The sequence below is a fragment of the Typopeltis vanoorti genome, chromosome 6, assembly GCF_054136105.1.
Source record: "Typopeltis vanoorti isolate ZY-2024b chromosome 6, IOZ_Tvanoo_1.0, whole genome shotgun sequence".
Lineage (NCBI taxonomy): Eukaryota > Metazoa > Arthropoda > Arachnida > Uropygi > Thelyphonidae > Typopeltis > Typopeltis vanoorti.
In genome coordinates this window covers 117,220,971-117,293,059 of record NC_143554.1, presented here as the reverse complement: position 1 = coordinate 117,293,059, position 72,089 = coordinate 117,220,971, and the positions used below count along the sequence as shown (strand labels likewise).

General features: G+C 37.4%; 1 protein-coding gene across 1 annotated transcript; it reads left to right on the top strand.

Moving 5' to 3' along the window:
* Nucleotides 1-28,206: 28,206 nt before the first annotated feature.
* On the top strand, nucleotides 28,207-64,719 carry LOC150105853 (uncharacterized). Its single transcript, XM_090394579.1, has 4 exons — nucleotides 28,207-28,321; nucleotides 32,573-32,701; nucleotides 35,596-35,918; nucleotides 64,396-64,719. Exons 1-4 carry the CDS (start codon nucleotides 28,207-28,209, stop codon nucleotides 64,717-64,719), a joined length of 891 nt encoding a protein of 296 aa, XP_090250705.1.
* The last annotated feature ends 7,370 nt before the right edge of the window (nucleotides 64,720-72,089 follow it).

Below are 72,089 nucleotides of genomic sequence, written 5' to 3'. Positions count from 1 at the left end.
ATGTTCAAGTACATTTGTCTACTGTTGTATTGCAACAGATTATTGGATATCTCGTACGCATTGTTGAAATCCAAACATCCAAATATTGTTGACTAGCAACAATCGATTGGAAAACAACAATAAACACTAATATCAACAGATAAATGACGGATATATTCAATACTTTACAGAGCCACAAACAGTCTTTTCCAATATTATACATGCAATACGACACTGAGTTGCCAAAATTATCCGTTCACCTGACTTTTTTTATATAAATATTTTCACTAATCCCCTGTTAGCCTGATGATAAATGCTACTCTTTACGGTAGACATTTTCACTAAATATAGATAAAATGAACACAGGTATTATAATGCATTCCTCCACCAAAATTTTAATCATTTCCTGTAGTGAAATTGCATGTCTTGCTTTATGCATAACATCATTATAATGCATGCATCCAAAGCAGTCCCTCTGACGTGGAGTTTGTAAGGAATTCCAGACTGTTTGCAACACTTTTGCAGCTTATGTCTCTCCTAAATTACACAGCATACCTTCCATGGAAACTGAGGACTGTGGCACAAACCTATATATCTGTCACGTCCTAAAGTCTTCGACTACGGAATCTAAGGAGCCATGTGAGAAATACACAACCTTTTTTGGCACTATTCTATCAGTTTTGTGAGTTATGTGGTCTTCCTGATTGTTTCTTGAATTTCTTTTAACGTTAACGTTAACGTTTCCGTCTTCTAATAACTTCAGCCTTAATTACTCTAATGTAATCAGTATGCCACACACACACACACACACACACACACACACACGGATATTGAACAGCTACTATTAGTGGGTCCGTTTTTTTCTTTCTTTCTGTCTCTTTGTTTTTCTGGCATTCAGATGAGTTCCGCTTTCGCTTTGATGTTGGCTAATAAACCGAAGCAATACGATTGACCTCTACTGTGAACAGACTCGGCAACACTCTGAAATTGCCGATGCAGAAAGTAGCAGGAGGAGGAGGTGGAGGTGGTTCGATCTATCCATACGTATCATTTTATAACAAAACTCTTATTTGCTTTTCTCTCTCTCTCTCTCTCTCTTGTTCTTCCGAATGCTGTCTCCAGAACTGGACTGGAACCCCACACTCGTCCAGTGAACAGTAATGAAGCGAAATTTCATCCTGAGGCTATCTGACAATCAGACATCCTTTTCTCAAGTTCGTATATTTCTGTTAATAGTTGCTAATCCATGAGGATCGCATTACTGGTTTGTGCTCTACTCTCTTCTGTCCTCTAATTTTGTCTTTACTTGTTACGTCTCTTTTGTCTAAGCATTGGGATTAAGAACTATCTTTACCTGACCTGCAGGCATCTTTCATTTGTCTGCAATGTGGCTCCCACTAGCTCGCGATCACCCTGCTATCTACTACTTGTTCTTAGAAAGTGAACATCTCTGCTATACAGAAGAATTTCGGAGTTATTAGTCGATACTAAAATACGGAAAGGGTAACAAACTTGGTCTTGACTGATTCTAGGGAAATTCAGGTTTGTGAAATGCATTACAGTAACACCCCCACTTTACGCCGATCTACTCATACGACGCCTTTTCGATTGTGACCGGGGCCCATTTATATGACGGTGCATTCGCTCAATACGACGGGTGTTTGCGAGATGACGTTCCCGTGAATCAACTGATGCGGAGTTTTCGTTCTGTTTTTTTACGACGTCGTCGGTCGTTGCATCCCTCCGTATGCTTTGGCATTTTGTTGTGAATTATCAGCACCGTCGACAGGGTGTAGCATAGAGGCAGCCTGCCTCACGGAGCGGCTTAATAAGGGCATATTGCGCCTACCGCAATATGGCTGAACGAGCCATATTGCGGTAGGCGCCGTCGCTACGCTAACAATTACTGTTAGCTTAGCAAGTGCGGAAAGAAGTTTTTTCAAGCTTAAACTGGTTAAAAATTATTTGCGAACAGCAATGACCAAGAAAGATTGGTCGTTCTAGCAACTATATCGATAGAGGTTATAAACAGTTTTATTGTGCGATATCCCCGTAGAGCAAACATTTAATTAATATTATTATGTAATCGTTTTGCATTCATGTTTCTCTTGTAATAAAAACCAAATAGCAATTGGATATTTTGTTATTTTTTTTGTCTTATAATCCATCAAGGGCGATATTTAATTGTTTCCCTTAGGGCGCGATCTAATCTGGCGACGACCCTGGGAATTATAAACTATTTATAACTATTATTTTATTTTATTGTTGTTAATAATGGCAGATGACATTTAGTTATCGAACACGGAGAGAGGCCACAAACAAAACTTACCTCGCACTACTTCGTTACAGTTGCTAAAAAGAAAAAAAAAAAAGATAAAGTTCCAAGTGAAGTAAAGCGTGCTAAAACTAGTTAATACTACATTTATCCTTAAACAATTATATCCGAAATATAAAAAAAAAAAAAAAAAAACTTTTAATGATGTAGATTGATGACCAAACTGGTTGACCGTGTTGGCAAACTATTCAGGATAACTTTTTCGTTTTAAAGTTATTCTGATTTTTTCATTTGTGTATCTGATGTAAATAAATGTTTTATTTATATCCTTTACGTATATGATTAGCTTTAAATGTTATTAAACTATTACATGCATCTACAAGTTGAAAAAAATAAAAAGGCATTGATTCCACTACAATGAAATTCTCTATACGAGAGTGGTCTTGATCCTAGCGTGTCGGATGCCTGTATTTATATACCATAGAGCGGTATACCTGTATAAGTAATACATTTTAAAATTCATCTCATTATTAATTCTAGATTCAACATTTTCTGTACACACAAACACAGTTATTTAGCATGCATCCCTTGCCTTAACACCTTGACTGTACGTTGTCTGACGCAGTATACATACATAACTATACTCGAATATCATTACTTACACTAACTCTGTACAACAATAGTCTCTGACTATGACATCACCTAATATAATGTTAGTTGGTTAATTTCGTGAACTTAATTGAAATACAATACACCAGTATAAATCCAAAGTTTTTTTTTTTTTTAATTTCATCGTTTGATTAGCAATCCCTTACCTCTTTTTATTAAACAGTACTAATATTCATTAGTTTCCCTAATGATCAATTTTATCCCACTGATTTATTGGATTCCTTGTGGTAAAAATTAATACAAATATTCTCATTCTTAGAGTACTAGAAAACTTCCAAAATTGCGAAAAATACGACATACCTCTTATAAATTTGTTCCAGATTATTATTATTAGTAGTAGTAATCGTCGTCGTCACTACAAATTATTCAGAACTTTACTCGCTATGCAAAAATATCATCGCCTAATACCCCCCCCACCTTCACCTTTTTTAATGATATACCACAAAGTGATTAGGGTAGATATTGTACCCTAGTAGATGAAGATGTTTTTCATTCAATAAAGAGTACTTTCATTAAATATAAAATATTCTATTTTGTCCAATCTGCAGCTATTCGTCAGCCATTAACATATACACTCGTCACAGGGAGTGGGCGAACATATTTTTCGAGCCATGGTTATTATTTACTAACATTTAACTTTGTTCAAAGACTGCATTCTATATAATGTAACACAGAGGGCGCTCTAAAGTATTTATTTTCACTCATTTTTGATACGCCAACAATTTATCATTCTAATCGTTTGCCAACAACTGTTTGTTATTCGAACAGGTGAGCGCGCCACACTGGATTGTATTGTTGTGTTCTTGTTCATCTTCTGCACAGTATTTTCTATGAGAAGTATGAAATGAAAATGATTCATTGTTATTAATGGTTACTATATCGCACATTAATTCTAAAATCAGTTAGTATTATTAAACTTGAGTGTATAAAGGATAATGTAATTAACACAGAATAAAGAATTTAAAAAAAAAAAAATCACTTCAACAAGAGATACTAAAATAGATCGAAAGTTAATAATAGAAGACAAATTATATTCAATGCGATCTAAAAATAGAGTAAAATTCGCTGAGTAGATACAAAATGTAAATGAAGAGAAACGCAAGACACTTCAGAGAGAGAAATGAAGAGACTCATAATAAATATGCATTAGAGAATAAAGCAGTTAACAGATAAAGAAATAAAAGGGAAAAAAAAAAAAAAAAGAAAAACAAGCTCTTCCGTATCACTTGATATTTAAGGGAGGATAGGAGAAATATGAAAACCACGTGATCACGGAACGAGAAACAAGAAGATAGGATTAAAGAGAGAAAGAAACCGGAAAAGAAGATGGACAGAGAGAGAAATGGTTAGAGAAAAAAAAAAAAGATAATAAAATTGGCGGGTTAACCTCGCAGCGTGGTCAACACGTACCCCTACCGACCCTAGGACTCCGACGCCGAAGAAGTCTCTGCTAACAGGTGTTATCGTCTGCCTGTATCCAGCGTTGCAAGGGGAGGGCTCTAGTGGCATAATCTGCGTGAGTCGCGAGCGTCACGAACCAATCGGACGTCGTCTCCGTACTCGGCCGGCCATACATTCATGTGCTGGCCATAGACGGGGGCCTACCCGCTTTATTGGGTGCTCGCATGTCGCGTTACACAATCATTTCGGAGAGGACTCGATGCTGTGTATAATTCATAGCACGGAGATAGCACAGACGGTGCAGCAAACACACTAGGCCGGGGGAGGTGAGCCCATGTGCTTGAGCCACGTGATGTACCCGAACATCATCGCCCAGACGTCGGTGTATCCACCCTTATTGCGCTGTCCGGTGTCCAATGTCCCGAGCATCGTCTCGTCGCCTCTTTCTCCGGCCTCCAGCCCACCTGCTAACAACTCGTTTTTGGTGGAAAATATCCTCCGTGACAGAGCGGCAGTGGCCGCAGCCGCCGCCGCCGTCGGAAATAGTGGACACTTCCTTGCGAGGCCGATAGCCGTTTCCGCTTGCGGCGCGGAATCTGTTTGCACAGCGTGTACCACGTGCTCGGCTTGTTGCACGAACGCTGGTGGTGTTACCGAGGTGGTCAACAAACAATCGAGGGGACAAAGCGTCGGAAACGGGGGCGGAGCCCCATATCTGAAGTTTGGGGTCAGTGCCATCCTCGCGGACTCCAAGGACAAGTTAATCACCTCCAAAACCATCATCTCCTCTCCAGGTAAGGTGGAGTAGTGTTGTAGGCTCGAAATACTCACATGTTTATACGTAAACAGAAAGTGAAACCGAATGAATTAACCTCTAGTAGTCTTAAAAATCCTGTTTCCCCCAATAGACAAAACAGCGAATTGAATTTATCCCTGAAAAAAAAATAATAATATATGAAAATCAAACCTCGATATCATTTAATATGTATTGATTAACACCTACGCAAAACGAATACTAATATGATTTATAAATGCACCAAAAATCTAATCTATTAAAACTGTGTCTTTTTGTAAACTTAAATCTAACTGAAAATCAAAATGATTTGTTTTGGCTCAGCGATGTGTGAACAATACATCCAATGTTAATAACAGCTGTTAGCACGCGCTAATTGTTGCGAGTATTTTAAATTGTTCATGCCAGCTGTCAGCCGGCTGCTTGTTGAAAATCCATAAGCTCTTCATTTCAATCAGTGACGATTATTGTGATTTGTCAGTTTCTTACTGTAAATTGTTAACAATGAACATTCAGTTCCAGAAATTGACAAGAGTATTCATTGTTGACAGTTTTCATTGTTTTTTTCCTTTCTCTTTCAAACAGTGAGATAATTTCATTGTTAGGTATTGCAGTAATAAAAATAAATATATTATCGCGAGGGTAGAACTACATAAGATATTTCTAATGATCTTTTACTGAAACTTTAGTAATTAATTGGGCGTTATTATTTAATGTAGATCATTCAGATGCGCTAACATTGATAATAATTTATATTACGTTTAATAAATCCCTTTGCTTTTTATTTATTTTTTGTTCCATGATTTCAATTACCGTCTTTGTGCCACGAGAGAGTTACTTGAGGGAGAGGCTAAGCTCGTGCCAGCTGCAATACGCGTTGAATAATAACGTGAGATGCTTGAACACACTTACACACCGAGGTTGATATGAGGTTACTTACAACTATCATTATGGTGTCATAAACCTGTCCGGCTGCACGATTCCATCTCTTTATCGTGTCCTTTCCACCCTCCACTCGGCAATTGCAACTGATCGTCCAGAAAGCGATTGCTTGCTAGACTGTGCGCCAACACGACCCCCTTCAACATGTAAAGACAACATTTCGTTACCTATTGGGCAAGCGAAGCGTTCACTCAATGCTGTTCTCACGACAAAAGAAGAGTGCTGAAATAAAACAGAGTGAGAGAGAGAGAGAGAAAAGTATGTGGTCTATTAGCAAGCAAGCAGCCAGGAAAGCCATCTACAATAAATAGAGGGATGGATAAATGAGAGAAAGAAAGATAGAAAGAGATCGATATGATATTTCTTAATCTCATTTGAAGCTTAGCTCTCTCTCTCTCTCTCTCAATCTTTCTGTTTTATTATCTTCATCTGATTCTCTTTTATTTTCTTGTTTCTAAGGCTACACATACGCTATTCACCCACAATAACCTTGCATTGATACGAAAGCCATCAATAAAATAAATTTATTTCTCTATTCTGACAATAGCATCTCTTCGTGAACTGAGAAATCGAAGAGATGCACAAATATCTACTTCCCTATAATTTGCTACTCGTTTGGTCTTTCATCTATCCTTCTTTTCAGATGAACAGAAGGACGTATATTGGAAACAATGCGTTGCATATTGCCCGTAAAAAATGAAGGCGATCATTAATTCAATGCTTTTTCACAAGAGATCGAGATCTTCATTTGTGATGATTGAAGGGAAACACAAGATAGTAACTAAAAGAGCACTTAAGAAAGTTACCGTGACTGTCGTAAGATAAATTTACAAGATCGTTTAGATCCTTAGACGCATCAGACTTCATTGTTAATTATTAGTTTTGTCGTGCGAGCCCATCAGGATCAGCGAAATGTTGTTACGTAACAATGAGATTATTGGTCACTTAGCAAACCTATTGTTAAGTATAACAATCTCGATGGGTTCTGAAGCTAAGCTAAGACAATTTCTTTATCGGGATATAAATTTTATTCACACGATCAACAAGTTAAAAACCCGGTGGAAATGCAGAATTAAAATAATCAACTACGTCATCTGAATCATCATAACGAGTTGATTACAATGAAACAGTTGATTACAAGTGTTTCATTTGGTTACAAAGACCTAATTTTACGATATTCTGCAGGAGGGTTGACGGATTAACGAATTGAAAGTGTTCTAAAGGGGATAAATGAATTAAAGATGATCCCTCGATTTCTTATAGTTAAAATCATCCCTTCCACACCCACGTCTTCGTAAGACAGTTGCTAAAAATGTGTTCGGATAGATTAACGTTAACTCGTTATAGTTAGACTGCAGGCCGAATAGTGTTTCAGAATGCGCCCATGAAAAGTTGACTCAATTGTTATTTTTAAGATCAATGGTTGATCTAGTAAGGCTATAAACAGCGAATGCTATAAACAGTGAATATTGTTTATAGGTTTACTAGTCAACATGACAACAATGAATGTTACATGTTTGTCGAATAATTGTTGTCATTTGTGCAATCTGAACTGTTGAACAAAATTAGTTCTATAATAGACTTCGACATGGTGGTAAAACTGCAGTAATTTAATAATAATGATATAACATACAGCAATCTAATAAATCCAAAAATAACAGATTCATTTCGCTCTAAACTCTAGTCTCTTATCTAAGCCTTAGTTTCTAAAATTGCAAGAAAGGTTAATGTTATAATAACTTATAACATTAACCTTTCTTGACATCGCTATATTAGATCTATGAATGCTCCAAAAGACATTAAACTAGGTATTATATTGAAGTTATATTGATTATATTAGCATATTAAAGATATTCTCATTGTTACGATTATTTTGTTCGTTACAAAATATTGTATTTTTTGTGGTTATGTGGAGAAAACATTAGACAGGATCATGGGCGTCCGGAAAATTTTCCGGGGGGGGGGGGGAAGCTTGGAGACAAACAATTACATCAATAAATCTTCATTTAATTATTTAATTTTTTTTCACAAGTAGATCCGGGGGGAAAGCGCCCTGTTTGCCCTTCCCCCCCCCCTCTGCAGACGCCCATGCACAGAATAACTATGATGCAGTAATAGTTTATCATCAAGGATACAAGTAAATTACGTCATCATTAACCAACAGAAGATATTTGCAACGGTCGACGATGACGTTTGGCAACAGTCTGTGGTCAAAATATGTATCGACTTTTGTTCCTGATGACACAATTGAGTGCGCTAAAAATCTAACTGCTTTACGAAATGCAAGATTCGCGTTTTTTTGTTTTTTTTTTTTTTTTTGGAAGTCTCTCCAAGCTCTAAGGCTTGTATAGTAAATGACTGCACTGCATGAAAAGCCTGTCCTATTTATTACTTTATAGAACTTCTGATTCCTCTGAATTCATAAATTTCTTCTTTCTTCTCAACCTTCAACCCATCCACGATATCAGTAGAATACGTCGAACAACTTTCCTGTTCGAAGACGTACATTGAAAAAAGACATTAATAAATAGAAAAACTGGTAGCGTATTATATGCAGGTGCGTTTCGTATAATGTTTCGATTGTTGCGTCACGTGATGTACAATAATGAGATCTTGTGTTTCATATTTTAACTGATATTGCAGCACTTGTTCTCAGTTAATAAACGTAGGACATTCTGCAACCAAATTCAAAAGATATGTTTTAACGGGTTGTGGCGGTATATACGGGAGTTAATAATATAAATCTGTGACGATTGTATGTGTGTGTACATTTCCATGTAAATGGTGAACAATTGTCAGCATTTCTGCTATCGATTCTCTAGTTAAACAGCACTCATCCTAAAACTCAGGTTGCAAATCGATAAAATCCACGCTAAATGAGGATCGCAGTTTACATTTGCTTTGCTAATGTACAACCTACATCAAAACTTCATTTAGTTATTGTAACGCTAGATGTCGCTCGAATCGTTTCTGTAATTGCAATAAGAGTATTGCTCTTACCTGATTATTTATTTTAATGACGCAACAAAATTAGCATGCCAAGAATGATTATTAGTTAAGTATAGACTTTGCTTTCAACTAGAAAAATGACAGAGAAAATTTTCAATAAATAAATCTCATAAATGGTATGCCTGAAATTAACATATGTAGCATACTTTTTTTTATTTTTTCAAATCACGAGAATCCAAGTTTACCAAACTTTTAGTCAATTTCACATCGCTGACAACAATAAAAACACGTGATGTGAAACTCTCGCTGTAACTGGCTTAGTATTCCAACAATGACAATTTCTCTCTCTCTCTCTCTCTCTCTCTCTCTCTCTCTCTTGAAAGTGCGATAAAGTAGAAAATTCATTGTTACCGCGTGCTCGCTTCAGCCGAGTTAATTTGCTGATTGTTGATGCTCAAACACGAACTTTTATTTATTTATTTTTTTAAATCTCCACTCAATAATGGAAGTGTTCGGATAAGATTTATCGCGTGCTAACGAATGGAGAAGCACCATTAAAAAAATAAATAAATAACAAAAACACGCAATAGATAAATGATTCAACATAAGAATAAAGAAGAAAAATGTATGAATTCAAAGTTACTTGTTGAGGGGATAAGGAAATGATGGTGTTAAACATGGGTAATGCATTTTAAGTGGTGAACAGACACTGCAGAGGTATCATTTACGTACTTTGCCCTAAAAATATATTTCTCACGCGGCAGGTGTGATAGTTAAGCGCACGACGTCATAAACCTAGACGTAGATCTCTACATTCAGGTAGCTGTTAGAGTTTTAAGTGATCAGACGTGTTGTTAGGCAGGCTTTAAGCCTTTAGCCCCAGGGTGAAGGCAATCAATCAGTGCACAGGTAAACTTGTGAATATACATTTAAGTTGTTATTAGTTTGACAGATTAAGTTGTTTCCCCTAAAGAAAGTGTTTAGAAGCGGTAAATTATACGGAGGAACACTAAAATTATGGCCTTTGCCATTTAATAGAATTTAAAAACGTGTAGAATAGCAAGTTAATTGTATCTTCGCTTTGACGGCTGCGTGTAAGGGGACTTGGGGACGCGGATAATTGGCGACCGGTCACGCTAGGATGAAAGAAAGATAGGGAGAATGCACCGGGGACAGCCCGTTAAAGTTCCAAACAGCTTTCGGAGCATCACAGCGAGGCAGCAACCTTTTACACTTTTAACAGAGATCGGAAGAATTGCAAACAAGAGCCGAACAGATGGAGAGATAGCGAAATTAGATACAGAGAATACTGTTTACGTATTATAAGTAATGCAGTCATTGTTGGTGATAACTACGTTCTGCCAACAATGCAATGCACGCAACAATGTCGTATGCTTAACAACTTTATTGCAATAGCATTTCCAACATTTTTTTTTAGATTTCACAAAATGTCGGTTATACTAGATAATAGCGATTGCTTATGTAAAACATATAACATTATTGAAAAAAAAATATTCAAAATTACCTGAAACAAGCCGGCCTGGTTGGCCGAGTGGTTAGCGTATCTGCTCTCCATCCAAGAGGGTGTGGGTTCGAATCCCGCGTAGGCATGGATGTTTGTGATTGTCTTCCACCTTCATAAATTCGTTCATCCAAGTATAGATACACTCTCTCAAGATGTACGGGGTCCTCATGGGAGAAGTACACCCAACCCTCCCGTAATGGGAAGTTAAATTCTAAACGAATAAGCTCCGGGGCCCTTTTAAAGTAAGGACCATAAATGTGAGGCTATTACTAGATTGTCGCAAAAATTTTTATTTATTTATTTATTCTGGTGGAGTTAAAGCCATCAGGCCTTTTCTTCCACGCCATCAGAAACATTAAAATATAAATACAAAATTACAAATTAATATAATACTTCTAACATATTAATCGTAAGCGTTCGTAATCAGGCGATATTGACTTTATATACACATTCAAAACTGTAAACAATTGTTGAATAATAACGCAATAATGTAGGCATAATTACCGTAAAGGGAGAAAAGTCACAATACAGAAAAATGTTCCGGGTCCGGTGCATAAAAAAAGTTTCGGGGCCGGGGCCCGGCTGAATTTAACCACTGGTAATGGGAGAGGACTTCACTCTGTAGTGAGTGGGTTGAAAAGATCGGGTAATCATCATCATCCACTGAAATAAGCAAGATCATTTTACATATCAACTAGGCTTATCAATTGAGTTGGTTTTCAGACTTCTTGAAAAATAAACCTCCGCTTAAGTATAAGAATATTTAACTCAGCGTGGATTAAAACGTGAAAAAGGAAGCGCTATTATGTAAAATGTATCATTACTAGAGACTATAAAAAAGGCATGTGTGTGTGTGTGTGTGTGTGTGTGTGTGTGTGTGTGTGTGTGTGTGTGTGTGTGTGTGTGTGTGTGTGTGTGTTCTGAAGATCGGTTTGTCTGTTTCGAACGGAAACAAATATACAATAACACAATTCATTTAAATTGTTTCATAACTTTTACCAGACTTTTACATTGCCAGACAGTTCAACATACGACATTGATTGGGACTGGATTTAAGGCTATTATAGCTCATAAATTATAACTTTTAAGAGCACCCCTAGTGAGTAAATTTCAGGTAATCTATAGGAGACGCAGGCCCCGTGTACTGAGACCCGAAGATGTAGTTTGTCTAGCTTATGCGTAAATCCGGTTCTGATTGAACAACAGAACCCTACATATTAAAAGGTGTAATAAAAGCAAAGGGTATAATCATTTGAAAGCTATATAGATAGATAGATAGATAGATAGAGAGAGAGAGAGAGAGAGATGGACTGGCCAAACCAATTCAACTCTGACTTTTCCAATTACTGGATGAAGTATGAAATGATTCGGACATCTCGTAACAACTCGCGAATTCCTTTTCGCCGTTGATCACATGACAAACATGCGAGACACTGGAATCAAGCCAAGCCGGACGAAGGGATTGAGAGAAAAATTAATTTCTGCTGACAAGGCGGATCCCACTCGCTACCTTTGCCATACAAAGCGCTGCAATAATCACAGCCAGGCTACGGAAGATAAAAGGAGCTAGTCGGTGGCATTGTGTAAATGACGGGAAAGGTCATTACGATGACGGAATCCCACTTAAACGCGTTCAGTCAATCTACTGTCGATTGGACGACTCTTTGATTCGCTAAGATGGTTTAGACCGAGACAAAGGTCGCTAATGACTACACTGCAAGTATGGACTTGATGGACTATTGAAGGGCTGCTTTATGTGCGCGAGACCGACGTAATTCCATCTGCTAATATGTGTCACCACATTTCGTTTGCATGAATAGAAATCTTTTCATTCCTTTGTGAGCTTCTTTGTGTAGTCCGTGCCAAAAGAAACACACACACGCACACACACACAAGGAATTAAAGACATCAGCCTTGAATGTGTGCATGCGTGCGTGCGTGCGAAAAAATGTCTGATTTCGTCTCAAGGAGTTCACACTTAATTGTTTCTTTAATTTGACGTATGGCATTCAAGCAGCTTCTTTCCTGTCTACTTTACTGCAATCGCAGTTCTTCTCTGTAATAAAAAAAAAGAAAAAGATGCCTCGAAATTCAAAACGAAAATTAAGTGAATAACCTGACCTTCGTAAGTAAGAGTTGAATTTGTCGATTGTAAAAAAGTCTATAAAAAATCCGAGTTTGCCTTGAAAAGAGACCTGATTGGAATACTTTTCGTTTTTCGTTGAGATGAATCAATTCAATCTGGAATGCTTTTTCTTAAAACCAAACAAACCAGCCGGGGAACACACGCAGTTTTCAATATACTGAAATCAAGAAAATCAACAATTGAAAGTAACGAGATGACAAACAATGATTTAGCAAGGAGCAATAAATTTATTTTGAATTTTATCGTGGGTGATGAGTCCATGTAGGCCAATAGGAACTAAAAACACGTAACATTTTTAAAGGGTTGCATGTTTAGTTGCATTTCATTATGAATTCGAATAAAAAAAAAAGTAACGTAACAGAATGGTATACATGTGTGTGTGTGTGTGTGTGTGTGTGTGTGTGTGTGTGTGTGTGTGTGTGTGTGTGTTTTAAAAAGTAATGTGTTTTGATTATGGACGGACCACGTTTGGCGGCTACGAAATCAGTTGAACGATAGGCGGAAATTAGTTATTTTTAAATGTATATTTTTTACTAAATTGTGTTTTGAGTGTAGAAGAATATACTTTGGTTTATAACAGACGTTATAATTCAAGATTAATTAAAGGTCTGTTGGATAACCTAATATGGTGACTTGGAATGGCCTATGTAATTTTTGCCTTAACAATCCAAATGTAAAAATAATAAGAAAAAATATTTCTTAGAATTTTCGTAAGTTTAAATAAATTTAAAAATAACTCAAACGCCATTTAAAATCTATAAGATGAAATATAAATAATGAAAAAAAAAAAGATTTCCATATGTTTATATAACTTGACGATCCAGAGGGTAATGGATGGCAATGGTGTTCCAATGAAGTGTAACTGAGGCTCGGCTGTTGCTGTTACCCCCTGGGGCGCTGAGATTCGAGAGTTTGAGTTCACTCTCTTAAAGTTTTTGCCTTAAGGGAGCAATTTGAGTCTCCGGGGAAAGTGTTCTCCGGCACGGCCTGCTGAGGGGCTTTGTCGGCGAATGCTTTTCTTCGGAATATGAGCGGTTCTGCTCGGTGGTGGTGTGTGGGCGGAACGCCAACGCTGAGATGGACGGGCTTTCGCCCACGATTGAGTGGCCTAGGGATCGTCCGAATTTTTAGAGACGGCTTTACCTTTACAAATGGCAATGCTGTAGCCAATGAAGTTCTAGCTGAGGCTCGGCTCTTGCTGTTACCCTCACCCTCTTGGACGCTGAGTTTCGAGAGTTTGAGTTTCGCTCTCTTAAGGTTTTTGCCTTGAGGGAGCAAATTTTAGTCTCTGGGGAGCGTGTTCTCCGGTAAGGAGCTTTGTCGGTGGAAGCGTTTTCCTGGAATATGAGCGGTTCTGCTCGGTGGTGGGGGAGCCTGTCACTGAGTGGAGAACGCTGAGTTGGAAGGTCTTTCGGCCACTATGGAGTGGTCTGGGAATCGTCCTAATTTTTAGAGATGGCTTTACTTAAACATCGGCAATGCTGTAGCCAATGAAGTTTTAACTCAGGCTCGGCATTACCGTTACCCTGGGATGCTGAGTTTTGCTCTTTTAGGTTTCTTCCGAAATTTTACTCCCAGTGAGGGGGGGGGGGGTTAGATTTCGGGGATTTGCCCGGAGAGAGCATTTTGAGTCTCCGGGGAGGGTGTTCTCCGGCATGGCCCAGTGAGGGGCTGTGTCGGTGGATGCTTTTCCCTGGAATATGAGCGGTTCTGCTCGGTGGTGGGAGAGTCCGTCATTGAGTGAAGCCAACGCGGAGTTGGACGGTCTTTCGGCCACTATGAAGTGGTCTGGGGGATCGTCCTAATTTTTAGAAATGGCTTTACTTATTTAGTAGCCAAGGAAATTCACTGAGGCTCGGCATTGCCGTTACCCTGGGACGTTGAGTTTCGCTTTCTTAGGTTTCTTCCGAAATTTTGCTCCTGGTGAGGGGGGGGCTTAGATTTTGGGGGGTTTGCCCTGAGAGAGCATTTTGAGTCCCCTGGATGGGTGTTCTCAGGCATGGCCCAGTGAGGGGCTGTGTCGGTGGATGCTTTTCCCTGGAATGTGAGCGGTTCTGCTCGGTAGTAGGGGAGCCAATGCTGAGTTGGACGGTCTTTCGGCCACTATGGAGTGGTCTAGGGATCGTCCTTATTTTTGAGATGGCTTTAGTTAAATATCAGCCAATGAAGTTTTAAATGAGGCTCTGCTAATGCAGTTACTCCGTCAAGACTAGAACATATAACTCAATAATACCACATCCATACATTTTTTTCTACAGATAACGGGGAATATGAAAAGCATTCTTGCTTCATCCATCTAGCCAAAAAAAAACAAAAAAACTTATATGTTTATATTGTATTCCACGGTATGATACTGGAATATTTTTTGACTTACGATTGTGCTGCATATAAAATGAAAATTATATTTGTACAAGAGGTGGTGAATACGTGAGACTGGAACGTAAAAATAATGCACAGTCACAAAGAATTTTTTGTTGTCACAGTCCCATAGAAATCTAAGAATCTTCTAAAAGAATCTTAAAAGAGTATTCTAGATGAAGATACTCTTTCACAGAAATTAAAAAAAAAAAAAAAAAAAGGGCAGTGACGAAACCCTTTTAACTGACAAAACAAAAATACTAAAAATGACTTGAAATATACAATGTCTGATGCAGCATTTTTTATTGCAATTGTTTGAAATGTTATAACGACAGTTACTATGACTACAGCTTTATAGAATGTTTCATTATTAAAAAAAAAAAAAAGGTGCTTACATAACATAGACCACAGAAATATATATCTCCACTCTACTCTCTCTCTCTCTCTCTCTCTCTCTCTCTCTCTCTCTCTCTCGAAGTGTAACGCTTTAAGTCACTCTCTTTAGTTTTTAAGATCAATAAAAGATGCCATACACCGAACATAACAACGCGTACCTTCATTAAATGAATATTTTTTGCATGAATTTAACTTCCTTCTACCGTATTTTTTAAGAAGCAGTTTTTGTTTTTGCCAATCTACAAAGAAACTAATTGCGACAACAGAACACAACGGCATTTCAGCAGTAGCTATAGCAACGGAACACTATTGCGGTTGCTACGGCAACGAAACATTATTTTAGCGAATGTAGCAACGAAACTAATTGTTCTCCTCTCCATAATCGAAGCTAACGAAACAGCAGTGGAATTATGACTAAAGATGGCAACGAAACATTAACTGCTCCGGTAGTTATAGTAACCAAATGCTAATTGTTGACCGCTAACATAACTTTTGTAACAAAAATGTTGAACAGCAAGCACAGCGAAATTGCAACAATACCTTATGGTAACTATGGCAACGATTTCATTAATTGCGTCCCCCTATGACAAAGAAACAATAAGTACAGTACATACTACAAAATGCGATGACACTTCTCGGTTGAGGCGTGCGGAATACCCGAGGAAGATTAATTAATTATTAAAAACTGTTTTACACCTTAATTACTAATACCGACAAGTAAATTAGATGTTCATAATAATGACAAATTTGCATGGCATTTAAAGTTATGCATCTGTTATTTTATTTTATTATTATTATTTTTTTAAATTCAAGTTGTTAGGATGATGACTTTAAGATCTTTTTTTTTGGGGGGGGGGGGGCTTGATTTTGTTTCTCAAGAATTAGCAAACAATAATACTCCAATTGCATTCTAGACAACGAACCAACAATGAAATAGAAGAACTCTACATTACTAATCAACAATTGAAACTCGTCAACAATTAAACTAAATCTACGCGTGCAAATAGAGATTATAATATGTTGGAAATGGTGAGATATTTTCTTTGCGTTTGGTGCAATGCTATAAAACTTTTATTCAGTTCAATAAAGTATAAGCCTTTAAAGTTTTTTTTTTTCCAAGTGTTAGTATCCAAAATAAACACAGAAGTGACATCATAATTGCATAGATTGCGCTAAATGATGAAACAATCATGCAGATCATTAAATGCATTTGAACCAGCTTAAATTACCATTCAAGGTCTTAGCCAAGCTTGAATTCTACATCGTCTTTAGCAGCCTTCTCTATAATTAAAGTGTATGAAACGTGCGATCCATCATGTAGCAAGATGGTGAAGTGAACCCCCCCCTCCTCTCCATCGTCTGTCCTGTTCTTAATTCCAAAATCGTTGTATAAGTTACTAACAGCGATCTCATCAATTTGTTTTAAACGACATATGACTCCCACGAGTTACGAATTTAAGCGATCTAAGATTTTGCGATTGCAAAGATAATCTTGTAACACTCAACCGAGTGGTTGAGGCTTACATGTATAATTTACAGAAGGGAAGAAATCTGTATTTGTTTGTTTCGCAGACAAAACCGTTTTTATTTCATTTATTATTATTATTTTTTATGAGCCTGTAAAACGCAAAACAGTATTTATCCACTGTTGCATATCTATGATCAAGTGCTTATCAATTGTTGCAGTATCTCTTACTTTGGTATTTATTTATTATTGCTGTATCTATTGTCCCAGTATTTATTTGTGTTTATTGTTGTTTCTATTACTCCAGCACATCTCGCTCCAATATTGATCTATTGTTGTATTAATTTCTCCTTTATTTATCCATTGTTGCAACTGTATTTATTTCTCCGTTATTTACCCATTGTTGCGACTTGTATTTATTTATCCATTGTTGCGACTGTATTTATTTTTCTGTTATTTATCCATTGTTGCGACTGTATTTATTTTTCTGTTATTTATCCATTATGCTGATATATCTATTGTTCCACTGTTTATCTATTGTAATTTGTCAACACTTGGAAAAGATTTCAACTATATTACGATTTTGTCTTTTGCAATAATGGATGAATTATTTTGTTTTATACAATAAAAATAATTACAATGCTGTTCCAATAAAATACTATTTGAATCAGTAGTTTTGCAGTCTATTAAGTTGGCAAGATCCTGAAAAATGTGGTAGAATACCCAAGTTTCATAGCAGAAAATGAATCGTATTTATTTGCTGATTGGCACATCAAATGAAAATACTCGAAGAAAAAGAAAAGAATGTTATAGTTATGACTTTTCTAATTTAATTTTTGAAATATATAAATTGAATCTTAATTCAAAAAATTAATTATATTGTTTTCATACACCGATTAAAACTTTTTTTTTTTTCATGACTATTTTGAACCATGAGAAATTCGTCTGTAAAACTCAATCGCTAGAGCTCCGTTGTCACAATAATAAAAATGAACTGTCTGGGAATCACGCACAAAATAAAACCATCAAAGAGCTCTAATTAAAGCGTATCAAACTACATGCACAATAATCATTTGATGGCAGATTGTGATGGATGATGACGATGATCATCTAATAAACAGGGATTATTTGAGACTCTTTAGGTCAACAAATGCTAATTGACACTATCAATGGCAGTCATCGTGGGGGACTTAATTAGTTCGGTCAGGAAAATATGAGTCAGAAATGAGGGAAAAAATAGCTTCGGAACTTGGGGAGTATCAGATAACGTTTTATTGTGTTTATCTTGTCAGATGATACTTTAAAATGTCCAAAACATTTTTTGATTGTCAAAGCAATGTTTTTGTCACTTTTTTCTCTCTTAATATTCTATATTTGCTATAACGGAACTCGTTATTAATTAAAAGTTTCCAGGTTTAAAGTTAAATAGCTAGATTTTTCTTTTTTTCCCCTAAACATGTCACACGAGTAAAATGGACAGAGGAATTAATAGCTGCTTGATTTTTTTTCTCCGAAAACCTACATTTTCTCATTCAACAAAACAAAGGTCTTAAAAACATTTAGTTGGCAAATACTTTATAACCAAAAGAAAGTATCACACATCCTCACATTGCCTGTTCGACTCACCATACTGGAATCTTCCATACCTTTCTTCTTTTTAGTGACCCTCTAGTACAGTCACCACATTTGCCATTCTGTTAGAAAAACTCTTGTAAAGGTTTTTCAACTGAGGATAAGTTGACCACTCTCATACGGCGGCTGATGAGTTTTCCTCTCCCGGAAACTCAGAGTTTAATTGCCCACAAAACATACAAACCAAACTGATCCAAACGGATATTTTATCATTTGAACGAGTCTTCCCTCTTGAAAGGAAGGACCCGAGTTCGAACCCTATCTTAGACTCGAAGAGCCTTTATAAGAGGGTTTTTTTTTTTTTTTTCAGTTGAAGGTGAGTTAGCCAGTCTCATATGGAAGTAGCAGGGTTTTTTCTCCAGGAAACTCGGGTTTTTCACGAAACAGAAAAATTAACCAATAGGACGGACTTAATTCACATTTACACTAATACTTGAACTGAAATTTCATACAAGTGCTAAATAAATTTGACACACCCCTGACTACTGGTAAGTGACCTGAGTTTTAATTCCGTTTAGGACGCAAAGAACTAAAGTTAACCCAGTTTCATAAGTGGTTAGGAGGGGGTTTTCTTCCAAGCTGACTAGCACAGAGTATTAGCTATATTGACAGCCTACAGAAAGAGGTTGAAGGTTTATAAGAAGCCGAGTTAATTGGCTGAAACAAACTTAGACCCTAATTATTTAATATGAGGGATGGCACCCCCTCTACAACTCTTCGTCTCCACCACTAAATCCGACAACTAACGAACCGCAACTACCATCATCATCTACAACGACGGCATCAATAATAGATTAGAATAGATAGTCAATAATAGATTGATTTAATACTTAAAAAAAAAAAAAAAAAAGAAGACGATTACCAACAAACTTATATTTGCTCCACGGATAATAAAGTTCTTACTTCGGCCCATGGGCATTCGCAGAAAATTTTCCGAGGGGGAGGGGGGAGATTAGAGACAAATAATAATATTAATAAATTTTTATTTAATTATTTAATTTTTTTTTCTTCACAAATAGATCCCAAAGGGGACACTTGTGCCCCGTTTGCCCCCCCCCCCTCTGCGAACTCCCATGTTTCGGTTTAATCGAATTCCGATTAAAATAAATAAAGACTTTCAACTGGAGGTGAGTCAGTCGCATACCCCAAAACGGCAGGGTTCTCCAGAAAAGTCGTTTTTTTTTTTTTTTTTCGTGAAAAAAAGATAGTCTGTAACTCAGTCGGTATGCAACGTCTGTAGTTGCAACGATATGAGTTTGAAACCCCTAGGACTCAGGGAATACACACATTCAGTTAACTATCCTATCTTTGGCTGGTACTGATAGCTGTCCAAGCATGTTTTCTACGGAATTATTTATCTATACACGAAGGAGACTGTGGCAAACACAACTCTTGCCGACTATCTAGTTATTAATATTGTAATATTTCTGCAATACACTTGGCGCATGCTCACTTATTATCTCATACAGAATTAAATTTTACTCATCCTGCAAAACGAGGGAATGTACTCAACCTCGACGATAATGAACGTGAACACCTGTCTACAGATTTTCAAAACGTTAGGACTAAAAGAGTGTCATCTACTTACTTTAAACTGTCTGTGAGACAACAGTATTATCTGCGTTCAACTGTGACTTCAACCAGGGAATGATAACAAGAGTAGTTCGGAAACTGTTTTTTTTTGCGAGGACTGTTATGTGCAATAGAGTCTCGGGTACACCGAAGCGGGAACGATAAACGGAAAATATCAAGTCAACGTCCGGCATATCCGACAACAGCCAGTCGATGCGAGAGGCAGACGAATAATCGATAGGATCATCAAGTCCAATACATATGCTGCAATGGGTCAAATGATTGTACCGTATAACCAAGGACTGAAGGGGAATGTATCTGACCATGTCGCATAGTGTTCCAAACGGGTATAACAGCAGATAATCATTTGAGAATACAATGTCTGACCAACCAAATCATCTTTGGGATACAGTGGAAGGAGATATTCGGATGATAATGAAGACGAGATTATTCAGTTATACTGTTTTCACATAAAAACAAACGCTTAGTGTATGTACAATGGTCTTACGAACACAACAGACAACAGAGGAAAAGAAAAAGCCCGAATGCTGTGAAGAATTACAGTTCCACGCTGATTGCAAATCCACTTGGGACACAAAACATTAATGAATGAACTCTGATTCAGATAGCAAAGCTGAAGGCTAATTATGAAAAAAAACTTCTTCTGGATACAGAAAGTTTTTTTTTTTTTTCCCCCAAACCTTTGCCAATTTCATTGCCATAACCTACCGGCACTTAAAAAAAAAAAATAATAAATAAAAAATGCATTCCATAACACTTTTTTTTCGTCATTGATTGACTTGCTCACTCACTGGATATCAAGTGAATCCAAATCTGGAGGTATGAGGCAGAATGGCTGTTCATGACGAGGATTATGCTGGACAGCTACAGTCAGTGTGGGATAACATCCCTGTAAGAAAACACTTTCGAAACCTCTTGAGTTCACTTCCGGTTGAGGTTCTGAGAATCAAGTGTGGAGGGCGTCCTGTTAGGTAGGTGTACCTCATAAACTGACAAATTTCAATTCGGATGGAAGGGAAGTTGGAGATTAAGTTAATTTTAATGTTAATAAAACTGAATCCTTTCTGTTTGAATCCGAGACAAACTTCGGCAGAAGAATATGACATCCGAACCATTTCTTTTCCAGTCTTACTCATTATTTATCTTTAAACCAAATTCTCACTCATGAACATATGATAGGGTGCTTCTGATGAATCAAGTAAAATGAGTTGCCAAAAATCATATGGTTTGGATTAATGATCTCCCATGTAGTGGTCTCTTGGCGAAGTTTTATTTTTTTTTTCATTGAAGTGCCGCCATGTTCTAAAAGAATACATCTATCCCAGATAACTTATGATCATTTTTTCTTTCTTCCCAACCTTCTTGTTCATCAATCATACCTATGCGCCAAATTTTGTAACTTTTCGTTTGACTTTTTGCATTACCCATTTAATACATAGCTGGCTAACTTCACATCCAATTATTCTGCTATTGTGCTGTCAAGAACTTTAATTTTGGTGAAATACTAAATAAAGCAAGCGTTTGTCCTTTGATTATGAATTAATAGATGTACTGCGTGAAATTCTGACAGGTGTACATAGTATACAGAAGTAGACAACTTTTATTCTTCACTGTCTAAATCGAAATTAACTTCCATATTTATGCAATTCGGGAATGTTAATTGCGAAAGTGTCTGCATATTTACTACAATGAATCATAAGGATGCAGAAAAACGTACTACAATATAAGGAATTATAGCAAAACGAACAAAATAAAATACAGCGATTGTTGCACAAGTGAAATGGTAACAATGTAAGAAAATCAACAATGATGTGCAGTAACAATGCTTGATAAACAATGATACATTTAACAATACGAGAGATGAAGGTGCCAGCTGTTCTAACACTCAAACTGTATGAATAATTCGTGAATTGTAGGATTATTCTCGCAACGAGAGGGTCCAAGCGAGAAGGTACTTGAATGATTTCAAATTAAACGAATCTCGCGGTACAAAGAACTCTCAGTACGACATTGCTAACAGCGTCCAGCATGGCCAATACGACAAAATGGGTTTAGTTACGGACGTTCTCTTGCGCAGACAATTTCCCTACCTGAAAACGTCGCACTGGGGTGTGATAAAATTTTTAGCGGGGCCCTTCCATTGATGAATCGCGTGCTTCGTACGCCCCCTTCGTACCCGGTAATTAAATGATAATGATAAAGAGCAAACACAGCTGACATGTCAAGTCGATCACGAGGGGTGACGGAGGGCGGGCGCAGCACCGATGGCTATTCCGGTTACTCTCGTCTGATGACTTCATCACTCTTCCCTTGACTGACGTCTTAATTGTACGGAGGAGCTTCGCTCTGTCCGACACCACCGCCAACTTGCCAACGGAACGATGTGAACAAATAAAACCGTACCGACAATGAACGCGTGCGAGTCGCGCTCGATTATGGGGCGAAAATAGCGTTTTATTAGCACGGAAAACGGACGCCACATTCACTTAACAACCTCGATTACATCGCGCACACATGCGGACGACCGATTCGTGGGAATCCCGAAAAAACGCTCCAAAAAGGTCAAGAATGTTGCCGTCGACTGGGCAAAATTCCGACCACTGAACTCCGGTGCTTCGCGCCAAACAAAACAGCTGCGGCTGCTGCGGGCTCGCCAATTACGGAGTCTTCGAGGTTTGCATGTGGAATGGCGGTGAATTACGGGAGATTGGGCTGAAATTGGCACATTTCTGGCCGAAAATGGCCGGCCGGTAACGAAGAGGATGACCTCGTGCCATCAATAATCCCCTGGTAAAGAGATTGATGACAGGACAGTGCTGTAATACACCGGGGTCAGCGATGTTCGCTACAATTTCATTCCCTCCCCCCTCGAGTACTAACTAACGATGCGCCGTATTCTTCCCCCCCCCCTTTAGCGCGGGGAATTAATGAAATGGTAGCCAACAGCGCTCGCCTCCCGTCATTATGTGGTGGTGCAAGGGAAAACCTCATCGTCGCTAATTTTAATGGCAGACCCGTGCAATGCATGCGATATGACCCGCACGCAGGACGCACGTGATGCATACAGGAGGGGAGGAAAGAGGGAATAAGGAGACGGACAACGAAGAAATATGGACTTACTTTGAAAGAAGAAAAAAAAAAGTTTTAATTCAAAGGACTCGAAGAGTTAACGATGTCTGACAATGAAATCACGGGGGGGGGGGGGAGGAATCGAGCTTCAGCTATTAAGTTGGCTTCGTTGGGTCGCTTGGAGAAAACGCTAAGACGAGTTTGTTTATTTATTTATTTATTCATTCCCCGGTTAGATGCAATACTCGGACGATAAAAGTGGTTGGCCTGTTATTACACTAGCAAGGAAACCAGTTTTACCAACAAGTTGAGCTTACGCAGCAATATTTCGGGATGGGCCAAAATCTCACTGTTGGCCAGAAGTAATGGTAGGGTGGAAGATACAAAAGAACGCAGGTAGGATCAGGCCAAGCTAACCTCGACATCTTCTGCCATTAATAAGCATCCCACATATCTATAGGGAACAAAGATATGTTTTCGATGTGAATGCCACCCACGAAAAGCTGCGAACCTGTAGTACGGTGGGTGGGCTAAGGCTTAGATTATCCCGAAACCTTGCCGTAGAGACCAAACATGAAGAATTTTTTCAAGCCACTTCAGGTGTCCAACAAGCAAGGTGACAGTCTCACACCTGACGATCAAATTTGGCCCTTTTTTACTAGTGCGAAACTCTGTGACCAGCCCGATATGTGAGATCTATGATCTCACATATCGGGCTGGTCCTAAATGAAGACAACAACGTAGTGTAATGATAACAGTCTTTGAGGAAGCCCAACTAAAAGACATTGGGTCTACTGGTGCACTTCCTACATAAATGTAACTTTATTACGTCATCTTCTGTCTATTTTGAAGGTCGAATAATTGTAAGTAACAGTCAACGAGTCGAAAGTATAATCTTGAAGTATAAAATGGTTCGGAGGTTGTTGTGAGGGTTATATTGGATATGGAATCCTATATTAGAGTATTGCCGACGTATGAATTATGTGTATGTGAGCAATACATTGCAAACATCTAAAATTATTTTCACTTATATTTCTTATGTTTCTAAATTTTGGTACGGTGATTAATACTCGTAATTGGGAAGTAACAAGCAAGAGTAAACAAGAAGGAAAAGTATAATTCATATATGTAGTATACTTCACTTTCGACGGTTGCATTCACTCTGTTGATAAGTGAGTGGGATCTTCCTTGATGTTGTTTTCATATTTCTTAATGGTTTTTATTCAATCATTCAACCTGCTTAGGCCTTTCTATGTCTCAAGCCTTGATGTACATCCTGCTATTGCATGTTTTCTAACGTTATGTGCGCCAAAAGTCTTTTTTTTTTTTTTGTCTTCCCCCACTTATCTGAGATAGATATCGTTTTCGGTATGGTTATTTATTTATCTTAACAACAGCTTCTTTTGTCTCAGCTGCATAATTTCTGTATGAGAAAAAAAAATAATAAAAATAATATATATATATATATATATATATATAGACCGAAGTAGCTCTAAAAGTTATTAGTTATTACCTTTTAAATTGTTGGCAGTTTAAATAATAAAACAAAAAGTATTGTTAGCAATTTAAATAATTAAAGGAAATAGTTCTGCTACTTTGTAGTTCATATTTTGGGGATGAATTGCTGCGTGTACAACAAATTATGAAGATCAAAATAAGTTTCAGTAGTAAATATTAAGATAAAAATATGTTTGGCTGTGACATCATTCATAATCAGAAATGTTTTCATAACAAAGTTAAGAAAAACGGGATTCGAATCACTAATAGGATACGATGAAGGACTTTTCAACTGAAGGTGAGCTTGTCGATCTCAAGGCGGAGGTGGAGGGGGAGAATTGGTGTTATACTTAACACCGGATTTTCCACCAGTAATATATCATGATAAATAAACCTTGTGGTCTTAAGATGTCTGGACATAATTTGGATGATATTTTAAACGCAATGGTTTAACAGGGAAGAAATTGACACATACCCTGGCATAAATTAGTTGAAGACAGACCGAAATCCAAGTGTACTAAGTACAAAAGTACTGCAAAATTCTAAATTTATAAAGATCGAGTATAATATTATTAAGAATAAGCAATTGTGGTAGCCTTTGAATGTTTTCAAGCAATACACAACAAACTCAGTTTCGATATCTCACATCAAACTTCTTACGTCTAATAGCTGACGGAAAACTTCCTGTACAACGTAACAGCTGGCAAGCGCTCCGCTTATTAAGTTATCGGCCCAAACTGGGGTCAGTATTGGTTCTACGAGCGTGGGATATTAGGTGTGGGACAGCCCACTTTCTTATTTAACTAAGATATCCAAGATTATATTAAATCAGAAAGATACTACCGATCAATTCATGAAATTTTGTATTAAAAGAAAATAATAATAATGAAACTAGACATTTAAAAAACTCCTTTTAATAACTCTAAAACTTTATTTTTTTTGACAAAAATACTGAAATAGCTCTGAATATAAAATGCTCTGGAAAACTTTGAAATCAATTAACGAACCTAAACCAATTGACACCTTCATGACACTAACAAACCATCAGTTCAGGCAATAATCTTCGATATATATTAATTTTATAATTTCTCTACTTCGCTCAGACTCTGGCCCTGTTTTATTTGTCATTACGTGTGTTTCAGAGAGTTTGCCCGTTACGCGAGAGAAAACTACAATCGACTAGGGAGGTCCTCTGTGTCCTGAATGCCTCTGAAAATGAGCAGATACGTAATTGTTACGTCATCAGAAAACATGAGAAAGATAAAATGTGCAAGGAATATGAAACAGGACTCTTTCTGTTTCATATTCCTTGTCTATCTCCACCCCCCCCCCCACTCTTGCTGCACCTGGAAAAGCATGACGTCATAATTATACGGTAAACAAACCTCGGTGTTCCGAAATGTATCAGTTTTTGCGCATTCTTTATTTTGGGATGTAGAGGATGGAGAAGGGGGGATCTTTTAGGGGATTTTTGCATCGATTATATTACTAATTTCATGGGCCTCAGTGGTGCACGCAAGCACCATCTTAGCCGTTGAATTAATGAGGATAACATATTCTGCCACATCAATCGAGAACTAAGACATGTCCCAAGGCCGAACTCCATCTCGAGTGTCCTCTGATTACACGATCAAGGTTGGAATGTGGGCTGGTATTAGCGGTGACCTCCTTCCGTAGTGTGGCTGACCTCCGTGAGTATTTGCATGCAACTACGGGGAAATTACAACGTTAAACAGTATGTAACTGCATTTGGCACTTTTTCGCATTAAGTGGGCCAGGTGAAGACAGCCGGGAAAGAGCGAAGGAACAGAACAGAAAAGATGAGTGGGTGTTAGCAGTTTTGGCATAATTACAACTCATCAGACGGAGATCGATAACCTTCGCTTCAAGAATGGATAGGTTATTGCCACGCTCTCTTTCGCCATCATTACAGCTCATCAGCAATACACAAATCCAGATTAATAAACTATAATGTCAAATATGCATTATATGCGCAGTTGTTAAAGATGACCACCAGATGGCACCTCTAAATATCGTCTTTAATCTTTTTTTTTTTTTCTTGTGATTTATATAAATATTCTCCCGCTTTCTGTCCGTCGAAGACATGGCTGATAGACATCAAATGTTTTCGTAAGGCCGCCAGTGCATCAGCGTTTGTGACTCGGCCAATACACCAAACATTTGTTACACCTCGTGGCTCGCGCAGCTAGAATGCGTACGTAACTTTATTTCCAGATCGTTTGCCCTGTTTTTGGGGAGTGTTTTTATTATTAAACTGGAGGATTGAACAATCACCTTCAAGACCTTTTAATGGTAGCTGCAGGCAGTAAAGATCTTTTAGTTTCTCCAAATGTCGAGAGAATCATAAAGAGACACATTTTCGGCAAAATTTCGATCGCCCGCTCGTTGGCTAGCGAGGAAAAAACGCTGCCTGTTTTCATAAAGCGACTTACGGAAAACGGTCTACGGCACTTTTGTACCATTTAACGCTTACTGAGGCAACACTTTGCCCAAATAGATCTGGCGTCCAGGCTAATGTGCTGCTGCTATTCTAACGATGCCAGAAAGGCAGTGGGAGAAATATTTAAATAACAGTAATGTGTCGAAGACGAGTACACTTACGGACATTATGTTAATGACAGTGGATAATAACCGCCCTCTATACGAAAGGGGTTGCATGTGCATGCGGTTCAATTGTCAAGCGCACGCTGGCCGCTCTATCCCAGCAGTAATAGTAACTGGGAAGGTAACTCAATGTTTAAGATTGATGTACGATTGTTACTTCCCTCTCCTCATGTTTAATCTTTAATTGATCTACGTATGCGTGACTCCCCATAACTAATGCGACTTCCATATTCCGTAGCATTGTTACAATTATTATTACTTTAGTTAGTTGATAGACGCTAGCAACGTCCAATTAAAAAACTGAACGTCCTTTTCTAAGAATTTCTGATTTTTAAAACTGCAAGACATAAGTGAAAGTGAACGTTTTAGCACTCGGTGTATGTAAAAGAGCCTAACGGGCAATTAAAATATCTTTAAATCATAAAATTTTAGTCAAAATCAACAATAAACTGTTATACAAGTGTTTTTACATTGTATATTATAATTGTTTAATACTCATTGTTGACTTACATTAATTTGAATACTCATTGTTGCTCCGAATGAGTATGAAAACTCATTGTTGACATACAGTGGCAAGCGTAGTTATTATTGCCATAAATGGGTAAGATACCTATTGTTGAGATAAATGGATAAGAATACTTGATTATTGATATTAATGGGCAATATACTTATTGCTAAACTAAAACTGAGTGCGGCCTACCGGGCTAAAAGTCGACCGATGATTCTCACACTAAAAGAACGCTAATTGAAATCTAGACACTCGTAAACTATATCATTAAATAGCATAAACACACTAATTTATTACTTAATTGACTTTCAATTAGCAAACTTCTAATAGCAAACAATTAAGTATAAAAGAGCAGTGATTAATGATGTAAGATTAACTGCGACAATGGGAACTGAGCAAGAAGAGCCTGCTGCTTCTAGAAGAACTAGGACAACACGTCACATCCGTCTTAGTCGACAACAAAACAAAAGACACCATTTCACTATTCAGAGAGAAATTTGTAAGACCATGGATTGTTGACAAGACTACGCACCGTTAAAAAATAAACTGACAAGAATACTCTTCTGGATATTGATTGTTGATAAAAAAATATTCAACAATAAATATTCTTGGAGATTGTTGCGTAGTTCTGTTTGAAACTAAAAACTGTAAAACAGTTATCTGCCTAATTGTCAATAGGTCGGAAGTTCCATATTATAGACGATACAGCGCGACAGAAGGAGGGGGGGAGGGCGTGGGTGTAAAAATCCAAATTATCCACCAGGGCTAGTCCATAAATTCCATTTGCTCTCAATATACTTATAATTACCCATAATCATTGCCACATTCTGTCGTAGACTTCCATTGACACCGCTCAAGGAAAAAAAAAAATCTGAAGTTGTCAGACGTTCCAGAAATTATTGCATGAATTAATTATTGCGCCCAGTAAAACCCATTGAGACTATATTAGCCCGCGGACAGACAAGCCACCCAAAATACGTCGATTATTTAAAAGAGTCATAATAGGGAGCACATTGAGTGGTATTCTAACCAATTACGGGACACTCCAAGCATCTCCCTTGCATCGTAACCCCTGCATAAAGTGTGTGCAGTTAGTCCCCATAATGGAATAACGAGAGCCAAAACTATGCCAACCCCCGCAGTTAATTGTATGCCTATCATCATTAGAGGCGGACATAAAACCGTAATCAGAGAAGCTATAAAGCACTATGTATGGCGTCCAGCTGCCGATTATAATTCACCGCATGTTCCGTCATTTTCGCATATTATGGCATTTGAAAGTGCCTAGAATCGGCGAGCAGCCGGCTCAACTACAGTATTACAGAAAATGAAAGAAAATCCGAGGAAAACTGATAGAATTAAAATAACAGACAAATTAAAGAAAATACGCACAATTTATGGTCATCTTCCGATCTTTATACGTATCCCATGACGGTTTCCGTAAGAAAAATTTCATTGTTTAAACATTTAAAACAGTTTAATTTTCTCCCCTCTCGTGAAAGTGACTACATCTCCAAGGCAATCTCGCGCCACCCAGAAGCGAGATTAGTATGAGGATAGTTACTAGCACTGCCATTACATTTCACCAATAATCAGGAAAACGATCTACGGAGGCCAGAGAGCAACACGTATTTTCATTAACATTGAAGAAATATTTATCTCCAATAATATCCGCGGATAAAATGCTTTCCTAAAGAAAAAGAAAAAGAAAAGAAAAAAAAAGAAAGAAAGAAAAACTTCCTCGGCGAGCTGTTTAAGGAAGTTTGGGACACGGAGATCGAGCGCTGAACGCTGCCATGACCACCTGCAAGTATTATTGTGCTTCAGTGTCGGAGAAAGGCATAAAATATCTTCAAGTGTCAGGTCCATGACCACATGAAATATGCTACTGTATAGGACAGGAGGAGCTAAGCCCGTATTTTCGCCACATATGCGAAACTGACGGCTCTGCTGGAATCGAACAAATATTTTTATAATTTTACAGTTCTGATGGCTTTTTAACAATTTAAAAATGATAAAATATCGGAAATGTCTTTTAACTAATGGCTTAAGCAACATGATGTTCATCATTTCTGTTAAGGGCCAAAAAGCGATTTAATACTTGCCAAAAAAGAAATACAATTTCGGAGTGGAATATTTCTTTTTAAGGAAAATTGAATACGCTACTCATTTGCAAACATATTGCTAAACTCGTTAAAGAATCCACTTCGAAACGTAGTAATATAAAAACATCAATTTCAAGCAATTTGTTATAATAATTGAACAATCTGCAGTATAAGAGTTTTCTTTTGCTGGAGAATTTGAAAACATTTAAAACAATTGGCTCTGTTCGTTGAAAGTTATTGCATTTCCATGCCGATTTCCTGTCACTAGCAGAAGAGCAAAGAACAAGTTTATTACTGAATATTTGATTTCTTTATTGTAATTATCTTATTCTGACATTCTTTTCGGTTAATTTTGTAATAAATGTAACAATATGTGCAAGAAAACGTTATTTGTTGTCATTACAGAAGGAAATCAACATTGTTAATATCACGAAGGATTGTTCGCTTACGTCACAATACTCATCTTTGAATTCGATAGAAATGAGCAAATGTTATCTAACAATGATGTCACACGCTGTAGTTTGAAACAGATGAATTAATTGTTTCGAAACACATTAAAAACTAAACTTTTAACTTATGCTGTTTTATTAATTGTTATAAAAGTCTACCGTTTTAACTATTTAATAAACGGTATTTTGTATCTGTTTTTTAAGCTTTGACTTGAGCGTTTATATATTTTTGGCCGGAGTTTGCGTGTACATCTTCATCCTCGCGATGTCTTCTCAAGTAGCGCTCACAAGAAGAACCACACACGCGCAATTATTCTGACACAGTCGTCAAAACGTTCGCCTCCCACTTGGTTTGCCACAAATAATAAATCGTTCCACTCCAAACTTAATGACAGACACTTAAAAGCCCATTAATCGACTACTGCTTAGTTTATACTCAAGTTTATACATAATTTATCCATTAATTACTTCTGGTCGACCGGTGCTCCCAGCACCGTACTTTCCCTAGCGCAAGCACAATCGTCTTGGAAGTTTGCTTGCGCTTAGCGGAATGGACCATCTCCTGCAGGAACATACGGAAGCTTAATGGCAGATCCACCCATCACACCCTGAATAACAATAGTTTGGTGATTGTTCTTTTAACAACGTGTCTTGGTTTCGTTTTGAACTTCTCGCATTTGTTCTAAAAACATTTTGAGCATTTGGGGAGAGGAACGTGCTGCTCTTTGAACAGGATCATACTGTTGGTTCAACTTTACAATAATTAATATTTGAATGCTTTGAAAATAAGTAGCCGTTTTATTTTTTTCTGTCTTTCTTTCTTTTCTATTCTTTACTTTTTTTTTTAATGCAGAATCCTCGAGAAGTTCTGATCCACAAATTAATGTTCGGCATATTTAACTCGCAAATAACGCTTTTTTATTTTTATTTTTTTTTTTTTTAATCGCGAACACGAATTTAACTGAAGTTGAAATTATTGCTAAGTGGGGAATTTCTTTACAAAAAAAAAAAAAAAAAAAACAGTTTTATCGCCCACAGACTGTTACTAGTAGAGTATTTTGATGGATAAATATCAAAATGTGTATTAAATGTCATTATAAATGTAAACAGTTAGCTTCCCTTGGTTATAAAGTAAATTATACATGATCAAAAATTATAATCTTGTTTTAATCCTTTAACCAAACGTGAAGAAACAAATTTTGTCATTGAAGCATCTTTACGACTTGTATATGGAGACAAACGATTTCATAATCAATTTTCCTAGGAGTCCAGAATGGAGAGCTGTCGTAGCTCAGTCGGAATAGGCTAAGCCCTTTAGCAGGAAACATTTAACCAAGTGTTTCCTTTGGCTGGAAAAACCTGGGTTCGAATCCCGTTTAGGATGCGGAATAACCTTCATCAGGACTTTTGAACTAAAAGTAAGTTGTCTGTCTCGTATGGTTACTATGGTGAAAGGGTTCCCCGTCCCCTCTAGAAAAAGGTTTTTTTTTTCCCAACCAGAAAACCGGACCGTGAACACACATATCTTCCGATAAAAATACTGATTTAAAAATCTCCATCAGAGGACTCAACATGTCTCGGCAGGACGAGAATTGGATGAACAGATCCCGCAGCACACTTCCTTTCAGACGTATGTATTATGGAAAGAGTCCCTATGTTTCCTAATCAGCATGCTGTTATTTCGGGGAAGTGGGGGGGGGGAGAAGGTATTCTAAACTTTCGCAAGGGATTAGCGAGTAGTTCTGATGAATTCAAACTCATATTAGTAAGTTCAATGTACTTGAATCCTTCGTTCTAATACAACTACAGTAATTGTTATATTCGGTTTATGAATATGTTATGGAAGAATTGTCATCCAAACCAATAATAAGCGAATTATTAATATCATGTTGTAGAGGTAATTAATAAACTCGCTCCTCTCCGTCCCCCCCCCGAAAGTAAATAAATGTGATTAAGGGTGCAAGAACAGGGGCAAAATCACGCGCCCACTAGGAATATCCATGTCAGCATTTTAAATTTTCAGTTCTGAAAAAGTACTGGGATATTCGCATACAAATTAAGTACAGGTCATATTTCTTAAAAAAAAAAACAAGTTAAGAAAACAGAAACAACTCATGTAATTTGAATGCTCCTTACTTTAAAAATCTAAAAATTGTTGTTGTTTATTTACTTATTTTATTTTTTATTTATTTACAGGTGTTTGTGTCGGAACCACTCTACCTGCGTATTCCTATTCAGCAGCGAACTTAGCTAAACCCATACCGAGGCCGTATTTAGATTCTCCTCTACACTCCTTAGTGGCTTGCCGGTCCCCTTACTTAACAGGTACAGTACTTCTCGAAGTAGATTATGGATAGTAACATAATCAACTTATTTTTGATTTAAGTGGCGAATACGAGACCTGAATTGGAACAGAACCAATTATAATCTTTGGTGCAACAGAATCTTATAGGAACACTGGCTTACAACAAGATGTTGCGTTAATTTTTTAAAAAAATCAATTTGAAATTCTGAATAATACTTTAATATTACGACGAGTTTTGATATTGTGGTTCGCTGCGGAAAATTAACTGTACACTATTTTCGTTCGGTATCTCTTCGCAATTACCTCTTTCATTGGCGAGAGTTGTCAATGTTTGTTGTGTTTTTGTTCATCGGCAACACTTGCCAACAGACTGTTTAAACAAGTAAGGGCTACCTCAAAAGCAAAATGTTTACCCGCTTCATGCCATTCTGGGTAAATGGCGGTGAGGGACGTGTTTATGCAGTGTATACTTGATGTCTCCAGCTGCCGTTGTGGGAAGTGTTAGGAGCGCCGTTCGTGAGGCGGGTTAAAAGACGTATAAAAAGAATAAACGCAGACAAGTTCGCTGGGAAATCAAAAAAAGAATTGGCTAAAAATAGTCGTAAACCTACTGGGAAAAAACTGTATTCTTCATATAATAATAATAATAATAATAGTAATAAATTCTGCATATTTAAAACAGAAGATAATAGAAGCCAAAAATGGCATGTCTATTACAACAATAAGTACGTAGAATAATTGTTTAAGTTCATCACAATTGGAAAAAAATAAACAATACTGTACGGACCTCAGCACGCATGAATTCAATTGTTGAAATAAACAAACTTAATACTCATTGTTGCTCGTGACGTCACAAAAGAGGACTTGTAAACGTGATCATCGATATGAATTTTTTTTTTTTTTTTTTTTTTTAATTTCATTGGGTCTGAATTGTTGACACGTTTGCCCTTATGCGTTACAACTAGTCTTTTATCCCTCCCACTCCAGATGCTGTGCTCTTTGCCCTGTCTAATATTGACCCAACTCGTCGAAGAGTCTTCAACGGTAACAATGTGAGGATAATGGAAGCTAATGTTTAAACAATCCATCCCTCTTTTCCCACGTGACCATGTCTGCAAAGGAAGAATGGATGTCACTATTGTTGGAGAATTTCGTGTCTCGAGGTTGCGCAGTGGACAAACAGATCTAATGACACACTTAATGGAAGGACTGTGCTCTGAGTGGGACCTTTGGCAATCCTCGGATTACGTCCAGTTGGACTCTTTTTGATTTCATCGCTCCTCCTCCTCCTCCTCCTCCTCCTCCCATCTCCCGACACTGTATTCGCTTTATGTTAACAGTTAACATTAGAATAGTTTTCATTCTAATTTATAACTTATAAAATTAACTTATAATTTATAAAAGTAATTTATAACTCCCAGTAATTTATAATTTCAGTAATTTATAACTCCCAAAGTTTCTTTGGGAGTTATAAAAGCAAATTAGCGCCTTTTAGTATGTGTGTGTGTGGGGGGGGGGGGGTGAGCGCGTTAGCAATTATATCTTATGAGTTTTTTTCATTATCGCAGAATTAGAGCAAAGAAACATCATGATCTACAGTTTTAAATCTAAATTTTAAAAATTAATGACAATATTTGGGAAGAGGAAGTTCTCTAATTTTTTTTCTTTTTATTATCATTATTGCTATTATTATTATTATTATTATTATTATTATTATTATTATTATTGAGTCATCAAGAAATACGTAAAGTTCACACAATCAGGGCATCATCATGCCCTCATTGTGCGGACTTTAGTCCAAGTCTTCCTGTGTTCGTTGTTGAAATGCTACTTCATTTATGAATTATTTTTTTAATTATTATTTTAATTGTTATTGGGCAAGTATTGTTGTTGTTTTGTCAATAAACATTATTCGTCAACAATAAGTGAAAAGAATAATTGTTAATCGTATAAAATTCCAACAATGCACGTAAGCCACAACAATGGCAATATGCTTTACTCAACAATAGATGATTGTTACAGGTTTCAACAATAATTCACAGCAAGCTAAGCGAATTTATAGTTTCACTAAATCCACTTTCATCGATTTTAATTAGTTTTATTAATTTTAATGCTGGCCACAAAAGAAAGAGAGAGAATCAGATGACTACAAAAGACAAGCTGTGCCCTACTGCACTCGAAAGTCGGACATATTCTCACTGACAAATGTTAATGTATTGTAATTACCCCAAAGGCGCCGCTTCAACATCAAACTACAAACCGACTTTCACACGAGTATCGACAAATTTCTTCCGTTTGCTGTTTTCTTTTTCTTTTTTTTTTCTTTTCTTTTTTTTTTTTCCTTCCGCATAAAAGGCCTCGGCAGAATCCCTTACAGTGTACCTATCCCATTTCTAAACCGCCTTAATCCCATGCCATAACAATATCTTAATAGTAGAGGGATTTTTGACCAACCTTCTGTGATGCGTCTATTTTGTGACTACGGTTCTGACAATGTGAGGGGAGGGGTCAACAGCTGGAGTCCAACCACACTTGTAAAAGACATCAAAAGACTAGGCGGGTGTCATCCCGAGAACTTAAACGCTCTGACTTTATTCTCCGACTAAACCTCGGCCTACTGGTCGGCTGATTAAATCGACGCACAAGATACAGGATAAACACTCCATTCTTTCTTTCAGGAGTATTGTAGACAAACACCCCTCTCTGAGGGGAAGGGGGGAGGGAGGGATTCTTTGTACAAAAAAAAAATAACAAGAACGAATCCATCTGTTCAATGACAAACACATCTCGAATTTCAATAAAAAAAAAGTTCACCCAATATAAAAACTGTATCTAATATTTTTGTTAGGGTAGTATACATGATAATCATCGTCAATTTCTGAAAAAAAAAAAAAAACTTTTTCTTTTTTTGCAGGATCTAATGCCGGAATGCCAGGTGTAGCCGTGACTGGGATCGCAGGATTCAATACCCTTAACGGGATGTCCGGAATTAATGGGGTGGCTGGATTTACTGGCCTCGCGTCGCTGTCTCCGGGATCGGGCGTCGCCTTTCCGTTACCGGCGACGTTCCCATGGGCGGCAGCCGCAAGAGGAAAACCCCGACGCGGGATGATGCGGAGAGCGGTGTTCTCGGACGCTCAAAGACAAGGACTGGAGAAGAGGTTCCAAATACAGAAGTATATAAGCAAGCCAGACCGAAAGAAACTAGCAGAGAAACTGGGGCTTAAAGATTCTCAGGTAGGGTTTATTTATTTATTTATTTATTTATTTATTTTTATATGAGGGTGTTTCTGTGTTATCTACTTAGGAGTAGAGCAGTTAAAATAAACTGTCCTGTTGAAAACAGTCATAAACAATCCTGTACTTTTCTTTTAGTTCTGACAATAAAAAAAAAAAAAAAAAAAAAAAAACAGAGAGAGAGAGAGAATCACAATATCCACAACAACATCAGTATCACAATATCGTATCGAGCAACAATGATAGAAAAAAGAACATTGTTGTTTTAAACAATGAACTCAGTATGGATTGTATCCAATCGTTCATAAACGAAGCTAAATTCAAACAATAATGTTAAACATCAAGAGGAGAAGTATTCAATAATGTTGATTGTAGGCATTCGTTTTATACAACAACGTTCATCACATGCAAATTGTTAACTAATTGTAGTCTTATTCAAAAGCTTTATTCGAAAATGTGAAAAAGATTCAACTATAAATTTTTGCCCTATTGTCGGGCAACTATTCCTATTCTAAATTGTAATTTGTAATAGAGTGTGCTTCTGATTTAAAAAAAAAAAAAAAAAATTAAGAAAGAAAAAAGCACCTTAAACATGGAAGAATTAAATGACTGATGAGGTCATTTAATTAATTAGTTAATTAACTTAAATAATTTGTTAAACGTGTCATATGGAGCATGTAAAAACGTGAGATTCGTACTTCAATAATCCCAAGTAATTTGTTTTCGGGATCGGATTGTTCAACACGTTAGTTGAACAATCTCTTATTTGAAATAAATAAATTGTAAGCATACAAATAAATATAGACAAACGTTAGTGTAATAACAGGTGAACAATCTTCAAAGATGAAAAACAGAGTTACCATTACAAAGCTAAAGCAGATTCGCGAAGTTTAACAATGTCAAGTGATGTTGGAAGTAATATCAGAAAATCTTAAGTAAAATCATTATTTCCTGTACTAGATTCTCAGCACTCGAATAAGCAGTTACCGAAGGTCGTGGTATATTGTCTATTTCATTACTGACCTCGTGATCCAACAAACTATTAATTTACATAGAAAGACAACGGTTCTGTAAAACAATTATGTTGTATCGTAATTCCATATAGTGAAGTCTCCCGCTGCAAAATCTTAACTAATAAGATTTTGTAAGGGCGGGTAAGATTCGTATCTTATTATTCAAATAACAATTTGAATCAACAATCAACTATTCTTATAACGGAAGACTAAGCTACGTTGGTAACGACGATTATCTTTAGCTGAACAGGTTCGAATCTCGTATAGGAAGCGGATTTATATGGAAGATGGCAATAATAATTATTGCGTACAGAATAGGAGGAAGGATTCATTTTTGCTCCGCTACATTATTTCAGCAGTTCGGCAGCTCCATCACATGAATCCGAAACTTATAACCAATCAGAGTTCTCCATGTCCGCCGATACCATCTATAGAGGGAACACATCTATTATTTCTTGATATTTTTCCACACTTCTAAGGACGACTATATTTGAAACGGTTCTCCCCCCTCGGAAAGACGAACTTTGCTATCATAACTAATAAATTTATTCCGGTGGCCCAGTTTTTGTTCTAAATTTAGAATCTTTGGTTAAATGATTTAGTATATTCAATGTAGTATTTTAAATTGCGCAGTTAATCTAATTTTTATATTGATGCCTTGCGTTAGAATGAGCGAAGCAGTTCACGCTATCAAGGTCCTTCATAGTCTCTTTTACACTAATACTTGAAATAGATGCTTTTATTTCGCTAAGATACTTTAAAGCATGCTTTTTTGTCATAATAATATATCAACAGTGAAAAAAAAAATGGAGGGCACTACATTGAAAGAAACGGTTGATATTCTTATGAATAAACTTAAGGAGCAACATGAACTCAAGTGTCAGGGAAAATACACGCAATTAATAGGCATAATACAATCGCTTCGTAGTCTGAGTTAGTTGGGCCGTAACCCCAAACAACATTAACACATAACTCTCTCATCGTGTAAAACCATGCGAAGTGATCTGTCCAAATTACTGGATGAAAGGAAATGTGAAGACTAGAACATCCCCTAAGCCATCCAGATTAATGGATGCCTATATCAGTAAACTCCATTTTCTAGATCTGTTTCCATATTTTACTTCTATCAAAGGAGGTTCTGGGTGGCTTCAGTTCTTCCTCAAGAACTCTGAAGATACGAGGCCAATGTGTGTGTGTGTGTGTGTGTGCGCGCTCCATTGACATTTGTGGGATATAAAGGCTGAGTTTCCGAGGAGGAGAATAAACAGTGCCGTCACCATGTGAGACTAACTCACCTCTCTCTCTGCATGAAGTTCAAATATTTACAACACGAACAATGATATGAAATATTAAGGATTATAATGCCGTGGCCATTCCTTGACCTCAATAAATGTGTTTCGCTTCGAATTACAACAGAGTTCGTGACGAAAACAAAAGCAAACGTTTTGCAATTCGGAGTCATTTTCATTGAATGCATTTATGAAATTAACACCGTGGGTCAAATTACGCTCGCTTTTATTTGGTGTTTAAATGAAAAGGTGGAAATCAATCACTAAAAGATTCGTCAGGACATGAGTCAAAATATTTGGCAAAAAAAAAAAGAAGATGCAGATTATTTAGGCTATATTCAAGCATCTAAGAATATGAAGCCTGTATATTATGTCGGGGTTAATTGTGGGTGTTATTTCCGGTACGTTTATGAAAGGGAAAAACAAATGTTCGTCAAATAAAATTTCAGTCCGTTCTGAGACCGATTACCGATTAATTGATGTGTGTGTGTGTGTGTGAGAGAGAGAGAGAGAGGGGGGGGGGGATTTTGTTGTTGTTGTTGTCAAATGTTTGACTAGCCAGATTTAAAGGGCAAAAACGCGAGTATTGTTTTCGTTTCCCAACCCCCCTCACCCCATTGAGTTTTTTCATTCATCAATATCCTTGCGACTTAAGCAGTAAATACACTTGCCGTCAATAGGGGATACCATATCATAGTGACAGCACAACTTGTCCCGCTTAGTTATATATTAATCATCTAAGTTCTCTACCAGTTAGTGCATTTTGTGGTTGAAAAATTTAAAGATAAATGTTTCTTACCTCAATAAGAAATTGGATAACCAAAAACAAGTTTTTAGTTTCGAGTTGCAGGTAGTTCTATAAAAGATTTCCGCTTTTCTTTTGCTTTAAATAATAGATCTGCATGCGCATGCTCACTCATCTTAGACGTTGTGGACAGAAGATGAAAAAATGCTTCTTACTGTTTGCTGAAAAATGAGTACGTGTTGAAGTTATACAAATGATTATATTATTATTATTTATTTTATTTATTTATTTTTTTGCTATGCTAAATGCTAAAATTAGGCTTTTTTTATTCACAAAAACAGAAATAAAAGAATACCTTTATAGATACTTGTTGATCTTTCACAAGTTCTCGTGTGGGTGTAGCATTGCAATAAAATCTTATATAAACTAGACCAAAGTAAATTCGAAGTGATGCAAGACTTAGTGATTCCAGAGAACCTATCGTTATACATTCCAATTACGACGAGTCATACACCAGTGTAATCCGTGGTTAACAGTAGTTGGATATCATTCATCTAAATACAGTACTTCCAAGCCTTCCATCCTACGTCAAAATTGCTTCTTCAAACATGTTCATGAGGGTTTTTGAGAAGTTGCTACTAGATGTGAAGTTATCAAATTTGTGTTTGGAAACCGGAGAAAAGTTCTTGATTTTTCGCTCTCTTCCCCATTTGTCCAAATGCCTAGTATGATTATCTTATAAATATTGGATGACTGGACTAATTATAACCCCGCCCTTTAAATTTTTATACCCAGAATTAAGATGTAAATTAAAAAGAATTTTTTCAATACTGGACTTTTTTATACCATTTTCACCTCTGATTGTGCTGAGACTGTGGATGGTTCCCTTCTAGTTTCGTCCTAATTACAATACTGCCAACTGGACTGAAACTATTGGTGCCTCACAGGGCCCATAATTAATATTGGGTTCACTATTGTGTAATAATAGCTTGCTATATGACGTGAGCCTATTGATATGGAACACAGATAGATGATACCTGCGTGGCTAATAACAATAGGCTCAAGTGAGACCAACCGAGCTGGCACATCACATCTCCTGGGATTGCTGTAGTACGTTAGGAACGGTTGGATTTCTAAGCCTGGTCCCTCATTTAACAGTATCAATCCTTTCCTCACCAATAATCATTCAGTATACTGTTACTTCCTTCTAGATTTTTTCGATGTAGTATCACGTGCTTTTTTTTTATGTATATCTTTCTCGTAACAATTGTTAACCTCGTTTCATTTGATATTTTAACAATGACAAATGCAACAATCGATTTCAATGCCATTCCATTGTTTAACTGTTGTGATTGTTGCATTTGTCATTGTTAAAATATGTTAATGTTACTATACTTAGTTGTTTTTCCAAATTACACTTTTACGTAAAGCTAAGTTTTCCGCAAAATATGTACGTAAACAGACCAGACGCATCAAAATTCTTCTCGGACAGTTCGTTCCGTACCGAGTCCGAAGAACGACATTACCCTTTAGCAGGAATAACCTAGGTTTAAATTTAATGTCTAGGAACCTTTATAAATATTTTTTTTAGAAGAGATGTGTTCCGATAAGCGAGATATTTCTTCTACTGAGCGCAGTTTTCTCATTTAATTTGGATCTATTATGTGACTAATGCTGTCTTAGAAAAAAATACGATGGTTGCGTCTATTGGTGAACAAGCTGAAATATAACTGGTTGTGGCGCTTTACTAGTTAGCTATTCGGCAGATTGTGCTGTATAATGCACTATAGTTTGCTTGAGGTGAAGGGAGAACATCCTCACCGTTCTCCCTTGAGGAGAACATATTATTAATTTTGAGGTAAATATGAGGTAACCGATCTCGTATGGAAGTGGACGGGTTTGCCTTCTGAAACTCTGGTTTTCCTGCAAACGAAACAGACAAACCAACCGAGATCAAACCATCGAAACAGACAAATATGGTTGCCTGATGTTCTAAGTTATCGCTGCTTAGTTTGGAATTATTAGGAGTGACTGTTAGAGCCTCCGTGCTCAGTCGGTATACATGAATCCCTCTGGTCGGAAGGACCTGGGTTCGACTCCCGTCCATGACGTGAGGAACCTTTATCAGGTCTTTTCGACGAAAGGTGAGTTATCCGGTCTCATACGGAGGTAGAGGGGTTTTTCGTCTCAGGCAAACCGGCCCATGAACACACGCATCTACAGCCATAGGAAATACCGGGAATAAGGATTGACCGACCTAATCCGTGGGATTTTCGGTTTGTAACGGGCCACTAGGCCTAATACGTAAAGGAAGAAGAAGAGATGAGTGACTGTTAACACGTCAAAAGAGTTTCAGCCTATACAGTTATAGTAGCTTGTAAATCCAGAGTAGGAAAAGGGGGGGTCAGTTCTTGTATCAGTCTTCTTTACTCTCTTAGCCAAGAAGATCGTTTTCTAGTCAAGAATTGACGTTCTGGATGTCATAGAAAGGCGAACGGGATTGTTATTCTTTTTGACTCCAGTGTTGGAAACTTTTTTTTTTTTTTTTTTCTTCGATTGTTCTGAGAGAGAGAGAAAGAGTGAGGACGAAAAGGAAGAGCTACGTCCTGCAGTCACTCATTTCTACATTTCTACAGTTCTATTTCTATCAAATGAAACGAAGAAGACCCACGTTGATAATAAGGGTCGATATCATTTAATAATTATACATTATACATTTAATATGTTATTATTATTATTATTATTATTATTATTATTATTATTATTATTATTATTATTATTATTATTCAAAAACAGCAATCTTATGTACAGGATCAGGATTAACCTCTTTTGGTTCTCCGCAATCAGGCAGAGAGGTTACATGCTCGTTGATTGTCGGAATAAATTACGTAAGAATAGTGGTTGTTATAGGATCATATTACACTTTTCATACCAATAACAATTATTTTGACACCTTACGTGAAAATAACACTTGCTATAAGACAATATTACATATTTACATGAAAGTAACAGATAATCATTTTTCACACGGTCAAGCACAAAAATATCTTTCTTTCTCCTTTCTTTGAGAGGGGGGGGGGTGATGTCACTTCTATGTTGGACTGTGATGCAGTCGTCCTGATCAGCCAGGAGCTGATTCCTTGGATTCCAGTCTTGGTGGAAAAGATCTAAGGTGTTGTTCTGTCTGTGGTGGTGATGCTCGTGTAGGATCCGATTCCTCCTCGCCTTTTGTTTGAAGGCTGGAAGGAGATGGTCAGCCGTCTCTCTCTCTCTCTCTCTCTCTCTCTCTCTCTCTCTCTTTCTCTCTCTCTCTCTCTCTCTCTCTGAAACTGTTCTGCTGTCTGCTCTAGTGTGTGTCGAAGAAGATAGAAGTTGTATATTACCGCTTTCGCAGTGATGAAGAGATAGTTGCAGAATGAATGATTATTTGCCTCTGCATAAACCAGATTGAAATACTCCTCTTCTGTATGGAGACAAACGCAGGTTAAGGCTGCCGTTTCCCGAGACAAACGGATTAATTGGGGGTTGACTAGGCATTCTAAGTAGACATGCCGGACTGTTTCTGGTCGGTAGCAAAATAGACAGTTATCTGAACCATCCGGGTTGAATTTCCTTAATATAGTTGGGTGGGTAGTGCATTGTACCACATTCTCCACTGAATATCTGCGTTGGGTTTGATGGCTCTTGTGAGATATGGTAGGTCCAAGTGAAATACTGTTTGGTGGGATGGTGCAGGATTTTCCAATAAAGTGCTTTGGTTCGACTGTTGTATTACAATGCTCTCGATTTTGTTTATGTTGTAGGGTGTGAGTTTCTCCCATGCATTGTTGGTTTTTATCAAAAACTAGCCACCGGATCTTCTGCCTCGAGAGGCTTGAGCCCCTCTTCCGTTATGTTACCAGGCATAGCAGTTTGAAAAACAGATTTCACGGTGTGTACCTGCTCGACCTGATTTCCGTATCCAAGTTTGCAAGTGATTTTAGAAAGTGCCTGGTAAAGCTTGGAGAAAGAATATCACCCAAAACCCTTACGCCTCGCCAGCTCCATAGAGAAAAGAAAATCTTTCTCTGATAGAGTTCCTTACTATTAATTAATTTTAAGCACCGTTTTTGTATGTGTGTGTGTCTTAATCCACAACCTTAAGAATGACAAAGGCGCAAGTGCCAGTGAGCCTAACAAATTTCTACAAAGATGCTCTTCCAAGATGGAAGAAGTTAAACCTCCATCACGCAGTGAAGACAGCATCCCTTCCTGAAATCCTCGTGGAACCCGTGTTGTGGAAGATGGGTTCCATGAGGATTTCAGGAAGGGATGCTGTCTTCACTGCGTGATGGAGGTTTAACTTCTTCCATCTTGGAAGAGCATCTTTGTAGAAATTTGTTAGGCTCACTGGCACTTCCGCCTTTGTCATTCTTAAGGTTGTGGATTAAGACACACACACATACAAAAACGGTGCTTAAAATTAATTAATACTAATGTTAACGAATTTCTTCAAATGTGCGTTTCCTACACCTCACAAAATACTTTCAAACTAATACTCGTCATCATCCTATTTCAGTTCGATTTCAAACTTAATTCTACCTTCTCTTCGTCTACCTTCTCTTCCTCATTCCTCTCTATTACTATTCTATAGAGCAATATTCTATCATGTACATCTTTAAAAAAAAAAATGACTCATACATAATAAAATAGTTTTGCTTGTTTGATGTCAAACACAAATGTGAAATGTTTCCACGTGTTTGCTTACGTCGTCAAGACCGAAATAGGCGAGCAAGTCAGTGGTGATGATTTCACAGCGGTTACTTGTTAAAACTGCTTTGAACGTTTCTAGAATATTTTATAAAGGAAAGTAAAGGCAGCGATGCGACCTGGAAAATAGAAAGAATAAAAGAAAAGCATCAACGATATCCTAGTGTTTGTGAACCGAAATTCTCCTAAAATTCTTGAAATGTTTCCTTTAATGTAATACTAAAACTTACTAGAATTTAGAAAACGTATTATCCTTTCTCCTGGAAAGTCTAAAATAGTCTAAAAGGTTTAATATTTCCAAATGAATTTAAGTAAAATCCTGAATACAATTACATTAAAAATACCTTAGCGCTTTATAAGTTATTCTATCTCTTTAAAAATTTCCCAAATAATCAATATAAAATATGAATTATAATGGAACAGATCATTCGTTTAACCAAATCAGATTTATGACTTCGCAAAATAATACACACCCATTGTCCAACACACAAATATATTTTAATATACCCTATCCACAGGATGATAAATTCCCGCTTGTTTTTTATTAGTACCACAACCACATGCGGTTTATATTGTTGCTAATCCAAAAACAAAACAAAAAAAAAATGTTAGTAGTTGAGCATTGTTATGATAGTGATTGTTAACTTTAAAGCATTTTTTTCCCCTGCAGTTCTAATAATGGTGCAGATTTTTATATCTGGAAAGCGTTTGCTTATTTCTACTGATATATTATAATGTAGTAAAGATTAATGAAGCATGGCCAGGAAATCATTCCTAAAGAATGATTTCAAGTGATTCCAACTGGAGCTGTAGAAGAATCATAAGTATTTTGCGAGTGTATATTGAATACTGCTCAGTTTGAAGTGCTGTATGAGAAGGAGAATATATAGCAAGGTAATTGTTGATATCTTAAACTGAATGGATAAGATTGGGGATAGGGATGACGTATATCATTTCTGGATAGGTAGATGTATGTCAGGATGAATTATGCAAATTTTGATAATCTTTAATGAATTGCTACATGGGCATAGTACCATTTCGTAATGGAAATATGCAAGATCCCAATGCATTGCTAAGAATTGCTGGCTTAAGTGAATGTAAGTTAGCTAACTCATACAGAAGTGACAAGGTTTTTCCTTACACAAGATAGGCAAATTGGCAGGTGAATACACGCAATTGCTGTTTTGGCCGCAGTTCAAACTAGCCTACATATGCTTGGAAAAAAGTCAACGGACGCCTCTATGGGTACATCGTGCCATGTACCAAGTGATGTGTTTATAGCCAGTATAAATTGGAGGAACACGGTGCTCCCAAGTCAGTGCAACTGTGTCCGAATGAAATAGTGCTGCGAGAAGGGAACTGACGGAGTTTGAAAGAGGCGTTGTGAAACGATGCCATGTTGAAGGCCCATCTCTTTGGCAAATTGTTGAAAAATTGGGCTATTCCACGTCAACAGTCAGTGATACGATACTGAGATGGAAGCGCAGGAGTTAACTGCAACTTCTACCCGCAGTGGAAGACCCACCACACACACACACACACACACACACACACACACACACACACACACACACACACCAAACGTGACCGTAGGGGGGACTACAAAGGACTTAGTTTGTAGTGCAACGAACATGAAACTCTGAGTGGTATCTGAACATTCTGAACAATGCAGTGCTTCCTACTTTATGACGGAAATGACCATTTTCTCTTTCAAGCAAGAGAATGCACCATGTCATAAGGTGCTGCTGTAACTGCGTGATTTGTGGGCGTGAACGTCACCACACTTGATTGGCTTCCACAAAGCCCTGATCTTAACCCCATTGAACACCTGTGGGATGAACTGGAGTGTCGGGTGAGGTCAAGGGATGTCCGTCCCACAAAAATCCAGGACCTCATTACATGCTTAGACGAAGAACGGTCCAAAATACCCATTGACCGCTATAGTACGCTTGTGGAAAGTATGCTGTGTAGAACTGCGGCAGTCATCGCAGCGAAAGAAGGTCCTACATCTTATAAATGTGGACGCCGTGGCTGTTTGTTCTTCACGGTACGGTGTTCGTTAACTTTTTTTTTCCCAAGCAATGTATATAACAGATAATATAAAGGAAAAAAATAATTAACAATCATATGCTAAATCATCTTTGATAAGGACTGTTTTTCCATCGGGTTGGCCGAGTGGTTCCTCTCTCCAACTATCAAGCTGTAGATTTGAATCCCGCCCTATGGATGTTTGTGATTATTCTTAGGTGGGGGATGATTTTCATCTCCCGGTGTGAGACTAAAACTATTCTGCTTATGAATAAAGAAAATCGAAAAGCTGATCTGACTTTAAAAAGTTTGGTGGTCTAACGCAGGGTTTCCGTGTTTGTTATGTAAAAAAAAATACAAAAAAATATATATAAAATTAATAAAAATAGAAAAAAAATTCCTTAGCTTACCCACGGTATAAATGTTCTATAGAGTTGCAATCTTTCGTGGATGAGGTGATATTAAAAAAAAAAATAAAAAAATAATAAATAAATAAATAAAAACGAAAAAGAAATGTTGAGCAGTATCGAAAGAGTTTTAATGCCAAAGCACCTGCTTACTTTTTTTTTTTTTTAAATAAACAGTCACCAGGGGAAATAGTTTAATGTAATGACATTAGTGATATTTATTTCGATTTTAACAAAGCTTTTGATAGTGGTTCACATAAGAGCCTATTGGTTAAAGCGTATCAAGCAGTAAGGATTAGTTGACAGACGACAAATGACAGTGTTCAGAAGGAGTCTTCAAAGAGTTGGATTGTTCAGAATAGGATGCCACGGGGCTCGGTGTCCTGGGATACTTGCTGTTTGATATATTCATGATTTAGGTTCAATTATTAATAGTTAAATTTCTCTCTTTGTGGTTAACTTGCAGCTGAGTAGAGAAATCAATTGTTCGGATGATCTTAAAACATTGGATTCGGTAACAAAATAATGTTGGATGAACAGGATTCAGAGAAAGTTAATGAAGGCGATAAAATTGGAGTGGTCGATAGGAAATTTTAAGTTTAGGAATCAGATGGGTAAGACAACTAATAAACTTTACTGTTAGGTGGAAAATGTACGGAATTATTTTCCCCATCGCTAATAGAAGCAGCGAATTGATATAATTTTATAAAGGAATTAGACGGTTGTTATGGCTGTATAATAGGGTCATTGAAAATATACGTGCAATGATTACGATTATTGTTGTTGCGTGTTTGCGTGTAAACAGATATGTAAACATTTAGGTCCGGGGTTCTACCAGAGAGGTATTTGGAGATTGCACCGAAACATTATTATCTGTTGGGCGGTGAACCAATGCGATGACTTCTCTGCTTGGTTTCCATAACCCTGTATACATTTTAGGGAAATGGCCTGCTACCATGACAACGGGCCAGTTTCAATTGTTTTGAATGCTGGCATTTGACGGCTCTTGTGGTACTAATTCCGACGTGTCTCTGAATGACCAAAATAGCCTCGATAAGCTGTACTTAAGCAAGCAAAGTGCTCCAGTGATGGTGATTACATTTTTCTTTCAAGCACCCTCCAAGGAGGCAAGAACCCGAGGGGAGTGGTAACTGAATTACGAAAAGATAACCGTTTATGTTCCGCCTGCCGTATTTCCATCCCCATTGTTTGAGCAGCAACGTCATCTGCCCCTCGGAGAAGGGCTCAGTCGGATGTGCAGCAGCTGACGATTCTCTCTCCCCCCAGTCCTCCCCCCTTTCATGGAAACAGTGACAAAGCTTTGTTCCCCACACAGGCCTGTAATGTGGGCCAGCATGCGCGAGGATTGTGTTACATCCCCATCCGCCCAATGTGGCGCAGGTTCCTATTACTTAAGAAAAGCACATATTCCGGGCCAGCAGGGGGGGGGGGGTTTAAAGTTGCGGGAGTTGGAAGAAGACGAGGGAGAGGGGGGGGGAGAAGGTTTCGGAGCGTTCCTGTGCAGATTGTGCAATGCATGTAAAATACGGCAGGCCCAAGTTACGACCGATTACATTATCGCTTGCTGATGGGCGGAAAGGGCCTTCCCGCCACAAAATGGCGTGTACATCTCGAAGCACGCGACTGAATATCGTGAATACAAATGACGTCACAGCTGTCGCCAATCGGGGCTCGCGGATCACATCAGTTGTCATACGAATTGCACGTATCATTGATTCGCGCATGCGTCGTGGCATCGGAAGGGCGCGAGCGAGCCTTCGTAATCGATCCCGGACGAGTGCAATATGTTTCAATGTTTGCCAACAAAGTGCTGTATTAGAATATACAATGGAGCTATTATATTGCCTTACACGCATTCATAACTTCGTCCCAAGTCAAAGAGGGATTTATTACATGGGAAGAGAGCGGAAAATTGTGGCCAGCCCAGTCATATGCGTTGGTGCCTGACTCAGTGTGCAGCTCTCTTCGATCTTCCAGGGTAGTGGACGCGGGCTTTCCGGCTGGCTGGCGAGTCATCTTGGTCCGTCACTATATTACAGATGTGGCCCCTTGGGACTGCTTCATTGAATCATAATAGATAGTCATCTTAGAGCTGCCGTTCGCCTTTTTTTTTTTTTTTTTTTGCTTCTTTATTTCTTTATGCACCGTGGAGCGGACGCTAGCGTTTACCCGATTACTGACTTCCTCTCCCTCCCTTTCTTTTTCTGCCCCCCCTTTTTCTTACAGAACGCAGGCCACAACTGGCAGACCAATAAGCTTTCTTCAGTTAATACATAGTTGGAAATAAAATTTCACTTAGAAAATGAATCGAATGAGCTTATGCATGGTTGGACGTTACTCTTTATTGCATATAATAAAACGATATTAAACTCGTGCTGGATCGGGTACACTATATTAGAAAACTATCGATTCTTAGAGATTATATTCAGGGTGGTGTAAGAAAAGAGAGACAGAATGAGAGAGAGAGAGAGAGAGAGGTCTTAGCGTCTCCATCAAATCTTAGCAGTATCTTATCCCTAGAAGAATGACACCGTTTGCACTTGGAGATACGGCAAAGAAAGGCAATAGAATCACCATTTCTTAAATATAACTCAATAGATTGAGAGAAATATAAAATATTTGGCAAATGTAAAACGTATTTTGCTCTTACGAAAAAGAAAACGGACAAAAAAAACAAAAAACAAAGTTATTGAGCAAAAATCGCACAATCTTCAAACACCTTTTAGCCTCCGGGAGAAGGTAGCAAGTCGCGCACTGCTGTTTTAATTCACACGGTTAGAAAACAGGACAAACTCCCACAGGCTTGGAAAGGCCTGTAGGGAGTTTTTTATTGTTTTGTTTTGTTTTGTTTTAGTCTCTTAAAGTGAAGAGATCGGTTCGTTTTAAAGTAAGAGACGTGTTCGAAGTACAGCAAGATCAAAACACTTACTGAAATTGAGTTTATTGAGTATAGCATCTACTTAAATGTCTTCTCATCTAAGAAAATGATACGTTTGATAACGTAGTTATGCATAGGCATGAATTAAGCAGTTTTTTTTTTTAGAGAATACTGCCTTCATTTATTCAAGGGCATCTGTTGCCCCATTACGTCTGTTTTTATCAAAAATTAGCCAAAGATTCAAATAGATACATATTGATTACGATACGGAACCCATAACGTCCCCTCTAAACAAGCCATTAGTTCCCTCAACGTTACTCTTGGCATCTACAAGATACTGGATCGCATCTTGCACAAAAGAACTCTTCAGCAGGCTATCATTTTACAAACTTATCTTATAATATGTTCGAAACGGTGGCCAGCTTCCTCTCTAGTTCCTTGATGGTTATGAGGGTGGACATGTTTTTATCCTCTATCAATGCGTATGTTTCCTACTGTAGATGAATTATGCCTTTTATTCAGTGCATAACAAAATGTATGGCTTTTCTGATGACTGCACTTCTAGTTTCGGAAACGTAAAGTATAGATAAAGTCGTCTGGCGAACGAGTAAATTCTAGCCTCCTCTTTTCCACTGACAAACTGCAAGAGGATATGTTTTTGCAAGTTGCAGATGATGATCGCTAAGTGTAGCACAATCACCTCGGTTAACACTTCGAGATACTTATGTGTTATAGGTTTCCAAATTTTCGTGGGCAGTGTTGACATAGAGAGCAACTATTCCGCCTTTTTTTTTTTTTTTTTTTTTTGATGCTGATCTTACCATTCTCAATGGAGTCTCAAAAAGAGAATAGACCACACCTAGCCGGCTTTTGATCCACTTAAGTTCAAAGTAAAGAAGAAGACACCTCGCTTCTTGGAATAATAAAACTGGGATTTTGGTTAGAAAGGTTCGAATCCCGTCCATAAGGGGGAGGGATCGGGTTTAATCCTCCTTCTCCCCACACAAATGCAGGCAACAGAATAGAAAAGGCATGCAATACATTCGTCTCATAGGATTAATTGCCTAGGTAGGCGTAACCATAAACAACAATATTCATTCTTATCGAACAGCTGTTTACCCTCTAAAAATCCCAGAACGAACCCTCCTCCCTAGTTATGAACTATGTATTCCTTTGGTAAAGTTTTTTTTTTTTTTTTTTTTTTTCCGGAACTATTTACAAATCGTACTTATATACGAAGAATCCAAGCTGAATCTATATTTAAATATTAAAAATTTGATTGTTATCATAGTAGTTCAGAATCTATGTTCGGGTTTCGAGAAGTTAAGTCGCTTGGTGAATTGCATATGATGACTCAACAGAATCTCATGTGTTTTATGTTGTAATGCTTTTTTTGCGATATCCGAAAGTGTAAACAACGTGGTTTGTATTAAATTCTGTTTAAAAACTGGCAAAACGGATAGTCTGTCGAAAATTACTGAAAACAGCCTGTGGGACAATTTAGTGAGAAACGGGATTGCAAAAAAGGTAAAAATTTCCAGTCTCAATGCGCGCCATCTCAGTTTCAACCGAAGATTTAAAGCCGACAGTATCTCAATATATCGCGTCTTACAAAAGAGGTTTCTTTTTCTTCTTCTTTTTTTTCTTTTTTTTTTTTTCTTACCAGAAGCGGATCTTTTAAATATTAGCAGTCTCAAAATAATCGGATTTGGCTCAATACTACTTTTCATTTGTTCAGGATCAAAAAAAAAAAAAAATTAATAAGGATATAATGTACACAGGATATAATAATAATAATAATAATAATAAACTTTACATCATTACCAGCTTCCTATTAGCAATTTTCTCTAGTCTTATCTCTTACGATTTCCATATTGTCAGCTCTTATATTTCAAGTCCGCGCGGTTAGCCTAGTGGCTGTGCGCTTCGTAACCATATGCCTGGGGAAGGAATGTCCTAGGTTCGATTCCCTTCGACGACGTGAGGAACTTAAGGATCTTTCTCAGCCATAGCCAAGTTAGCCGGGCTTGGGCAGCAGGGTTTTTTCTACCAGTTTTTCCTGGGGATTTTCATCCCACAAGCGGGCAAACCGGTCCCATGAACACACACACACACACGGATACAGTCATGAATATCGCCCTTAGGGGATGCAGCAAAGGAGTGGCGAACCGGCTGCATTAATAAGCCAGTAATCCCTCATTACGAAGGGACTCAACCCGTCCTAGACGAATGAGAAGGATAGGAGGATATTTCAAATTTTAAGGCACATCTAACTGAATCAGCCCGCCTACATCTTGGTCTTCCTCTGGATCATTTTGGCATCAAATACCTGATTTGCTAATTCTTCTTCTTCCATTTTGTTTAAGGGAATACCATCGCACATTCCTGAATGCTAACAATGTCAAGTTCCTTCGTAATATATCCTCTAATTCTGCCTTTGCTACCAGCTAGGAGAGAATTAAGCAGTTTAGAGGATGCTGCCTTCATTTATTCAAGGGCATCTGTTGCCCTGTTTTATCAAAAGCTAGTCAAAGACTCAAATAGATGCATATTCATTACGATACAGACACATAACGTCCTTTGTATGTTGCCCACCTTCTTTGGTCAAGTGTTTTATTTCTAAGTGACCTATCTAATTAATATGTTAAAACTAGCTTGAACTGTCTTTTAAGGAAGGAAGGCAAAATGTGGAAGATCTTGACCGTGAGGGAAGACCTTCAACGTCCATCACAGAGACAATGATCAATACAGCAGCGATTATCATCAAGGAGGATCACAGAATTACAGTACGCCAGCTGCATGTTGTCCTGAATATTTCTGTGGGAAGTGTTCACTCAATCATGGCCTGAACATTTGGGACTGAAACGTGTTTGCGCACGATGGATTCCCAAACTCTTGACACCGGAGCAAATGCAGCATCGAGTGGATGTGTGCACAGAATGGAAAGAAAGACTGGAACAAGAAGGCGACAACTTCTTAAAACGCATCATTACAGCTGATGAAGCTTGGTTGTATCACTATGACCCTACAATGAAACAACAAAGCAGTGAATGGAAGCATCCGTCTTCGCCTACCCCCAGGAAAGCAAAAACTGTAAAAGGAAGCTTCCATTGCTGAAGAATGGCTTCTTATTGCACCATGATAATGCAAGGCCACATATTGCTGGTTGTGTAGTGGACGTTTTGCAGAAGAACAACACAGATATCCTACCACACCCTCCATACAGTCCTGATCTCGCACCGTGCGATTTCTGGCTGTTTCCTCAGCTCAAGAAACCACTAAGAGGCCGCCATTTCGAAAGCAACAAAGCATGTGTAAAAGCTGCGGAGGCGGTTTTGAAAGAACTCTCAAAAAACGGACTTTCACATGTGTTTAAGAAGTGGAGGCAACGTTGGGACAAATGCATCGCGTCTCACGGTAGTTACTTCGAAAAAGACCATGTAAATGATGACGATTAAAGGTAATCTGTTTTCTGTATAAATATACTCTTATAACTTATTGAACAGCCTACGTATATTGTTGGTTTAGTGCTTGGGCTGATTTCTCTCTTATTCTATACACATTTAATCAGCTGATTCCACACTATGCCAGCTTTTTTTTTTTTTTTGTGGCCTATTTCCATCTTTAATATCTCACTGTCACTAAAAATTGTGCCTAAACACACACACACCGGCCACTGAACTAGAAACTTTTATTTAATACGCTATTGGACCTCCTTTAGCACGAATTACAGCACATAAGCGGTTTGGCATAGATTCCGCAAAGTGTTGGATTGACGGAAGAAGACTTTTCTCCCGGATTTGTGATTTGTTTTTTTAACACGTCCCATACCCCTCTCAATGAGTTAAGATGTTCAGATACGAGCTTTTTGGCCAGGAAAGAAGGTGAAAGTCGCTGAATCAATTTTTGCGCGATGGACAATAAAATTGTCGTCCATTAAATAACTGTCGCCTGCTGAATAAACAATCAACATTGTAGGATGTACTTGATCAGCAACGATGTTCAGATATTCCTTGGAGGACACCGACCTTCTAGCAATATCAGGGGTAATCATCCCATTCCAACAGAACATGTCCCGCACCATGACACCACTTCCAAAACTTTGAGTTGTATTTATATAGCAAGCTGGGTTCATTGCTTCATGGGGCTCCCGCTAAACTCTCTTCCTAGCGTCGGTACAGAAGAAGGTGTATCGTGACTTGTCGGACCACATGACTTTTTTCCCGTCTTCCAGTGTCCAGTCACGGTGTTCATGACACCACTGTACACGAACTTTTCGATTCTGCAGAAATCAGTGGTTTTTATAGACATACGAATGCTAATACCGATCCTCTTCAATTCCTTGCGCATAGTTCGGTGAGATATGAGTCGGGAACAGCCTGCATTAAATGCTTCGGTCAAATGCTGCACACAGGAAGTTCTATTTGTCCGTACAAGCCTTCTTGTTCCTGACAGACTATTCTTAAGACCACAGTTACACCTCTTAGACAAGTAATGTGTGTATTTTTTCACTGATTAAACAACTGGGTTATCTCACCTTTTGAGAAACCAGTTAGTTCTGCTGTTTTCAAAATAGTGGCTTCAGATAGAAGGGCAGCCTCAATAAGCCTTTTATCGAACTCCGAAAGATTCTTTGTTTTTCCCATTGTGATCAGCACTATTGGCGATTACTAACCAGCAACATTCTTAAATAGTTGTGTAGACAGTGCTTCCCAAACTTCTGGATGCCAGGGCCCCCTTTGGAAAAATTAAAATATTTCACGGCTCCCCCCCTTCGAAAAAAATCGTAATATATAGACATATATTATTGTAATATTTATTGTATTTATATTCAATACAAAACATACACAGCGAATATTGCAAAAATCAAATGCAAATATTACATTTTTAGCATCTTACATACACATTTGACATGGCACATTATCTCATATTTTTATATAGATAGATACATTGTTATCGTACATTTGCTGTACAAGTACATGAAACGTAAAACGATTAGTAGTAAAGAAAGAATTAAAAACATAAAAGAAGTTTAATAACAATTTAATGCGATGGATGTGTTTCAATACTGCTACATCAATATCAGGTGAAATATTTGAAACTGCAATTCTTAGATTTCTGCTTTGAAATGAAACTTATATGAATAAGCATGTATTTACTAATATTCATTAAGCGCCGAAATACGCAGGAAGCAAAATTTGTGAACTCTAACCAATGTGTGATTTTTTTTTCATTAAAATATAAAAAAATAACAAAAAAGAAATAATGAAGAATAAAAATTAAATACGTTTCTTTTAAGATAAAAATAATCTGCTTAGTCTTAAAAGATTTTAAATTTGTTTTCATTATTTCACGGCCCCCAAGGGGACCGCGGCCGACAGTTTGATCACGTGGCTCACTACGACACGTAGTGAGCCACGTGACCAAGTATTTTGCATACACGCTGCGTAAATCAAGTTAATGTATATCTGCATAAAGATTTCTAATCCAGTTGCCGGTGTGTGTGTGTGTGTGTGTGTGTGTGTGTGTGTGTGTGTGTGTGTGTGTGTGTGTGTGTGTGTGTGTGTAGTTGAAATGTTTTACTTGCTCTGCGGTTTCAGTGTTCCTACCTATTTTCATGTCTTTGTCTTTTTGCTGCTGATTTCCACACGAAATTTATTACAGCAGCTATTCAATTTAGTTAAGGAATACTGCAGACTTGTACTAGATTTACTTAGAAATATAACATCATTTGCATAATGGAAAGAGCTGAGATTAACAACTCCAAATTTGATATCGGTTTAATGCCACTTTCTTTCATAATGGGATCCGTATACAACAAGATGAATAACAGTTGAAATAATGCACACCTTTGTCTCACACCCCATTGAACATTAAACCATCTTCCTCCTCCTCATTCAATTCTAACTGCTGACTCACAACTCAAACATAGACTACGTACTCTTCGATATATTTGTGGCGTTTTGAGGAGCTTTTCTCTTAGTACCTTTTCTGGATCTACAAAACTTAAATACAAATGGGAATATTGTTATATTCCCATTTTTTCTCAACTGTTTGTCTTAAAGTGAAAATCTGATCCTGACAACCTCTATTTGGCCTGAATGCAGCTTGTTCTTCTCCGAGCTTCCATTTCACAGTTTTTCTTAGCTTCTTCTCAAGTATGTTTGCGTAAATCTTACCTGGAAAACTGTTAAGGAAATTCCTCTGTAATTATTAGTTTTATTTCCCTTTTTACAAATGGGTACTATAAGAGCTCCACAACAATCATCTGGTATTTGGTCCCATGACCAGGCCGTCTCAATTATGCAGGTATTTCTGGTCGAATATCATCTGCTCCATCCACATTTCAGATTTTTTGATGGCTTTTTCTACTTCAAGTATGGATATGTGTTCGTGGTGAATAGTTTCTGCCATCGTTCTCTCACTGGTTGTTTTATTTAACAGATGATTTTTGCTACCCTCCTGATATTTCTCTTCTATATTCTTCCAAGACTTTTGATTAGCTACTTTAACGCTTTGTTTTGCTTTCTTAAATTTTTCTCTATCTTCTCTTAGGACATCTATCAACTTCTATAAACTTTCGATTTTTTTTTTTTCTTTAACTGCCTTTTTACTTCTTGCGTTCTCCCTAAAGTTCTGATTTTTATATTCTTGCAGACGAGAAAAATAAACAGATTAAAAATAATCAACTCTGGTCCCGGATATCGCAGTTCAGTGTGTGTGTGTAGACGAGACCTTTGGTTGGAAAGACCCGGGTTCGCATCTATAACGAGAGGAACTTATTTTCAATGAAATTGAGAGTTAGGCGGTCTCATACGAAGGTGTGAAACTTCCCGGAAACCAGGTTTTTTCGTTCACAGACAAACCAGACCCGTAAACACACATATGTACAGACATAGAATACTAACTACAAGATGGAAGAGAGATTAGAGCCTCACCATCTCTTCCGACTGCATTATGGATCTCAGGTAATGATCTGTAACAGTCCACCTCCTAGATGGAAATGACACTTGATAGGACAGAACAGTCCAGGATATAAGCGAACACTGTTCTGTTTTCATTTCTACAGCACCTTACGAAATAGAAGGCGAAGGATGTAATTAATTCTCAGCTCCGGTTAACTTTAGGAACTGTATAGGGAATGTAAGATGCGCTCTATAAGTCCACATATTAGCAAGCCACAGTTCACTATCGGAAATGTAAGAAATTTCAAAGGAAAGCTTCTAGTAACATTCTTTCCTTCCAAGCTTAAATATAGTGTTCCCTACATGCTTAAATAATCCATTTTGGTTGGGATGTTTTTAAACACAGGCTGTATTTTGAATAAATTACAAATCCACTACAATTTTCAGAGCAGAAGCTATGCTGCTTCAGTTGTGGATAACAGAATTTTTAAATGAATGTCTTACTTGCTATGAATACCTTTTTTTGTACTTGCAAACTTATCATATATTAATTAGTAGTACTATGGGCAAAATAAGGATTAGATAACTTAAATACGCTGATTTAAGTTATTATTTAAGGTATTTAAGTTAATAAGTTATTTCAGTTACACTGATTTAAGTGCATTTAAGTTAAATACATCAAAAGCTAAGATCGAACTACATTTTTACATGCATATGAAAAACTTTTTCGTGATTACAGCCAAATGTGGACCTAACTTTATTGCCAGCATACTAATAAATTATGTTACACAAAAATGTGTTATAAATTTCGTACAAAATAAACTGCACTATGTTTTTGGAAAACGTTAGACATTTCCTAAAGATGTAGTTAAGAATTAATGTTCAGTGCTTACAGAAAACTATGCGGAGAGACATTTCAGTATGGAATATGCCCACCCCGAACTGCGATGCAGCTCTCACAACGTCGTACCACGTTTAGTACCAAGTGATTCAGTAGTTCTTGAATGTTTTGAACACATTCAAGAACATTATCTTTGCTTTCAGAGCAAGGATAAGTAAAGCCTTGTTTGTTTTCTGGATGGGGAATTTCGATCAGGAATGCATCTTCCTATTGATTCTCAAACGTATTCTATGGGGCTGAGATCTGGGGAGCGTGCTGGCCACTCGATTCGATTAATATCCTCGGTTTCCAGAAGTATTTCCACTGCTCGTGTACGCTGTAGTGTGGCATTGACATCCTTCAAAATGATTCTTCGCCTACGGCACCACGGAACAATGGAACATGAGTTTGAAGAACTTCGTTGCAATATCATTCACCAGCCATAGCCCCTTTTTCTAGCACATATAGCTAGGTGCATCCATTAAGCATCATGCCTCCCCACATCCTTCAAAATGATTCTTCGCCTACGGCACCACGGAACAATCGAACATGAGTTTGAAGAACTTCGTTGCAATATCATTCACCAGCCATAGCCCCTTTTTCTAGCACATATAGTTCGGTGCATCCATTAAGCATCATGCCTCCCCACATCATGACTCTGCCACCGCTGTATCTATCCCTTTCAAGAACAGTCTCGCGATGGTAAGCAGTACCAACTTCACTCCAGTATCAACTTCAGTATCAACTTCATTAAAACAACTCTCATCTGTAAGATGAGAGTTGTTTTAATGAAGTTGTTTTAATGTTTTAATGTAAAGAGTACATTAGTCCAATGTCTCATCCAATTTTTAAGGAAACAACACCACTGAAAACGTTCTCTACGATGAGCTGTGGATAAAGGGACGCAGACTACAGGCCTTAGGACGTATAGGCCTACTTGTCGCCGACGAAATGTCATAGTTTGTCGAGATATCCGCGTACCTGTGCTTGAATGGAGCTGACCTGCCGTGGTGCATCAATTAAGTCACGGATGTTATAACCAAACATTTGTCTTCATACTCTGTGGTAGAACGAGAGCGACCTCTTAGCAAACTTCTGGAACACATTCCATTGGTTTGAAACGCTGCCCAGAGCCTAGATACAACGCCATGCGAGATTCCAAACTCTCTGGCAATATCAGTAATTCTGCGGCCTTCTTCAACTTTCCAATAATTCTTCCCCCATGTGAAATTGTCTAGATGCCGTCTTTGAGACATTACAAGACATCCAAGTTTACACTTTATTCCCTCACGAAAAGAACTTCCTTCAAACGCAATTCGCTTAGCGCAGCCTTTTATCCTGTTGAGTGCTACCACGTGATCCCATTGCGCTCGATACGAAAATCTGAATGAGTACCCACTTTATACTCGCAGTCATCAGTTATACCAATTGCCACAAGTTAATTCGTCTGAATTTGTGGTTGTGATCTTCAGAAATGGTGTTTCTCATTAAGTTTTGGACAGCAGTGTATATTATTTGGTATTATTATGTTTAGTAATATCTTATAGTACTTAAGTTTGTATCCCGAAGTTTGAAACTTCCTGAATGAAGATTATTCAATCTTTACATTGTCTTATTATGCCAACATCTTTATCTTGTAACTTTAGATCTGTTATCAAGTAAGACACCATCCTTGTTTGATTAGCATCTATAGATGTTCTGCGATATTATAGTTCACAGAACATGCATATGCGCCGTATGAAGTTTAAAACAAAACCAAACAACAAAATAATAATAATATTGAATGTCATCGTCGCACTAGCGTTCTCTGTTTAAACTCAATTTAAAATGTATCCTCCCCTCCTCTAGAGTATATTACTTTCCTGCTTATACAGGGTCGTTCAAAATTCCACGCAAAGTTTCAGGAGAGATAGAGACAGTGGAGGTAGCTAGGGGGGTGCGGAGGGGGCTGTCCGCCCCGGGCGGCACTTTAAACCTTTTTTGAACTTTTGCAGTTAATTCTAAAATACAGTCTCGAGAACTCAGTTCCAAATATTGTAATACTACTGCGAATTTTCTTCATAATTGCTGTAAGTGCTGTTAGTTGTGAGAGGAGTTTTTTTCTAAATAAAATTTGATAAGAATTACCTACATCACTATGAAATAGACTTCGCTAATGTCATCGACGATTTTGCTAACAGAAAAGCAAGCAAAAATCACATTTTAGGATGTTGAAATTAAAATTTTACTTCAAAAATAAACAGTGTTTTAATTTATTTCCCTATACGTCGTTTAGACTTTTTGTAGTATTTTTTGGCGTGTTTTGAGAGGGGCGACAAACTCAGGGACCGCCCCAGGTGGCAACAGCTCTAGCTACGCCACTGGGTAGAGAACATCAAAATCAACCATATTCACATAGGAAAGCATGACCTGAAAAGCCACCGGAAGGTACTAACAGGGACACAAAGATACAGAAATAACACAAGGCAGTAAATAGTGTAAAAAACTTTATTAGGCGTAACTGAACAGTTCAGTAGTAGTTGGATACATAATATGGTAAACGAGGTGCATGTCTGCATCTCAGCGTTCGTAAAACGACGCATGTTCTTCGTACGACGTCGAAAAGCGCTTGAATGAGGAAGCCCCAATTGCTCTCCTGGAGCGCTGGCGAACAGCGCCACCTATCACTTTCGGGGGGGGGCGTTTCCGGTCATGCTTTCCTATGTGAATATGGTTGATTTTGATGTTCACTACATTTCCTCAAAGTTCGTACGTGGAATTTTGAACCACCCTGTATATACTCTCATTCCGATCAGCTAAAAGTTTTACGAAAACTTTTAAAGATCATTGGATGTCGTTCTTCATCACTTTCTTCTTAACAAAAGTGCTTTTGTCACCTGAATCATTCTTCGGATGTTCCGCGTTTTCTCAATTTTCGCAATCTTTAAATCCCCTGCTAAATCCTGAATTTACAACGTATACCGAAGAAGGGGGGGGGGGAAGGGTTGTATCTATCAAACACACATCATAGAGAAATAAAAAATTAAATCTGGAACTTGTAGGCGTGAGTTTCTGTGGTTTAGCAGTTCAAAAGAAAGATTTTAGTATTGCGACCACATGTTTATTAAGATAAATATAGTTAAACTAAACTGACAAGTTTCGTATGTCGTTTGACTTACATCTTCAGGGGTTAAAAATAACTAAAAGTTTAAACACAAGAAATGAGCAATAATCGACAAAAATTAGCAATAATCGACAAAAATTAGCAATAATCGACATCTTCCGTTCACGTCCTCGATTCAGTAACCTGTCACATCCAAATAATTTGCTTCTTGTGAACCTTAATTGAATATAGAAATCATTCTACCACCATGTCGTGTGTTCCCTGACTTCTTTTTCTATTCGGTGAGATAAACTTTGAATTAAAGAGTGTTTATAAAAGGTTAGTCGCTTCCTAGAAGAATTCGAACCTCGAGGACTTTCCAACCGACTGAGTAATGGTACGAATTTCACTATAAGATTTGTGCTAAAGAGAAATTTCACAAGGTCTATCCTGCTACTACTCTAGAGCAGAATAATGCTTACGTTTCTCCTTTTCTAATAGTAGATCTGATACTATCTTAAATTACTGCAGGAAAAGACCAACAAACACTATCTATGGCGCTGTCTTCGCAAGATCTTTATTCTTTCCGATTTCCACGTCGCAGGAGAACCTACACACAAGTTGCACTTACAGATTCAACCATCTTTGACTATAGAACAATAAATATATAAATAAAACAGCATGGCCAAAATGTTCGTTTAGTGTCAGGCTATGAGATAGATTCGACGCTATTTTGTGTATTGCTGCCAGCTCGCCGCATGCTTATGGCTTAACCATATAATTTATACACTACGTTGACAAACGTATTTGGACTCCTTACGTACCATGCAAATTTCAGATCCTACCACATGCAAATATTCAAGGAGTGTCTGCGTAAATCAGGTAATAAAAGGTGGGATGTGCTGCATGTTTTGCACTGTACTCGATGACTGCCAACGTGCGAAGGTAGTTGGATGTCACATCAGTGGTCTTTCTGTCCGTGACATTGCTACTCGTCTCAATATACCGAAATACACCGTTACTTAGGTCATTCGTAGATGCAAAGTTGATGGTGCATTCACAGTAGGAAAACGTCCTAGGAACCAACGACACTCACTGACCAAGATCAACGAGCTCCGTCTCGGAATGTCCGAGCATCCCGCACATCATCAGCGATGAATCTCACAGTTAACCTAGAAAATGCTGCAGGGACATCTGTCAGCATTAGAACAGTTCCGTAGACAGTTGCATGCCTTAGGTTACCACGACAAAGCTGCTCGAACAAGCCATCGCCTCCCACTCAATGACAAACAACGGTTGGATTGGTGTCTTTCACACCGATCCTGGACCGTAAATGATTGAAAAGGGTTCTGTTGAGAGACGAATCACGCTTCCAAATATTTCACTCTGATGATCGTGTTTAGATCTGGAGATTACCCGAGAACGGTTCCAACAGGACTGCATCATTCCAACTATCAAGTTTGGTGGGAGCTCGGTAATGGTATGGGGATGTTTCAGTTGGATGGGGCTTGGTCAATTGGTGGACGTGGCCAAAACCATGATGTCTGATGGCTATCTGGACATCCTGGACAACTTCGTACTTCCAGCGTTGTGGAAATACTTCGGTAGTAACCCTTGCGTGTCCGAGATTGGTTTCCACAAAACAACATGAAGTGTTGGTAGCCGGCTCAGAGTCCAGAGCTCCATCGAACATCTTTGGGACGAATTAGAACGCTGAATTTGCTGCAGAACACAGAGGCCGTTATAAGCATCAGCAAAGGGGGCTAACTTTGCGCGAAGTACGAAAGAACATTCCTGTTGCGACGTATCAGAAATTGGTAGAAAGCATACCCCGAAGGGTAATTGCTATCATTCATGATAAAGGTGATGCTACTACTAGAAATGTAAATTTTTATTTTTTTTACCATAGCTACATGTGCAAATACTTTTGTCAACATAGTGTACATTCAAAGGAAGTAAAGAATTTTTTATTTTTCTTTCTAGGAGCACTCTTTATTTAAAAATATGCGTGTTACAAATATCACTCCATTTGACGTCAGGAATTTTATATTGAAATATAACTTGTGCGGTCAAAAATACTCCTTTTAATTTAAATACATAATCATTTAAACTCAATGATATCCTGCCAAGCATCAATAGCTATTACAAAACCCTTAACACTGCAAACGAGATAGTTATTCTGTTTTGAATTCTCTACGAAACGAAACAAAAATTAAATCAATACCTTCAGCAAATCGGGAATTACATATTTAAAAACACTGAGGTGGTTTCATTATATTTATTTTGCATTGATTTCAACCGAAAATTAAAGAGTGTTTCTAGAAGAGTTTTGCATATGCTTTAACAGTTTCAAAACATCGGACTAACGAGACATGTCCATACAAAAACAAATACACCTGCTCTGGAAAGTTAAAACATTTTTTTTCTATCACAGATAATAATAAAATACGATCGGTTCTAGGCTACTAATTCGCATCTACTAATAAATATGTAACTAAACATTGAAACTCTTTACTGCTTCTTAAAAATTATTGCATAAGTGTAATAGCCTCGTTCTATTAGTCTCCCTTCCCCAATTGCACCCAGGTGTACCTGAGAAAGAACACGAAGTGACAACACAAACCAGGCTCTACAATATTGACATTGTACTGTAAACAATGAAAACAGACACCGACTACTCTGCCACCAAGTAGATGCAACCAGAACTTATAGTTGCTGTGGGACAGTCCTTCTTCAACTTTTTTAGGCTGCGGAACATTCTATAAAATATTTCATTTTCGTAGTTCTCTTATGAAACGTTTAATAAAATATTATCATAAAGAAATTATTCTCGCGATTCTTTTCCGATAACACATGCAAAATAATTTAATCAAGAAAACATAATATATAAAGCAATATAGTTATTCTAGAAATAAGTCCGTTTAATAAAAATTACTATTTTCGTATTCACTAAATTTTTTTTTTTCAGAAACTACAGTTAATTCAAGTTATATGTGTCTGTATGCGCTGAGGAACTCTATAAGTTTTCGAGGAACTCTTGAGTTCTGCAGAATACAGTTTAAAAAACATTGGCTATACGAAATGTGGAAGCGCATGTGACAGGCTTTAGTAGAGGTATCCTAATAGTACCCTGCATCCAAACCACCAAAGGATTTTTCAGAAACGGAGGGCGATTTCAACCTAACTTTTAAATATTTGAATAAAGTAATTATTTTAGTTTTACATTTTTCAAAGTATTTTTGTCTTTTAAAAAAATAAAAATAAAAAATCGCGGATGAAATTTTTAAAAAATGGTGACGTGTTTAATTAAGGCGATCACTGGATCATGTTTCACTTTAAGGGATCATGTTATGAACACGATCCCTTGAACTGAAAGGTTGTTCCAGAAGTAAAAGTACACTACTATAGTTTTCCCGTTCAGTCGTTTCCGACCGTAGGTGATTTTGTAGGCATTGCCCACAAAGTATTCCTGGTGATTTTTACAGGGTAGCTCATCATTGCTTTCCCCGTCCCCAATTTCATCCGGGCTACGGGACCGGCATAGCTGGGACGTATTCCTGACTATAATCCATGTGTGTTCACGATGCCAGTTTGCCTGCCCTGGGGGACGAAAAACAAGAGTTTCCGGGCGGGAAAAAAAACCCTACCTTCGTATGAGACTGGCTAACTCACCTTTAGTCGAAAGAGATCAAATAAAGGTTCCTCACGTCATGGACGAGGAATCGAATACGGGTCTTTCCGATCAAAGGGCTTCGTCTATACTGACTGAGCTACGGAGGCTCTAGGTAAAGTACAAAGAATGCCGAAATTGTTCGAAAGAATACTAAAATTATCTAAACATCAACAGACGAGTTACTGCAACAAAGAAAAGGGTACACTAGGGTCTGTACATATGCACGTGGCAATCAGAACGAAATGGTGTCATGGAGGGTATGATAATTTTCTGCATTCCGTGGAACAAAACATCCACCGAAATTCATACCGGGCTTGTCATGGGGTGGTGGGGGGGGGGGACACGCGATGAACCTAAAACGAGTTTCTGTTTGGAAAATGCATTGTAAATGGAGGGTGCAAACCTAAATGCCTACTCAAGAACACCCACATTCAACAAATACGCTAACAGCTCAATGTGAATTTGGTTGGTGGATGGTTAAATCTTCGCATGCAAACTACACCTTTTACCTTACTGTGTTTGTCCAGTTACTTCGGTCATGGAGCCATTATGTTTTGAATGATGATGTAAACTACTGCCACGCCACCTAGTAAACTTGCAATATGTTATAATGAAAACACGGAATCAAAACGTCACTTCCATCTTTTGACGTCAGTATCAAACGAAATTATTCTATTATTGCATTATATTCCGAAAAATTTCTGTTTATGACACGCAGTTCACTTTTCCATTTTAATTTTCTTTTGTCATTACATCATTCTGTAATCAAATACCCAACTAAAACGTCTTTCTTTTTTTTTTTTTTAGGTAAAAATCTGGTTCCAGAACAGAAGGATGAAGTGGAGGAACTCTAAAGAAAGGGAACTTCTGTCTTCAGGTGGCTCCAGAGAGCAAACATTACCGAATAAGCACAATCCCAATCCGGATCTTAGTGATGTACGTCTAGGGAGTAAAAGCGCCTCTTCCGACAACTGTGATGACCTGGGAATCAAGACAGAAAACGATTCCAAGCTATCGAGCTGTCGTAGCCCAAGCCCCATGGACGATATCGCGCACGTGAGATCACTCAATCCCAATCTTAGTATGCACTGTGACTCTGCCGAGGAGGAGATTGAAATCAAAGTGCTCTAAGTATTACAATCAGAGAGGCGAGATGGGTTAACTTAAGAAGAGGAATGCTGAAGTGGTGGGGTTAACTGAAGAGGAGGTAATGTTGAAGCAAGGGTTAACTGAAGGAATGCAAATTTTAAAGTGAAGGGTTAACTGAAGAAGTGCAAAGTTTGAAATGAGGGGTTAAGTTAACGAAGAAAACGTAATGGAAAAGTGAAGGGTTAACGAAGAAAACGTAATGAAGAAGTGAAGGGTTAACTGAAGAAGAGGACAGTTATTATTTCGAATGTGTGAGTTAAGTGAGCATTTACTGTTCCCCCAAATTCCTTTCCCCCCAAGTCACCGCATTGTGGATTAAGTTAGCCGATTCTTAAGACAATTACCAAAGAAAGGACATTCAGCATATGAATTGTAAGATATGTGACAAAGACTGTTGGGGGGATGGGGTTGGTGAAAGGAAGAGATTCAGAACTGAAATGCCGTGTAGAAAGATTGTTTGTTTCCACTTCGTGTAGTTATATGGGTCACTAATAATAAGGTCTTCCAAACGTCTTCATTTGCTTCTATTCACACCAACTCAACACCAGAGACAGAAATTAATAAATATTTCATATAAAAATACCTCACAAATTAAGAAAAATATTAATTCAGTTACGGTTTAATTATTATTAATCTTTTTTTTTTTTTCATTATCGATGGTCTAATAATGTTTCATACATCAATGTTATCATGTAAACAAAAATATCCTGGAATTTGGTTATCACTCGATGAATGTTTATTATAATTTCCTGTCATTGGAATGCCTGTGCGAAGTAGTATTATAGGATGGACACAGTCTGAGTCATCCCACACAAAAGTATTCCCAACCAGGAAAAACATAAAGATAGAGTATTCTATGCATATAATTTAAGGAATCTAACCTGAGTAGTTATGCGTTTTGAGAATTTTTTTACATTTCTCAAGACTGACAGATGATTTTCATTAAGATAATTTTTCGTGTTCCTATATTTCTTAAATACAAAAAAAAAAAAAAAAAAAAAAAAAAAAAAAAAAAAAAAAAAAACCCGAAGAAATTCGTTTTTTTTTTTTTTTTTCAATTTCACGAACCTTATCTTTTTCTTTCCTTTTTTTTTTGTTGTTGTTTAATTGTACATTGTCGTACTGTGTATGATTGAGGAATGTCGTTACTTCAGTGCTAGCATACGCCGCTAGAGGGCATGCACGTCATCGACAACTTCTGTGTATTATTGACATACTGTTACTGAAAATATCAAACACACAAAAAAACGAAAAAGTGCCTTTCACTCTACAAACGACTGTTGTCGTACAATTACATTGAAAATTGTTGGCCGAGCGGTTGGACTACCTGCTTTCCAACTAATAAGCTGCAGATTCGAATCCCGCCGTGCGCGCCGATGTTCGTAATTGTTTTTTTTAGGTGCAAGATGAATTTTCGGGTGTAACACTACTTGCCCGCTTATTGGAGGCCTGAAGTGTCTTAAAAATGTTCTGTGTGGTGTCTAGAGCAGAACTTTCAGATTATGTAAAAATAAAATAAAACGAATAAAAATAAGGGGAAAAAATTCTTAGCCCACCCGCGGTACGAATGTACCGTAGGTGCACAAATAAACCTTTCGTTGGTAGGAATCACATAAAAATAATAATAATAAATTAAAAAAATTTTCATTTCTTCCACTTTCCCGGATGGAGGCGATAGGATTTTCTGTCCCGCAAAAAATCCCACTCTCTCAAATTAAAAATGTAAACCTGCATGTAAACACAGTTGAAAGAAATACACCTGCCTCCGAACAATAATCCCTTCAGAACTGACAACCAATCAAATAACTTATCCATGAAAATAGATTTTTAACTAATTAGTTCGGAATCTAGCAACGGCATTGGAGATTGATTTCTCCACCATGACAATGATCCTGCTCACTCTGCTTTACCTGCAGAGTGAGCGGCCAAAAATGGTACGATTGCTGTCCCTCACTCACCTTATTCCTTGTGTATATCACCTTGCGACTGGTTTCTTTCTTTTTTTTTTTTTTTTTTCAGATGCAAAGTGTTCATTGACGGAATATCACGACTCCAAATAAATACAGACTCTACTCGCCGAATTCCAACATCGGAAATCTGAAAATGTTTAAAAGCTGTACCCGCTATATTTGGTTACAACGGAACTGCTTCGAAGGGAGACGAATGGAACAATAGATAAAGTTTTCTTAAAGAAAAATAAATAAATACACAGCAGATATTTTTTAAATTACGCGGTGTGATAATTTCTTTTTTTTTTTTTTTCATCTCGCATCGTAATTAAACTAACGAAGAACTTTTAAAAGTTACATATAAGATAATATAACAATGAAATCTGTATAAATTTCATTGTCATATTATCTTATTATCATAGGTGGCGATCAGATTAATCCGAACCCTTCAAGGGAGTCGAGTCCGTTTTTTCAAGCAAGGAGGTTCAATCTTAAGGCTGAGCCGACTGGACATTAGATAAACATTAGCACAATGGGCGAATGACATAAAGCAATAAAAAGTTGAAATGGTTGGGAAATATAATAAACAATACATTGCATTGAACAAGTAAGAAATACTTGAGCGCTAAATTGAGACAGTGGGAAAAGAGGGAAATTAACATCAACAATTTTTCCGAAATCCTGGAAAGAATTTTAAGCAGAAGTGAAAAGAACAGCAAAGAAGAATGAATAACAGATGACTAAAACACGAAGAGAAAATGGAATTTAAACAAAAAACAAAAAGAAAATATAATAATAATAATAATAATAACAATAATAGCAACCGAGCATCGCACACACACCTGTCTCTGGCACATGGTATTCCATATTGCAATAAAGAATAAACAATGCTTTTAATAATAATAACAACTGACACAGTAGAACAGCATTGTTGGTCAATTTTATTAACCAAAAGATGACATAATAAAAGGAAAACATTTTATTCATATTATTGGAAAAGGGCCAAGAGATAACAAAAAAGCCTCGATAACAGCATGCTAATTTGCTATGCACGGAGTGCTATTTGGACAAAATTAGAAGATAAATGACTTTATGTGAATAAAAATGTTCCAGTCTACAGAGAATAGATAATGATAGGAAGCTCATAGAAAAAGAAATATGATGTTCCAAATTTACTTTATTTCCTAAATTAAATTCTGCTCTCATACACGAGAATACACGAGCTACAAGTACTCCTGTATTATATTTCATTCAGATGTAACAGGGAACGAAGAACGGATACAGAACAATTCTAACAAAATAAGCAATACGAAGAGTCAAAATAAAATGAGTTTTTTAATTAAAAGATAACTGATTATTAAATGAATCATTATATAATGTAGTTCTGTATATAATTTCTAATAAGACTTGGTAACGTCTACTTTTCTTTTGGTATTGTTGTGCTAAAAATAAAATAATCGGCATTTGGCAATGCTAATAATAAACGATATGATGTATTCAGGTTGTAACAATGGATGAAAGCTTTGGGTTTCTAAACAATGGTAAGTAATAGTAACAATGGAATAGATTTGTTACTAAAAGTGGATTTCAATTGTTTGTGCTTTTGAAACTGAAACAAACGAGTAATTACTTTTAGCCTTTTTGATTTCGGATTATTTAAGCATTGTTCATTGCTGACTATTGTGTACTGAAACGGTTTATTTATAATTTGTTGTTATTTCAGTATCCAGATGAGTATCCTGTCACAACTAAGAAATGCATGATGGGTAGCTTTCATTGCATTTCACTTTGTTTTATTAAACGTTCTCTCTTTCTCTTGTCTTGTCGTACGGTCTTCCCGCAGATGCTCGCATCCTTTAGTGCTACCTGTTGACGCGTTCCACCTGAACGCCTCCCAGTCAGAATATAATGAACAGAATCCTCCAACAAGTCAGCAAGTGCACGGCACTCCGCAAACTCGGTGCCGAGAGAGCGAAAATTAAAAATCACGGACATACAGTTAAAGAGAGTAGGAGAGGACGGGGGGGGGGAATGTTTATTAAAGGCAGCATAAAGAGAAAAAGACCGAGAAGTCGGTGCACGAGCATCTGAAACGCGATTAATTCGCGGCTAAGATAATGGCACGCTCTGTTGATATGCGCAAAAGGGTTTTCTGAAGGAAACAGGACACATTGCCTGGTTACGGTCTGTTTACCGGTGCCAGCAGCTGCACTAACCCCTTCTCCTCCCCCCCGGCCACTTTTCCCCTCCCCTCCCATCCTCCCACTCCGAAAGGCAACACATGCAAAGTGGAACGCTGCCGAGCCATAAAGAAAACCATGTAATTTCGGCTGTTATTGCTGTCCGACGTTAGCAAACCCACAGCCGCAGCCTTCTGCAAAGGCGCGTCTACCTTGACGAAGTGCGACATAAGTTCTTCACTCTTTCCGCCTCGGCGCGCGCCGTAGCCGCCTCTCGCCGAAATTATTTTACAAATTACGAAGTTCTCCCTGCCATTTCATCCGTATATGGTTCCGAAATGCCCCCGAAAATTTTAATAATTTTCCTCCCGTGCCATTTGAATAGTACATCGTATTAAGGCCGACTCGACGGAAAAATTGAGAAAACAAGTTTATTCCACTTAGAGAAGTACAGTGAGATTTACTCGGTGCTCGTGTTTAACTTCCTCCCCCCTGCCGCCCTTTTAACTCCCCCCCTGCGCCATCTCCTTAACTGTACCCCGTTGAACAGGTAAATAGGCCCGCTTATTCCGCTCCTAATATGTGCCTCCGTAGAAATGACAAGTTTTCTACAGCCCCAGGCACGTGGGCTGGAATATACACCAAGATGCGAGCGTCTGCCTAAGAAATCAACCTCCAATCCTTCCCCTCCCCCTCCCTTACTCGCACACACACGCAATTCATCCCCTCTCTGACTTTCGTTGATTTTGCAGAGATAACACTTGACTGAGAAAATATTACTTGGTGAAGGGCTTGTGACTGCGTTTGATAGGGTGGGCGTCTTGAGGATTGTCATCCCCCCCTGCTCTCCTCTCTACCCCCCTCTATGTCTTCCTCAGTGTGCAAATTACCTCACAGAAATCTGTCTGTTAGATTGAATTGACGGTTTTTCTCAGAAGAAATCATTTTAGTAAAACGTCTTCAATTTTAGAAGATAGGAGGGATGCTTCTCGGAGAAATCTGCGAGGCGTTACTTTGCTCTCTCTCTCTCGCTCTCTCTGTCTGAGGGGGTAAGGATTCAAAGAGGATGAAGAGGATTAATTTATTTCCAACCTACATATCATCTGACTGTGAAAAGGTGTGCAAAAAAGTAAGATTTTTTTTTTTTTTTTGTATTTTTCGGAGAACTCAGTGGCTTTTAACCTAAATGCGATAACTAACCTCATGCACTTCAACTAAGGACAAATAGCAAGAACGGTAACAATTAAGCATCAATCCTAGTAGTAGAAATCTATATTTGGATCGATACAATTGACTATTGTTGCATCACGTGACAATAACAATTAGAATGCTGGAATTAAATCAGATCGGTAAACCTTAAATTTAGTTATCAGTGAATGTTCGTTTTGATAATTACAAAAATGTATAATGAATGCTAAGAACGCCACCTATTATGTTATAAATGAACTAAACAGAGAAACATGTTAATTCTTTAAAAAATAAAAAAATAATAATAAATAAAATATTCATCATTATCGTAAATTTTCTAGTTTTTTTTTACATAAAGAACAATATATATGTAGAAAGTTTTTTTAACTTGGGTATATTATGTATTCAAGATACCAAGTAATTTTATATATAAACTTGGTTTTTAATCCTTTTTCCCAAGTGAACAGACAAGTAAGTCAAGTTTGCGCCTGCACATAGTGCAAGTCTGAAGCAACTCGTGGTAAAGGTGGATTAGGCTCTGATCACTTTCCTTAGTATTTTTCCCTTAATGTAAAGCACATCCCCTTGCGGAGATGTAGGATGCTATGCATTAAACGCAATGGTCACTACCCATACCGGTTTCGACCTTTATTGAAGTCTCGTCATTGGGAGCCAGACCTGAAAATGCTAAGGTTGAAGTAATGCAGAGCTTATGAATTTTACTTAAACAAGTTGCCACAAGGTGCTTTGACCTTATTAAATAAAATCCCAGGATGAGAGATAGATGTAGAAAGTTTTTGGTTATCTTGAATACATAATATACCCAAGTTAAAAAATTTTCTACATCTGTCTCTCAGAATGAGAGACAGATGTAGAAAACATTATTTAAATGTGTATATATTAAATTTCACTGATTGCCCTTGATCAGAACGATTTATAAATTTAATATCTTTTAAGTGTGTGTGCGTATAATAAATGCAAGTAACTTTTTGGTATTACAGTTTAGGCTTTTAGTTTAATTAGCATTACAAGTACTTAGAATGGTAGCAAAATATGCACTGGAAATTAAAAACGACTAATTTATTTTTTTTAACGTCTTCTTTGATTATAATCCGAAAGTTTTAATCATCTCGCATATAAATATCATGTCCACCAAAAAATAAGCTCAGATTGGAGAAATACTTGAAGTACTAAAACCTAACTAAAACTAAAATAAGTACTAAAACCTAACTAAAACTAAAATAAGTACTAAAACCTAACTAAAACTAAAATAAGTACTAAAACCTAACTAAAACTAAAATAAGTACTAAAACTAAAATAAATACTAAAACCTAACTAAAACTAAAATAAGTACTAAAACTAATACATATTTGATTCTTGAAACATTTCAAGTACATCATACTTTGTACTTGCTTAGGTGTGTTTTTCAAAAATATTTCGGCTACTTCAGATTTCCAGTACTTTAGGTCCCTCTGTATATTTCACGCATTTTCAAAGTGAAGTATTTCGAGTACGAAATATTAAAAGTGAATATTAATATTTGAAGTATACACATTCTATTAGTAAATGACATTTTTAATTTTGATAATATGTAATTTAGTTAATTTATTTGAAGTATTTGTGATATTTTACGTACTTAATATATGACACGTGAAGATAAGTTAATTGTGACATTAAAAATAATTAACAGCGTTTGCCCTTTAAATAATTTTTTTAGATACTTTGAAACGTACTGGAAACACCTTTTAGATTAACTTTGATCAGCGCTGATAAAAACTGCTTTATAAAAAAAATATTAGACTGATTTATAAAGCAGGTGCAGTTTTCAATGATTTATAAACAAGGTACCAATAAATAAATAAATAAGAAGAACGTTGACTTTGAAGAAGGGAAAGGGTTATTGTTGCTATTTGGAACGTTGGAGCAACCAAGCCTGGCGTATTATGCCTGTTAATTGCCGCGTATTCTTCTGACTGGTTTGCCTGTTTTGTGGTAAAAACCGAGTTTTTAGGCGGAAAACAATCCTTTCATCTTC

What these genes read in the sequence shown, in the direction of transcription:
- LOC150105853 (XM_090394579.1), top strand. Translation starts at nt 28,207, where the DNA reads ATGGGAACTGAGCAAGAAGAGCCTGCTGCTTCTAGAAGAACTAGGACA. An exon ending in CACTATTCAGAGAGAAATTT is followed by an intron (nt 28,322 to 32,572) that starts GTAAGACCATGG and finishes ATTTATTTACAG; the next exon opens with GTGTTTGTGTCGGAACCACT. An exon ending in CCGGTCCCCTTACTTAACAG is followed by an intron (nt 32,702 to 35,595) that starts GTACAGTACTTC and finishes CTTTTTTTGCAG; the next exon opens with GATCTAATGCCGGAATGCCA.